This window comes from Rhinopithecus roxellana, chromosome 12 (genome assembly GCF_007565055.1).
Source record: "Rhinopithecus roxellana isolate Shanxi Qingling chromosome 12, ASM756505v1, whole genome shotgun sequence".
Lineage (NCBI taxonomy): Eukaryota > Metazoa > Chordata > Mammalia > Primates > Cercopithecidae > Rhinopithecus > Rhinopithecus roxellana.
Window position 1 is genome coordinate 112,213,863 of NC_044560.1, and position 70,316 is coordinate 112,284,178.

Below are 70,316 nucleotides of genomic sequence, written 5' to 3' on the forward strand. Positions count from 1 at the left end.
TCAAAGTGTGGTCTGGGGCTGGGCATGATGGCTCATGCCTGTAATCCCAACACTTTGGGAAGCTGAGGCGGGAGGGATCGCTTGAGGCCAGGAGTTCGAGACTAGCCTGGGCAACATAGTGAGATCCCATCTCCAAAAAGAAAGAAAAAATTAGCCGGCCATGGTGGCTGACACCTGTAGTCCCAGCTGCTCAGAAGGCTGAGGTGAGAGGATGGCTTGAGCACAGGAAGTCGAGGTTGCTGTGAGCCATGTTTGTGCCACTGCACTCCAGCCTGGGCGACAGAGAAACCCTCACTTAAACAAAAAAAAAGTGTGGTCTGGGATGGCACCATGAGCATCCCCTGGGAACTCATTATAAAGGCAGAATCCCAGCCCTGCCCCAGACCTACTGAACCAGAAATTTGGAGGGAGGGGCCCCACAGTCTGTTTTTCATCAAGCCCTCCAGGAGATTCGAATGCAGCTCAAGTTTGAGAACCACTCCCTTCTAACAGCCCTGAGAGACAGGTACTGTCATTCTGCCCATTGCACAGGAAGGGGCACTGGAGCTCCAGGGGGTTCACCTGCTGCAGTTACACCACTGCTAGGAAGCAGGATTTGAACTCTGGCTCCCAGAGTCTGTCCCCGGAGTTCCTGCGTTGACCTCAGATGATGTAAAGCTTGTGTAAGATGCTGGGGGAATTCCAGATCGTTTCAGTGGCTATGGCCCCGGAACACAGACAGAGGTCCCCTCCCCACCACAGCAGGATCTGAGTGTAACAGGAGGCTCCCACCCACTCCCAGGGCCCCATAGGCACAGCCACAGCCACTTCTGACCCTTTATTGGGGCACTATCAGCCCCAAATAAATATAATACATTAAACCCAGAGCTGAGGGAACCGTGCACCCCAGGAGGCGCCCCCCACAACCTCAGCCGGGCAAAATAAGTTAGTGGGGGGTCTGCCAGAGGCCGGGCCAGCTCCCTGGTCTAAAGTGCATCTCGGTTCCGTGGCCCCCACGTCTGCACAGCCCCCGGTCGGGCCGTCGGGAGGGGCGGGTGGGAGATGCCTGGCGCTCACACCGTGCCAGCAGTGGCCGCCGAGGCTCTGTGTGTCCATCTGTCCATGTGGGGAACAGCTGCGTGGCTGGGGACCTCAGGAAAAGCTGGCTTCGGGCCGGGGCTGGGTGTCGAAGGGAGGATCTGACACTGTGATCCCTTGGTGCAGCTTCTCCAGCGAGAACTTCATCTGCGGGGAGGAGGTGAGCAGGGCTGGGGGTGAACGCTGGAGGTTGGGGGGTGATATCGCCCACCCCCATCCTGCCACTGAGAAACTGAGGGTGGTCTAGAGGCCATACTGCCCCACCCCAGGGTCCCTCAGTGAAAAGAGCACAGCCACGTTGCACCCAGTTTAAATTCTCAGAGGCAGCAGAGGAAGGGGCTTAGTGTGTGCCTGGCACCCCGATGGCCTGGGTTCAAATCCTGGCTCTAATCTTGTTACCTCAGTTAACCTCAGGCACGTCCTGTAACCACCCTGAGTCAAAATCCCCTCATTTGAAATACGGGTCTGTAACACATCTGCTCCATAGGATTATTTCAGGGTTCTGAAGAGCACTGAGAACCCGGTGTGCACTAAGTGCTCAGCACATGTTAGCTGTCACCATTACCCCCTCTGTGACCTCGGGCAAGCTCCTGAGCTCCTCGAACCCCTAGATGCCTCATACCGCCCACCTATGTATAAAACCAGGATAACGGCCGGGCACAGTGGCTCATGCCTATAATTCCAGCACTTTGGGAGGCCGAGACCAGTGGATCACTTAAGGTCAGGAGTTCAAGACCAGCCTGGCCAACATGGTGAAACCCTATCTCTACTAAAAATACAAAAATTAGCCAGGCGTGGTGGCGGGTGCCTGTAATCCCAGCTACTTGGGAGGCTGAGGCACGAGAATCGCTTTAACCTGGGAGGCAGAGGTTACAGTGAGGCAAGATCATGCCACTGCACGCCAGCCTGGGTGACAGATTGAGACTCTGTCTCAAAAAACTGGGATAACAAGAGCATCTTCCTCAAAGGCTGGCTGTGGGGATAAGGCAGTCATGCTTAAAACTTAGAACAGGCCGGGCACGGTGGCTCACATCTGTAATCCCAGCACTTTGGGAGGCCGAGGCAGGCAGATCATGAGGTCAGGAGATCGAGACCATCCTGGCTAACACGGTAAAACCCCATCTCTACTAAAAAATACAAAAAATTAGCTGGGTGTGGTGGCGGGCGCCTGTAGTCCCAGCTACTTGGGAGGCTGAGGCAGAAGAATGGCATGAACCTGGGAGGCGGAGCTTGCAGTGAGCCGAGATCATGCCACTACACTCCAGCCTGGGCAACATAGAGAGACCCAGTCTTAAAAAAAAAAAAAAATTGGAATAGCCCAGCCACAGGTAAGTGCTCAGTCTGCATCTACTGTGAGTACCAATCTGTGACATCAGCTCGGCACCCTTGGCAGTTTGAGAGGGAGGAAAATGATAAAAATTTAACTCAGGGCCAGGTGTGGTGGATCACACCTGCAATCCCAAGACTTTGGGAGGCCGAGGCAGGAGGATTGCCTGAGGCCAGGAGTTTGAGACCAGCCTGGGCAACATGGTGAGACTCTGGTCTCTAAAAAAATTTTTTAAATTGGCCAGGCGTGGTGGTGCGTGCCTATAGTCCCAGCTACTCAGGAGGCTGAGGCAGGAGGATCACTTGAGCCAGGAATTCGAGGCAGCAATAAGCCATGATCGTGCCACTGCACTCCAGCCTGGGCAACAGAATGAGACCCTGTCTCAAAAAAATAAAATAAAATAACGCAGGATGGGGGGCCCTGCTCACCCTCTCTGAGTGATGGGGCCTCAGCCTTCATCCTCTCCCAACCCCGTCCTGCCCCACCCTTCCAGTGTGAGCCTCTCCCAAGCTTGATTTCGGGGGGGAATGAGACTCCTAAAGATGAGCCTTCTGATATGGAAGGGTCTGATGAAACAAGGTTTTCACTGTCACCCACAACTTCAGCTCTGCTGGCCTTGGAAATGCAGGCAATGCCAGACTCTGTTTCCCAACCGCCTTCCCACTTCCACACCTTCCCCAGTGCCCAACACTTGCTCTGACCCACCGCAACTGCTGGCCTGAGTCTCCTGGGGCCTGAGGGCATTGCTGTGTGATGACATCACATTTATTGGGCATCTGCTTTGTCCCTGGCACTAGGCTCACACTCAGGACACCCAGCCCACATCCAGTGTTTCCTGTGGGCCTGGCACCACTCCCAATGTCAACTTGTCTCATCCTCACAACAGTCTTTGAAGTAGCATCAGTCATTATCCTGTGCACAGAGGCGGCCACGGCCACCATGGCAAAATCGCTTGCAAGACGCCACACACCGGAATGGGAACCTGGTTGTCTGAGTAGACATTGTCCCTGAACTACACTGGGTGTCTGGGTGTCTGGATCCACTCCGTTTTGGAGATGAGACCTCAGATCCTTTGAAGAGTCTCTCCCCTTCAGACCATGTGACCCCTTAGCTACCCCAGAGTGGGGTAGGGGGTAGAAGGACTACACCTGGCCTGCCCTGGCTGCTGTGATGGGTCAGGGGTGGGCCTGAGACCTCAGCAGGCAATGAGAGTAAGCGCCGTGGTCCCCGGTGCGGGGAAAAGTGTGGCCTCCAATGAAGCCAACCCTGGAGATGGGCACAGGGCAGAGTGAGCACGAGAGACTGACTCTTACTGCCATTGAGTGACCAAACCCAGCCGTGCCTAACGTGAGATGACTCTGGACTTTTCTCCAGGATGTGAGCCAGTCAATTCTTGCTTCCATCCACGCTTCCGTGCTTTCCCCTGTAATGCTGTGGGGTGGGGACTCTGAGTGGCTTCCTCATTTTACAGAGGAGGACACTGAGACCCGGAGAAGGGAGGTGCCTGCCGCATGATGGGGTTTCAACACAGGACCCTACAACCCTGTAGCCCCGGGCCCTGCCCGAGCGGCGCCTCCTACCTCATCCAGGAGCTCCACGGAGGCCCGCAGGATCTGCCTCCACTTGTGCACCTCCACGCTGTGGAACTGCTTCTGTAGCGCCAGGATCTCGGCCCACTCTGTGGCCGTCTGGGGGAACTTGCTGTGGGGATGCCGGGCCTGAGCAGGGCCTTGGCCTCCCCTAATGTGCCCAAGCCCCCCCATTTTCCCAGGCTACCCACTCACCCCTTGGCCAGGGCCAGGCTGTGCCAGGACTCAAAGGTGTGGGCTGTCCTTTCCAGGGACCAGAGGCGGTAGAAAAGCAGGACGTTGAGGGCGATGAGGATGATAAGGCTGGGGACAAGGGTCAGAGGTCAGGATTCCTGGGGTCTAGATGCTCTGAACCCTCCCATATATATAGCTACACCTTGTAGGGACACCTCTATCCCCCATTGCAGAGGAGGAGAATGAGGCTCAGAAAGGGTGAGACATGCCTAGGGTTGCACAGTCCATAGCAGGAAAGTCAGGGTTCAAATCCAGGCCTGTCTGATGCCCATACCCTTGACTGCCATGCCAGGTTGCCTCCCTGGGGGAGCCAGGGGGCATGGGGTGGGGAGAAGAGGCTGCAACAGGGGTGGGGTGCAGGGAGGGGAGGGCAGGGGGACTCAGGACCCTACCTCACACAGATCCTGCAGCAGCAGCAGTGAGGGGAAACAGAGAGATGAGCGCCGCCCAGCCTGCCCCCAACACCCCCAGCCCTCCTCGCCCTGGGCAGCTCTGGGCCGAGCGCACCATACCCCCTCACTGGATAAGAGCTGAGAGTTGAGGTTCAGAGGCTGAGCACGTAGCCGGCCTGACCCTCACCTCCCAGGATCTGCTCAACCCTGGGATCCGGCTTCTGTTTCCTCCCAGCGTCCTGCCCACCAACTCCTGCAGGCTTCTGGGCAGGCGTGTGGATTCTCCCTGCCCAAGCCCTTCTCAGCCTAGACGGTCTCCACCCTCTTAGGACGCCCATCCAGACTGCCCGCTGTGGCCTGGGAGAAAGCTGCCGCTGGCCTCCCAGGGCTGTCCCACTCCTGGCCCTGATCCCTTGGCCCATGCATCCTCCATCCCGGCCCAGATCACTGTGGTCTGCTGTCAGGTCTATCTTTTCCTCAAGATCACTGCTGTGTCCTCAGCATAGGGGAGGGCACAGAGAATGCAACATGCATAAATGACCTCACTGGTTAGGCACACCTCTCCTGTGCACCTAATTCCAGAATCTTTGTGTGCCTGTTCCTCCAGAGAGCCCCCCTTGATCCCTGCGTGAGGTCAGGCCCCTCTGATCTCCCATAGCTCTCCCTGGCTCTGCTCTTCTAGCAGGGAAGACTTCTCCATGACAAACCGACACATCCCAAACATTGCCTCATCTAATCCTTGCTGTGAGCAAACCCGCACTCCCACTTAAGCAGAGAGCCCAGAGAGGCCATGCACTTGCCCAAGGTCACACAGCCAGGAGGCAGGTTCAGGCCTGTGTGGCCACTGCTCCTGTCTCTTACTCACACGATGCTGATGAGAACCAGGGCATTGGGGATGCCTGCCCCGGGGCCCTGGTCCACAGATGGTTCAGAGAAGCGGGAGCTGAGGGAGCCTGCAGGAGAGCAGCTTGGAGTCAGATGGCCCGGCCCAGGCCCCCGATCCTCCGCCCACCCCGACCCGGCCCGGCCCCAACGGAACGCACCCGAGGTGTGCATGCCAGCCCGGGCACAGGGGTCAGGATCTGGGTGCTGGGGCCCATCCCCGTGAGCCCGCCAGCTCAGGGGCCGCTTCCGCCGCCGCAGGCCGGATAGCAAGCCCCGGGCATCCTTCCCGCCTTCCTCCAGGGACAGCTTCTCGGCCTTGGTGAGCTCTCGCTCTGCGTAAAAGAGGGGGCTCTGGATGCCCACACCTGGCCAGGCCATCCCCCAACCTGTGCCCTGGCCGGCCTTCTGTCCCTACCCAGATGGTGGAAATAGTCTTCAATGCCGCTCCACGAGTTCTTCTCAATGAGCGACTTCACCAGGCTCCAGGGCTGCTTTCGGTAGCGGATCTCAGAGGACACTCTGGGGTTGGGAGATCAGGGGAAGGAGGTCAGGGTCTGACTCCAGCCCTGCCTGTCCCATCGCCCAAGTTGAGTTCTTTCCTTCCCCTAATTCAGAGAGGGCCCCTTGTCACTCACAGACAAAACAGATGGGTTCCCTACCCTCCATGGCTTCCCTGGATACCCCATACACCACCCCGCTCAGCCCGAATGCCAGCCAACTCGGCCCTCAGTCCTTCTCCACCCATGCCCAGTACATGGGCAAGGCTCCAGGTGGCCTGAGCCCTGTCCACCCACTGACCGAAGTCTTAGCCAGACCTTGCCCCTGAACCTCTTCCATCCAGCTGCTGCACCCCAACTCCACATGGGCTCAGCTCAACACAGACGGCTGAGTCCCAAACTGACCTCCTGGTCTTTCCCCAAACCCATTCCTTCCTGCCATCCCCATCTGGGTCAAGGGCAGCTCTGTGATTATAGTGGCTCGGGCCCCACGCCTCGGGGTACTCCTTGAGCTCTCTTTCCCTCACCCCCACATCCAATCTCTCTGCAAATCCTGTCAGCTAAACCTACAAAATCTCTTCGGAATCTAACTCTTCCCCCTCCATTTCCCCACCCTGATTCAGCCTCCGTCCCCTCCAGCCTGGATGACCCCAGCAGCCTCCTCCCTGCTCCTGACCCTGTCCTTGCAGTCTATTCCCACCAGAACAGAGGCAGCCAGAAGGAGCCTGGGACCACCTGAGTCAGGTCAGCCCCTCCTGGCTCAGAGCCCTGGCCTGGTTGCCCTTCCCTCCAGGTAAAAGTAAAGTCTTGGCCGGGCGCGGTGGCTCAAGCCTGTAATCCCAGCACTTTGGGAGGCCGAGACGGGTGGATCACGAGGTCAGGAGATTGAGACCATCCTGGCTAACACGGTGAAACCCCGTCTCTACTGAAAAAATACAAAAAAACTAGCCGGGCGATGTGGCGGCGCCTGTAGTCCCAGCTACTCCGGAGGCTGAGGCAGGAGAATGGCATAAACCCGGGAGGCGGAGCTTGCAGTGAGCTAAGATCCGGCCACTGCACTCCAGCCTGGGTGACAGAGCGAGACTCCGTCTCAAAAAAAAAAAAAAAAGTAAAGTCTTCACCATGAGCCACATCTGTTCACCTTTTTTTTTTTTTTTTTGAGACAGGGTCTTGCTCTGTCGCCCAGGCTGGAGTGCAACGGCGTGATCACGGCTCACTGAAATCTCCACCACGTGTGGCTAATCCTTTCATTTGTTTTTCGTTTGTTTGTTTGTTTGAGACAGAGTTTCACTCTGTCACTCAGGCTGAAGTGCAGTGGCCCGATCTCGGCCCACTGTAACCTGCGCCTCCTAGGTTCAAATGATTCTTGTGCCTCAGCCTCCCAAGTAGTAGAGATTACAGACATGCGCCACCACCCCTGACTAATTTTGTATTTTTAGTAGAGACGGGGTTTCACCATGTTGGCCAGGCTGGTCTCAAACTCCTGACCTCAAGTGATCCACCTGCCTCAGCCTCCCAAAGTCCTGGGATTACAGGTGTGAGCCACTGCGCCAGGCCCCGGTTCACCGCTTTAATCTCAGCTCCTACTCACCCAGTCTTACTCCACTCCAGTCATTGCCCCCGCCCCTGCCTCAGGGCCTTTGCACCTGCTGTCCCAAATGAGTTGCTCTCAGCTCCTTCAGGTTCTTGGTGACAAATGTCTTTCCCAGTGGGCCCTTCCCTGACCAGCGTATCAGGTGTAAAAGCCTCCACGTCCTGCTTCTTTAGCCTGCCGTGTTTTCCTCGTTTCTCTCCATAGGCCTAACTGCCAGCGAATGCTCTGCAGATTTTCCTAATTATTTCTCTAGTGTCCAATTCCCTACTAGAACATGAGCTCCCTGAGAGAAGTAATACTGCCGGGCTTTGCTGTATCCTCAGAGTCTTGAGGTTCAAACACCCTCTGCAGATGGGAGGAGCCATCCCTGGGCCACTCTTTCTCTACCCTCCACTATTCGGAGCACAGGGTCCTCAGGAACCCCACGCTTCTGTTCCTCCACCAGGGTGGGAACCAACACTCTGCTGTTGACTTGAGAAGTGGACAGGAGGCCCTGGGGCCACCAGGGCATCGGGTGGAGGGGCCCAGTCACCACTCACCGGAGCCGTGCCTTGTTCCGAGCCAGACCCAGGATGCAATAGCGGTGGGCAGTGTAGAAGTAGTCCTGGTAGGGGATGCCCTGCGTCAGCACCTCGGAGTCCACCACACACCCGCCGGCCTGGGGGCCGCGCCGGAACAGCGTCTGCAGGGACAGAGCTGGGGCAGTCAGGGCCACCCCACCCACCCAGCTGCCCCACCTGCCCGGCAGCCCCGCCTGGCCCACCTGTGTCTCCACCACAGAGGCGCTCTTGGGGCCCAGTGGGTTGCTGATGGGGATGGTGTACGTCAGCACCCGGCGCTGGTGGCACTTGCTGTCCCCGCTCCAGGGGCTCAGGGTCACGTCTAGGGGAGGGAGGAGCAGCATGAGGAGGCCACACCCCAGTCCTTTGCCCACAGGCCACAGGAGACTCAGCCTTCTGGGAAGTCTCTCTCTGGGGACTTGTCCCAATCCATACCCCTCCTCTGTGTCCCCACCTTCCTTCCAGGAGCCTAAAACCTTAGCTGTTGGGTAGGGCCATCTCATCCACTGCTGCAGCCTCAGTTTCCCCCTCTGCACCCGTCCTGGCTTCTGCCCTGAGCATTGGACCTGCAATCTTTTGAACACCTTCTCCTGGAAGGTCCTTGGACCCCTCGAACCCACTGAGCTCCACACGGCCTCAGCATCTCCCCAAACCTGCTGCATCTCTCAGGCCCCTACTCGGGGTGGTCCAGGGTCCTCCAGGCTCCCACTGGAGCACCAGGCCTTGCCCTGGACACCCCCTAGTCAGACCCCTAGTTTGTTACCTACACCCAACCTCCTGAGGGTCATTCCTGGTTCAGCCCATCTTTGCCTGCCCAGTGCCCCTCCCAGCCTTCCCTTGAGTGTCTGGCCTCAGTCTCCTCATCTGGTCCAGGGGCATCTTGTTAAAGCCAAGCCTGACTGTATCCCTTCTCTGCCTAGAACACTCCATGGCTCCCCAGTATCCCTAGAACAGAGTCTGAGTGTGGTACAGTTTGGATAATTGTCACCACCCAAATCTCATGCTGAATTGTAATCCCCAATGCTGGAGGTGGGGCCTGGTGAGAGGTGTTTGGATCATGAGGGTGGATCCCTCATGGTTTGCTGCTGTCTTCATGATAGTGAGTTCTTCCGAGATCTGGTCATTTAAGTGTGTGGCACCTCCCCTCCACTCTCTCTCACTTGCTCCCCCTTTGCCTTCCACCATGATCAAAAGCTCCCTGAGACAGATGGGCATGGTGGCTCATGTCTGTAATCCCAGCACTTTGGGAAATTTGGGAGGCTGAGGCAGGAGGATCACTTGAGTTCAAGAGTTCGAAACCAGCCTGGCCAACATGGTGAAACTCCATCTCTACTAAAAATACAAAAATTAGCCGGGCGTGGTGGTGGGCGCCTATAATCCCAGCTACTCAGGAGGCTGAGGCAGGAGAATCACTTGAACCCCTGCTACTCAGGAGGCAGAGGCTACAGTGACCCAAGATTGTGCCACTGCATTCCAGCTGGGGTGACAGCAAGACCCCCGACTCAAAAATAAATACATAAATACATGTTAACGATCACACACTTAATGTCCACTCTGTCAGGCCTAGGCAGGGCTTGGAGGCCAGTGGGAGATCAGGATAGATGAACTCCTGTCCTTAGCACCTAGAATCTTTTGAGAACCACAGGAAACATCTATAAATAAAGACCACACACTACTGGCGTGGTGTGAGTTAAGGGCAGAGGCTGAGTATCTGGGGGTATATGGGATCTGAAGAAGGTCAGGGAAGGATGCCAGGAGGATATGAAATCAAAACCAAGTCCTGAAGAAGGAACTGAGGAAGGAAGGGGGTGGGGGCGGAGGAGCCCGGGAGAACAGCGTGGTATCAGTAAAGGCCCTGAGGCTGGAGGCCGACATTGGGAGAAGTCCCCTGAGGCTGGGACGGAGCAGCCAGGTATGGAAAGGGGCAGCCACAGCACTGGGTGAGACTGGAAGGGTTGACATGGGACCAGTCAAAGAACCTGGGAGGCTACGAAAGAGATTCAAGCAGGGGAGGAGCATGTAAGATGGGAGTTTCTCTTTGTTTCTTTTTCTATATTGATGAGACATGTAGTATCTCCTGCAGAGTCAGGACGACTGTGCCTCGTGTTGTGGGGCTACAAGGCCCCCAAAACTATGCTTATGTCCTAAAGGGGCTGGCGTGTCAGGCTGAGGAGCTCCGTATTAGGCCGTTTTTACATTACTATATATACCTGAGGCTCGGAAACTTATAAAGAAAAGAGGTTGGCTGGGCGCGGTGGCTCAAGCCTATAATCCCGGCACTTTGGGAGGCCGAGACGGGCGGATCACGAGGTCAGGAGATCGAGACCATCCTGGCTAACACGGTGAAACCCCGTCTCTACTAAAAAATACAAAAAACTAGCCGGGCGAGGTAGTGGGCACCTGTAGTCCCAGTTACTCGGGAGGCTGAGGCAGGAGAATGGCGTAAACCCAGGAGGCAGAGCTTGCAGTGAGCTGAGATCCGGCCACTGCACTCCAGCCTGGGCGGCAGAGCGAGACTCCGTCTCAAAAAAAAAAAAAAAAAAAAAAAGAAAGAAAAGAGGTTAATGGGTTCACAGTTCCACAGGCTGTACAGGAAGCGTGATGCCGGCATCTGCTCAGCTTCGGGGAGGCCTCAGGAGCTTTTGTTTGTTTTTATGGAGTCTCTCTCTGGAGTGCAGTGGCATGATCTCAGCTCACTGCAACTTCCACCTCCTGGGTTTAAGGAATTGTCCTGCCTGAGCCTCCAAAGTAACTGGGATTACAGGTGTGCAGCACCATGCTCAGCTAATTCTTTTTTTTATTTTTGTAAAGACTGAGTCCCATTATGTCGCCAGGCTGGTCTCCAACTGCTGGGGTGACATGACCTTCCCGCCTTGGCCCCACTCCTGCTTTTTTTTTTTTTTTCTTTTTGAGACAGAGTCGGCCGGGCGCGGTGGCTCAAGCCTGTAATCCCAGCACTTTGGGAGGCCGAGACGGGTGGATCACGAGGTCAGGAGATCGAGACCATCCTGGCTAACACGGTGAAACCCCGTCTCTACTAAAAATACAAAAACTAGCCGGGCGAAGTGGCGGGCGCCTGTAGTCCCAGCTACTCGGGAGGCTGAGCCAGGAGAATGGCGTAAACCCGGGAAGCGGAGCTTGCAGTGAGCTGAGATCCGGACACTGCACTCCAGCCTGGGCAACAGAGCGAGACTCCGTCTCAAAAAAAAAAAAAAAAAAAAAAAAAAAAAGAAAGAGACAGAGTCACTCTGTCACCCAGGCTGGAGTACAACAGCACAATCTCGGCTCACTGCAACCTCTGCCTACCAGGTTCAAGCGACTCTCCTGCCTCAGCCTCCTGAGTAGCTGGGATTACAGGTGCCCGCCACCATGCCCGGCTAATTTTTTTGTATTTTTAGTAGAGACGGGGTTTCGCCATGTTGGCCAGGCTGGTCTCGAACTCCTGACCTCAGGTGATCCACCTGCCTCGTCCTCCCGAAGTGCTGGGATCACAGGTGTGAGCCACCACGCCCAGCCCTGTCTCAGCCTCTTAACTTGTATTTATTAAACGCTTACTATATGGTATTGCTCCAGGCACTTTTCTAGTATGAACTCACTTAGATCTCACGATAACCAATAAGCCAGGTACTATTATCATACCCCCATTATACAGAAGGAGAAACTGAGGCACAGAGTCTCAGAACCCCTCCCAAGCCTACCCAGCTAGTAACAGGCAGAACTGCTTCTGGTCTCAGAAACGTTGCTTTTCAGCACCCCACCCAGCTGCACTGGCTAGCAGTGCCTTCCCCTGTCCTGGGCTACCCTTTCTCACCCCTCCCCTACATCTGGGTAACCTCGGCCTCTCCTTCATGCACCCACTGACCTGTGAACTTGCACTGCTGTAGGAAGCCCTGGAGGAAGGGCGAGTCCGAGAAGAGCATCTGCTGGAGCCGCTCAGCGCCCACATGGAAGACAGAGTTGATGAGGAGGCGGCCGGAGAGGTCAGGAAGCAGGGCAGCCAGGTCCGCTAGAGACAGAGGAGAGCTGGGGATGACAACTGCCTCCACTCTTCCCTCCCTCCTTGGGCCATGCCTCCCCACTCCCAGGCCTTGTAGGGTGCAGGGGCAGACCCAACCTCCTGGAGCAGAGCAGGACACTGACCCAGAGCCCTCCTGTGACTCAGGGATGGGCTGAGGATTGGCATGTGCTCCAGGTCCAGACAGTCAGAGCCACTGTGCTTGGTTCTGGGTGGAGAACACACCTAGGCCCTGAGACTTAACTCACAAGGATTCATTACGGGATAGCACGCACTCCTGGGAGCATCAGCCTAGGAGCACAGCAATTGGTTCAGGGGTGAGTGGGTGGCCCAGGTCTAGCTGATCAACCACAGTGATTGGTTCAGGGGCAGGCATGCTCTCAAGATGGCCCGATCAGAGCCAACCCTAGGGTGTCAGCTGTAGACACTGGGAAAAATAGGCTGCTCTCTCTCACTGGGCTGGGCTGGGGCAGGGCTGAGGCCATCTCTGCCCCATAAGACACAAGAGTAGAGGCTACCTGAGACTTAGTGGAGAGAGAAAATGAATATAATAATGATAATAGAAATACTAATAGTCAACCCTTACTAACTGGCCCAAGTGCTTTAGATGTATGGAATCACTTTATTCTCTCCCTTTGTTCATTTTAGAGACAGGGGTCTCGCTCTGTTGTCCAGGCTGGAGTACAGTGGTGCAATCATAGCTCACTCCTGGGCTCAAGCAATCCTCCTGCCTCAGCCTCCCCAGTAGCTGAGACTACACAGGGTGCATGACACCATGCCTGGCTAATTTTTTAATTTTTTTGTAAAGACAGGGGTCTCACTATGTTGCCCAGGCTTGTCTCAAACTCTTGGCCTCAAGGGATCCTCTTGCCTTGGTCTGCCAAGTAGCTGAGACTACAGGTGTGCACCACAACTAGCTTTTTCTTTTTTTTCTTTTTTGTACAGAATGGGGTCTTGCTTTGCTGCCCAGGCTGTTCTCCAACTCCTGGCCTCAAGCAATCCTTCCCATCTTGGCCTCCCAAAGTGCTGGGATTCCAGGTGTGAGCCATCGCACGCAGCCTCATTTATAGTCTCTGAACAACAACCCTGTGAAGTGGGTATTATCATTGTTAACCCCGTTTTCAGAGGAGGAAAGCAAAGCTCAGAGAAGTTACACAATTTGCCCCCGTGACATGGTCAGGAAGTGGTGTGACCAGGATCTGAATCCTGGCAAGCTGCCTTCAGTCTGTGCTTGTGTTCACCCTGCCATGCTGCCTTCAAAGCAGGGTAAAGACAGAGATTTCTAGCAACAGTGCCTGAACGCCATCCCGCCTGCCCCTGGATTCTCAAGTGCCGGCAGCTAATCCATCCCCTCTTGCTTAAGACTAAGAGAGGCTTGCAAGTACCGGAGGCAAATGAATCGGGCCCACCTGCCTCACCTTCCTCCCCAGTGGACGAAGAGGAGTTACTCGTGTCTGTCAACAGCTCCTCGCTGGGTAGCAGATCCAAGGGGCCCAGGGTGGTGGGCCCGTCAGGCTGGGTGGGCTCTGTGCTCGGGGGTTCAGCCACCGGGGTCACTGTCTGGCTGGAGGAGGCGTCTGGCTGGCTGTCTACCTGCTCCTCCTTGTCCTCCTCTGCCTGCAGAGAAAGGCCTGATGCAGCCTTGGCCACCTCCATCCCAGCCCCAGGGCTCCCAAGTCCACACTGGCCACAAGGATTCCAGAGCCTGTGCAGACCCTCGGTGGTGTGTGCACCGAGGGCTCGCGGTTGAGCTGCGAGTGGCCTGGGGCCACCCAGATGAGGGCCCCTCTCAGCCCCTGCCAGGCTTGTTTCAGATGCCCGGGCCATAAGCTTTCTTACCTGTCCTGTCCATTTGTCTGTCTGCTGCTTCATCTATCCACCCGTCTCCCACCCCTTCTGTCTCTCATCCTTTCTGTCTGTCCCCTCTTCCCTGTCTCTCTTTTCCTGTCTGTTCCATGTGCGTCTTCCCCTCCCCATCCCATCACTCCATCCAGGCCTCCCCTGTCCCTCTGTCCATTCCCCTCCAAATCTGTCAGGCTGTCCTTCTCCCACTCCACCCCCCCCCAGCCCTCCTGTCTCTTCCTATCAGTATCCCACCCCTCTTCCACCCCACCACTCACCCCATGGTCTGCGTCGCTGCTGGCTCGGGAAAGGTTGGGCGTGACGCGGCCACGGCGCAAACCCACTGGGCTTGGCTCCTGGCTTCGGTCAGCTGCCCCCGAGGAGGTGATGTCGCTCAGGGCGATCACATCTCCCACTTCCTTGGGGGCCCTGTGGGGAAGGGGAGGAAGCAGGACTGTTGTGTCCTTGAGACCCCACACACCCTCCTGAATCCCCCAGACTTCGTACAACCACCTCAGGTCCCCCAACACTCCAGTAACTCTGCACGCCGGCCGTCCTGTTCTCCCCCGAACCCTTCAACCTCCCTTGACCTCCAACTCACCCCAAACCGTTCAGCTGTAAGGGGCAGACATAGTCCTCATCCTCACTGGTGAGGCCCAGCTCTGAGCCATAGCACTGATGCACCAGGTGCCAGAGCTCGCGGGGACTCAGCGTCTGGAGAGGCAGGATCTGGGGTTGGCTTCCATCTCACCCCAGGCAGAGCCCGGCCCACCGCAGTTCCCCTGGCTTCCACAAGGAGGCAGCCACAATCTCCCGCACCAGACCTGGCCCCAGCACACGGGAAACCCCTGCTACAGCCCCTCCAGGCCCTGCGCCCAGAACTCAAACCTCCCACCTCCCAAGTCCCCACAATACTCTGGCCAGAAAATGTTCCCATTGTTTTTATAACTTTTTTTTATTTTTTATTTTTTGAGATGGAGTCTGGCTCTGTTGCTCAGGCTGGAGTGCAGTGGTATGATCTCAGCTCACTGCAATCTCTGCCTCCTGGGTTTAAGCGATTCTCCTACCTCAGCTTCCCAAGGAGCTGGGATTACAGGTGCCCACCACCACACCCAGCTAATTTTTGCATTTTTAGTAGAGATGGGGTTTCATCACGTTGGCCAGGCTGGACTCGAACTCCTGACCTCGTGGGCACCATGATCTGCCCATCTCGGCCTCCCAAAGTGCTGGGATTACAGGTGTGAGCCAGCACGCCCAGCCATGAATGTTCCCATTTTTACAGAGAACATGGAGGCCCAGGAAGGGGAAGTCATGTAGGGAAAGTCATGTGCTCAAGGTCACCAAGTGACTTGGTCAAGCCCTGCCAGACTCCAGGGCTGAGGCTCCCACCCCTATGCCATCCTGCCCGCCTGAATCTTTTCCCAGGTGTCCTCGGGAGCCTTGGGCTTTCAGCCACCCACGGCCAGAGTGGCTGAATGACAGTGATGGCAGATAACAGTAAGTGATCATAGCAGCAGACATTTGCCACCTTGTCAACTAGCCGCATTCTTCTAACCGCTTTACAGATGTGCTAACTCACTGTGTCTTCATAACCATCTGGAAAGTAGGTGCTAACCTCATCATCCTTTTAAGACAATGGCGCTGAGAAGTGCAAGGTGACATGCCGAGGTCCTGCCAGGAAGTGGCAGTGCTGAGATGTGACCCTACTCGGCTACTCTGCTCATAAGAGCTGACATGACTGCGTACTTATTCTGGGCACAATTCTGGGTGCTGTGAAGTGGGGATGGCTCCCATTTGACAGATGGGGTTCAATCACTTGCCCCAGGGGAAGGGGCTGGAACTCCGGGGCTCTGCCCTGTCCTCCTTAGGGTCTGACTGTGCTCTGTCCCTCTCTCAGGATGCTGAATGGGACCCTCAGCACTCCTGCCTGCCCCAGGGAGATCGGAGCCTCTGAGAAGGCAGCACGTGAGTGCCGCTCAGCCAGAGGACGGGGCTGGGGCTCTCTGAGGTGCTGTGGGCCAGCCATAGCCGGTATCCTATGATGACCACCCAACCTCTATCCACGCTCCACGCTCCCCCACTGCCAGCGGAACCTGGACTTCCTTCAGGGTGAAAATCATTCCCAGCCCCAGGGAAGAATTACGACAGTTTACACCAATTCATGTCCCTTTGCCAGAGACTCAGCTTCAGGGTCAGGTGGGGTCCAGGGAGGTGCTGCAGGGGCATCGGGCCTGGTGACCATGGAGAAGAGCTGGGCTGCCTACAGCTCGTCAAGTTCTGGGGTCCCTGGCTCCACGATCCCCCTGGGAACTCCCCATCCCCACCCAGGCCTCACCCAGGCCCACCTTTTCAAGCAGCGCATTCTGCCAGAGGCGGAAGATGAGGAGGAAGCAGCGGTCACGGGCCCCAAAGGAAGTGAAGAAATGCTGTCAGGGAGAGAGACAGAGGTGTGAGCAGGTTGGGAAGGGACCAGGACAGAGGCGGAGAAGCGGCACCCTCATCTGCGCTGACGCCACATCTTTGTCCTCATGAATCCACTAATTCACCTCTGCATTAGTTCCACAGAAGGTCTGTCCTGCACCTGGCCCTGCGCTGGACAATGCCAGAATCACTGGGATGGGGAGACGGCCGCTGGTCCTGTCCTTGGAGCTCCCAGTCCAGGGAGGGGACAGAGGCATCTCTAGACAGGGTCAGCCCAGAGAGGCTGGGATATCATGGGGGAAGCCCAGGGAACTTTCCCAGCCTCCTTTGCCACTAAGAATAGTCAGTTGATCTTTTTTTTTTTTTTTTTTTTTTGAGACGGGATCTGGCTTTGTCACCTAGGCTGGAGTGCAGTGGTGTGATCATGGCTCACTGTAGCTTCAACCTCCTGGGCTCAAGCCATCCTCCCGTCTCAGCCTCCTGAGTGAGTAGCTGGGACTACAGGTGTGTGCTACCACACCCAGTTAATTTTTGGGAATTTTTTAGAGACAGGGTCTCACTATGTTGCCCAGGTTAGCCTCAATCTCCTAGGCTCAAGCAATCTTCCCGCCTCAGCCTCCCCAAAATGCTGGGAATACAGGCATGAGCCACTGCACCTGGCCAGATCCACTTTTAACCAACAAAACACAAAGGGAAGTCTGCTGGGAAGTGTCCCCTACACCTGTCCCCCTTCTTGTTGGACTGCTGGTGAGAAAGCCATCTTGCAACCAGCGGACACAAGGCCACAATGACAGGGACAGGACACAGCATCGGGAGACTTACGAAGGGAGGGGCGGCTGAGGTGCCACATGCATGGAAGAGTTTTACTATTTCTGCTGTTCCTGAGCAGCTGTGTGAGGTGACAGGTTGCAGGGAAAGAGAGGAGAGGCTGGTGCAGGGATCAGGTCAGGGGTGATGGGCGCCTGGGCCGGGAGAACAGAGAGAAGGGGACAGCACGGAGAAAACTCAGGATGTAGAACAAACGGGGCTCTGCATGGTTGGGGGAGGTGGCCTGCTGAGAGGGGGGACCGCGTGGTCCCGTCACCGGGTCCTCCGTCACCTTCTCGCTCTCTGTACAGATCTGGATGGCGTTGGGGATCAGCTTGGCCGTCTTTTCCTTCTTTAGGCATGTCACTTCCTTCAGCTGGATGGAGATCTGAGGACAGCAGAATGGTCAATAGGAGCGGGGTGGGGCCTGGATGTGAGGGCCCCCGCCCCTGCACCCCGCCCTGCCGTGGGCTCACGGTGGTCTCCCAGCGGAAGATGTTGCTGTAGAAGCAGATCCAGTTCTCGGAGAGGTAGAGGCGGCCCTGGAGCAGGATCTCGCGCTGCAGGGCGCAGGAGTAATCTGAGAGTGGTCGGGGAGAGACAGGAGGACACCCGAGTCACAAGGCTGTGCTGGCGCCCGTGGGCTGGCAGGGAGTCACAGGGCCAGGCTAGGAGCTGGGACTGGGGTCCGGGACTCACCCACAATAAGGCGTTCTGCCTCGGGGAGTTTGCTGAACAGTTTCCGGAAGTCCTCATTACGCTGCTTGTAAGTGGGGCTCAGCATCTGAGGAAGTTTGGGAGGTGAGAATCTGGATGGGGGTTCACACTCCCAATTCTGCCTCACAAAGCTCCTGGAACCCCCTCAGCCTCTTAAGTCCCTGACAGATTCCAATGCACACAACACACCAGTAACCGCAGTGACAGCTGCCATTTACAGATTTCTTATGTAAGCCAGGCCCTGCACCAAGCACCCACCAGCATCACTGACTCATTCAATGTTCCCTCCAGCCTTGTAAGGTGGAGCTGCTTCTCAAGGACAGAGAGAGGCCCAGAGAGGTTAAGTAATTCACCCAAGGTCACACAGCACATAAATAACAGCACAGAATGTGACCCTAGGTCTGCACCCACTCCATCTCAGCACGTGCTCCTTGACTGCTGCAGCCTGGAGCTCCTGGCCCAGCACCCTGTCCTCCCAACCCTCCAGCAAGCCCCTTGCCCAGACACTTACACTGTACCAGCTCTGCATCTTCTGCAAAGGAAAGGAGAGGAGTCAGGATGAGCCCCTAGATCACCGCCAGCACCCCCAGCCCTCTCCCCACCTGGGTTTGCACCAACCTTGCTGTTGCGGATGAAGTTCCGGCTGCCTAGGCTCTGGGTGCTGGGGGTCCCAGGCACCCCACCCTTCTCTGAGGAGCTATCCGACCCCTTCTCCACCATGGTGCCTGGTTCTGGCTCAGGTGGGGGCCGGCTTGGAGGCAGGAGCTGCAGCCGCTTCCGGAGCGATGGGGAGCTGCTTGGTGTGCTCCGGCCAGAGTGGGGTGTGGTGCTGGGGGCAGGAAGAGGAAGAGAAGTGTTAACTGGAAGAAACAGGCTGGGGTTCGGGGACAGGCCTATTTTCAGAGGCCCACCCATTGATCCCTGAGTACACACCCATCCACCCAGCCATCCCGTTCCTCTTCCCAGCAGTGAGACTCAGAACACGCTCCTTAACATCTTTGTGCTACGGTTACTTCATCAGTAATTCAGGGATGATAAATACATGTTCTCATCTGGTTGTTTTGGGGCTTAAACAAACCAGGACATGTAAAGCACTTCCTTTATTTTACTTTGTTTTATTTATTTATTTTTTGAGTCTTGCTTTGTCGCCCAGGCTGGAGTCAGTAGCATGATCTCAGCTCACTGCAACCTCCACCTCTTGGGTTCAACTGATTCTCCTGCCTCAGCCTCCCGAGTAGCTGGGACTACAGGTTCCTGCCACCACACATGGCTAACTTTTGTATTTTTAGTAGATGGGGGTTCACCATGTTGGCCAGGCTGGACTCGAACTCGTGACCTCATGATCTGCCCACCTTGGCCTCCCAAGTGCTGGGATTACAGGTGCGAGCCACCATGCCTAGCACACTTTAATTTTTTTTGAGATGGGGTTTTCCTAAGTTGCCCAAGCTGGTCTCAAAATCCTGGCCTCAAGCGATCCTCCAGCCTCAGCCTCCCAAAGTGCTGGAATTACAGGCATGAGCCACCGTGCCCAGCCCATGTAAAGTAATTCTAACAGAGCATGGCACATAGAGAGCTCTTGATGACACCTGCTATGTTTTGTTTTATTTTGAGACGGAGTTTTTTGCTCTGTCGCCCAGGCTGGAGTGTAGTGGTGTGATCTCAACTCACTGTAACCTTCTCCTCCTGGGTTCAAGTGATTCTCCTGCCTGAACTTCCTGAGCAGCTGGGATTACAGGATCACACTACCATGCCTGGCTAATTTTTGTATTTTTAGTAGAGACACAGGTTCTCCATGTCAGCCAGGCTGGTCTCAAACTCCTGACCTCAAGTGATCTGCCCACCTCAGCCTACCAAAATGCTGAGATTACAGGCGTGGAGCCACCATGCCTGGCCTATACCTGCTATTTTTTTAAGTTAAATTCCTAATTCATACAACAAATATTTATTGAACAGCAACTTTCCATTCAGTTGTTGGAGCTAAACCCTAAGCATCTTTCTTATTTTCCTCATCTCTCATTTCAAAATCTATTTCCATTATTTATTCTTATTTTTATTTTTAGAGATAGGGTCTCGCTGTCACCCAGGATGGAGTGTAGTGGCACAATCATGGCTCACTGCAGCCTCAAGCTCCTGGGCTCAAGAGATCCTCCTGCCTCAACCTCCCGGGTAGCTGGGACTACGGGTGCACCCCCCTGCACCAGCTTTTTTATTTTTAAAACATTTTTGTACAGATAGGGTCTAGTTACGTTGCCCAGGCCGTTCTCAAACTCCTGGCCTCAAGTGATCCTCCCACTTTGGACACTACCATAGGTGCTGGTACTACAGGTGTGAGCCACTGCACCCAGCCCTATTTCCATTATTTTTAGTTTGAGATGGAGTCTCGCTCTGTTGCCCAGGCTGGAGTGCAATGGCACGATCTCAGCTCACTGCAACCTCCGCCTCCCGGGTTCAAGCGATTCTTCCGCCCCAGCCTCCCTAGTAGCTGGGATTACAGGCACCCACCATCATGCCTGGCTAATTTTTGTAGAGACGGGGTTGCACCATGTTGGCCAGGCTGGTCTTGAACTCCTGACCTCAGGTTATCCGCCTGCCTTGGCCTCCCAAAATTTTGGGATTACAGGTGTGAGCCACCGTGCCTGGCATCCATTATTTTTATTATACCCATTTCTCCCTGCTCCAGCCTCCATCACCTCCAGCCTGGACATCCCAGCAGCCTCTTCCCTGGTGTCCGACAACCAGAGGGGGCCTGTAACTGTCTGAGTCAGGTCTGAGCCCTGCCCTGGTTGTAGCTCACTCCAGGTAAAAGCAAAGACCTCACCCTGGTGTGGTGATTTGGCCCTGGAACCTTGCTGACCTCCCTCTCCCTGTCCTCCCTCTACCCTGGCCATCCCAGCCTGCTTTTGTCCCTAAGCTCTCCAACCTCATTCCCATGCTAAGGCCTCCACACTAGTAGTCTCTCCACCTGAATGTCCTTCCATGGCCCGGCATCACTGGCTCTGTCCCCTTCAGCTCAAATGCTCTCCTTCCCCATTATCCAGCCTAAGGCAGTCACCTCCATTGCCACACCTCAGGTTATCTAGAGTGTCCTGCTTATTTATTGTTTGTTTACTGTCTACCGAGACTGTGACCTTCAGGAGGTCTTGGTTACCACCCGGTCCCTAGAGCCCAACACTCTAGGCACATAGCGAATGCTCAATAAACACCGGAGGCTAAATGAATAATCTGCACACTGGCTGCAGCTGGCATCAGTAGAGCCCACCGGACACAGCTCCTGCCCTTGGGGAATGAGCCCTCTGGTGGGGAGGCAGACACTGAACAAACAGGACACTCCCAACTTGACTGTGCAAACATGAACTGTAATAAGGACTGTGGGGATGGCGTCGGGAACCTTAAAAGGACATTCTTTGTTGACTCCTTATCATGAACTATGTCAAGCTCTCCGTATGATTAACTGTATTATTTCTCAAGCCGGTGCCTTTGATACTATTAACCATGCCTGCTTTACAGAGGAGGAAAGTAAATCAAAGCAGGAAACCACTTGCCGTAGGATACAGGCCTGGCTTATTTCTTTTTTCTTTCTTTTTTGGAGACAAAGAGTCACACTGTCGCCCAGGCTGGAGTGCAGTGGCACTATCTCAGCTCACTGCAACCTGCGCCTCCCAGGTTCAAGTGATTCTCCTGCCTCAGCCTCCCGAGTAGCTGGGATTACAGGCACCCGCCACCACGCCTGGCTAATTTTTTGTATTTTAGTAGAGACAGGGTTCCACCACGTTGCCCAGGCTGGTCTCAAACTCCTGAGCTCACGCAGTCCACCTGCCTCAGTCTCCCAAAGAGCTAGGAGATTACAGGTGTGAGCTACTGCACCTGGCCACAGGCTTGGTTTATTTCAAGGCAGGATTCCCATCTGGGGGCCTCGATGTATTCTGGGGTGCAGGTGAGATTCCCTCCACCACCTGGGGCAACTCAAAATTGTCTCTCTTAACTCCAAGCCTGAATACATGCCATTCTGTCTGTCCAGACCGTAGTTCCTCTTTGTCTAGTAAATCCTTATTTGCCTTCAGGACTTTGGCTCATGCGTGACCCCACAGTCCCCTGGGCAGCTCCCATCCCAGACTACTCTGGGCCGTCACTCTCCGAAGACAGGTCCAAGTCCCTCATGCATCTGTGGGTCACTGCTCTGTCCCCAGCACAGTGTGGGACAGGATGCAGGGTAGGCATTCATGTAACACTTGTAAAATAAATGTGTGGAATAAAATAAATGAATAAAATAATTAAATAGCCAGTGGCCCAGGCCACTGCTTTTCCCCTGGGCCATCCCAGCAGCCTCCTCCCTGGTCTCCCTGTTCCGATCCCTACCCCCATCTTCAGTTGGAGGGAGCCGGGGATCACCTGAGTCCATCAGGGCCCTCCTGCCTGGTCTCTCTCTGCCCTCATCAGCCCTGCACTCCCTCTCCCATCTCCTGCCTTGGCCGGTGCCTCTGCTCAAAATGCCCTTCCTCCCAGACATCCAAATCCACAGGGCTCCCCGACCTCCCTCAGGTCTCTGCTCAGTGGACACCTTCCCCACCTCCCTATTTAACACCCCCTACCCTGCCCTCCCGATCCCCCTCCTCCCTGTTCTCTTTCTGCAAAGCGCATCTCCCTGCTGCCTCCCGGGACCTTCAGTACTTCCCCTAGTTCTTATCCATCTCTCCCTACCGTACCCCCCACCCACGATGTGAGTGTCCCCATCACCTAGAGCAAGGCCTGGCGCACAGGAGGTGCTCCGTGAGCACTTACTGTTGAGGATGGCCTGGGTGATCGGCCCTCCTCCCCCACCCCTCATAGAACTTGGTGCACGACTCCTTGGACCCGCAGGTCTCCGGGGCAGCAGCCTGGAGTGTCGGCCCCACGGTCCAAGGAGCCTCTAGTCAAGTACAGCCGCGTCCTTTCCATGTGACCCTGAGCCAGGGTCTGAAGCCTCCTGTGCCTCCGTTTCCTCTTGGGTATGATGGGAATTACAGTGCTCACCTCCTAGGGTTGCACAGAGATGGAGGTGAGGCAAATCCACAAAGCCCAGTAACTGAAAGACACCTTAACTATGCTGCTTCTCCTCCCGCAGGGACTGGCGGACTAAAATGGAGTGTACAGCCCGGCTGCCAGCCCAGTGCACCACTGTCCATGACGCTCTGCTGACCCTGACAGGGACCTCACAAGCACTCTGCCTGATGTTAGGAGCCTCCATGACTGACCCTCAACTCCAGCCTGTCACCTCTAAATACCGTGCACCTGCCACAAGGAAGTGAGCAAAGCCAATACAAGTCCCTGCCTGCAGGGACCTGATGCTGTAACAGGGAAACACAGACCATCAGTAAGAAAACAAATGAGCAGGGATGGCGACCTCAGACACTGGTAAACACCATAAAGCAATACTGCTCAGAATGGTCCCCAGAGAGCAGCAGGCAGGACTTGGAAGGTGTTCAAAAGGCAGAGTCCAGGACCACTTCCAACCTCCTGAATCAGAACTGGGGTGGGGCCAGAGATTCTGATGCACATTCAAGTTTGAGGACCACAGAGATAAGGGATGGGACAACTAGGGGGGCAGAGATGCTTTTAAAATTTTTTTAGAGACAAGGTCACACTCTGTCACCCACTCTGTCACTGCGGTACACTGGCGAAATCATGGTTAACTGCAGCTCCGAACTCCTGGGGTCAAGCAATTCTCAAGCCTCAGCCTCCCAAGTCACTCCAGGATCGAACTCTTGGGCTCAAGCAATCCTCCAGCCTTAGCTTCCCAAGTAGCTGGGACTACAGTCTCACACCACCATGCCTAGCTGAGTTTTAAAGTTTTTGTAGAAATGGGGTCTTGCTATGTTACCCAGGCTGGTCTCAAACTCCTGAACTCAAGTGATCCTCCCACCTTGGCCTCCCAAAGTGCTGGGATTAAAGGCATGAGCCACTGTGCCCAACCAATTTCTTTAGTAAGAGTCAGCAAAAGCCTCCCTGAACAAAGCCCACTTGTTCACCTGAGGACAAAGAACAGATGTGGCAAAGGCTGGGAGACTGTTCCAGGTGCAGAACATCAAGTTCAGGGACAGGACTGAGCCTGGCAGGTCTGAGCATGAGTGAGGTGGCCAGTGGGGCTGGGGGAGCAGTGGAGGTGCACAGGCCTGGTGATCCTGGTCAGGAGTTTGGCCTCACCCAGACAGCACTGGTGAGCAGGGAGGGACTCTTAAGTATCAGGGACCACATCCTACCCTGCCTGCTTTTCTCAGCCCTCTAGCGTGAAACACAGACCTGCCCTACTTTCCCACAACCACAGGTCTAGGGGCAGGGCCTGGGGGAAGGAAGCCTGAGGAGAGGCTCAAGGCACACAGACAGGGCAGGGACCACGCCCCCAGTTTTTGCTCCAGGGCTGGGCAAAGAGGAAGTACTCAAGGGCAGGCCCTGGGGTTGCCCAACCAGGCTAGCTGAAGGCAGAGTGAAGGGAGGAGCCTGGGGGCTGTTATAGGGGTGGGGAGACTCGGAAGGGATGGGGTTTTGCTGCAGCAGACACCTGACCTCCAACTTCCTAGGCCCCAATGGGCCTAGAGCTGCCTCTGGTCAGAAAATGGCAGATGCATCCACAGGTGTGCATAAAAGGGACCCTCGGCCGGGCGCGGTGGCTCAAGCCTGTAATCCCAGCACTTTGGGAGGCCGAGACGGGCGGATCACGAAGTCAGGAGATCGAGACCATCCTGGCTAACACTGTGAAACCCCGTCTCTACTAAAAAATACAAAAAACTAGCCAGGCGAGGTGGCGGGCGCCTGTAGTCCCAGCTACTCGGGAGGCTGAGGCAGGAGAATGGCGTAAACCCGGAAGCCGGAGCTTGCAGTGAGCTGAAGTCCGGCCACTGCACTCCAGCCCGAGCGACAGAGCGAGACTCCGTCTCAAAAAAAAAAAAAAAAAAAAAAGGGACCCTCAATGGGAGTCACACAGTAGGTGTCAGGGGTAAACTGCATTTCCCTACAATTGCAAGGAGTCTCTTTCCTCTCTCTCTCTCATATGCACACACACACACACACACACACACGCACACGCACGCACAGAGCAACAGCATCACAGGTATGCTAGAGAGCCACAAATTACACACACACACACCCCTGCAGCATTGCTAGTCTGCTACAGTCACGTGGCAATTTCCCAGAAAAGTTATCCAGACACATGCATGTGTGCACACACAGAGCTGCAGAGGGTCACAGAAACAAACAGTGACTCACAGAAAGTCCCCGATAAATTATATTCACACACACAGGCAGGAGGAAGTCTCAGCCAAGAGCTGAAGACAGCCATACTGTGAGACTGGTCCCAAAAGACCCCAGGTGACACATACATAGTCCCAGGTAAATCAGGTCCCACGGTCTGCCAACATCCCTACTGAGTTGTCCCTGTGCCCGCATGGGGCTCACTGTCTGGCAGGGAAGACAGAGCAAAGGCTACTTCTAAAGTGGCAAGGGGCTGGGCGCAGTGGCTGATGCCTGTAATCCCAGCACTTTGGGGGGCCAAGGTGGGTGGATCACTTGAGGTCGGGAGTTCGAGACCAGCCTGACCAACATAGTGAAACCCCATCTCTACTTAAAAAAACAAAAATTAGCCAGGTGTGGTGGTAAGCGCCTGTAATCCCAGGTACTTGGGAGGCTGAGGCAGGAGAATCGCTTGAACCCAGGAGGCGGAGGTTGCAGTGAGCCGAGATGGAGTTACAGCACTCCAGCCTGGGCAACAGAGCGAGACTGCGTCTAAAGAAAAGAAGAAAAGAAAAAGAAAAAATACAGTGGCAAGAGGTGGAGGTGTCAGTGGCTGTCACTGTTGGAGAGCCCAGGGGCTCACACAGTCAAGCAGGACTTGGGAATAATGCAGCCAAGCGGGGTGTGGATCTCGAGGACAAAGCCGCCAGGTAGCGGAATAATGTGTGGCACGTGCTATACTAACTGTAACAGGTGGACATCGTCAGTTATCATTATGCCCTCCAAAGTGCCCTAGGTACTCCCAGGATCTTAGAAGGGAGGGTCCCAAGCCCACAGAGAGCCACAAGGGGTCTCACACTGTTCACACACACACACAAAACCAGAGGGTCTCAGCTGTACACAGAGAGGCCTAGGCACCACTCAATACTGTCACAAAGGGATACACAAGGGAATGTTCACACAAAAATGGAATCAGATGTAAGTTACAGTCACACCCACAGAGCCCCAGACACACGACAATGTCACAAATGGACACACACAGGTAACTTACATTGGCACACAGAGCTAAATAAGTTTCAAGCCAGGCACGGTGGCTCACGCCTGTAATCTCAGCACTATGGGAGGCCAAGGCAGGTGGACCACCTGAGGTCAGGAGTTCAAGACCAGACTGGCCAATATGGGGAAACCCCATCTCTACCAAAAATACAAAAATTAGCCAGGCATGGTGGCATGCACCTGTAATCCCAGCTACTAGGGAGGCTGAGGCTGGAGAATCGCTTGAACCCAGGAGGCGGAGGTTGCAGTGAGCTGAGATAGCACCACTGCACTCCAGCCTGGGTGGCAGAGCCAGATTGTGTTTCAAAAAAAAAAAAAAAAAAGAGTTTCAGAGCTAAATTACAGGCATATGCAGGCACAGAGGGTCACAGTAGAACCCAGAGCCCCAGGCACACTTGTACACACACCACTAAGTCACAATGGGAAGCACACTGGTAACTTACAGCCACGCTTGGAGCCGCAGATGGAATTAATGGTAAAACACACACAGCCCAAGAGGGATCAGGGCTGCTATACACAGTAGCTCCAGACACACGTACACACACTCCAATGTCACACTCAGACACACAGGGGTAATTTATATTTGCACAGGGAGCCACAGATGGGATGAGACACAGGACACACACACAACCAGCTGCTCACAGCCACAGACTTGGAACCCCAGACACACGCAGGTAACTTACAGTAACACACAGAGCCGCGGTCAGAATTAATGGTAAGTTACACGCAGGAACCCTATCAGAGGCCCAAAGCTGGTGCAGGCTAGCAGCCCCAGACACACGTACACACACTGGCAAGACAATTCACAGTCGGAAGCACATGCGCCCACCTGGACCGGAAGGGGAGTAAGAAGTCAATTCCGAGCACACAGGACCCCCCGCCCCCCATGATCTCAAGCACGCGGTCCTGGGGAGACGCAGGAAGCCCCCACCCCCGGCAGCCGCGAGACCCACAACAGTCAAGGACGGTGGGAGGGGGACCAGCCAGGAGGGGGCTGCTCCGGGCGCGCCCAGAGCTCCGCGGCCTGTGGGCCTGGGCTGGTCCCGATACTCCCTCCATCCCAGGCCGGAGCCCCAGTTCTGCCTCGCGTTCACCCCTCGCTTACCAGGCAGAGGGATGCCAGGCCTGGGGGCCCTGCCCGCAGGCCGCCCTCCCCGCCAGATGAGCCCGCGGGCCCCCAGCCAAACCCCGCAATCCAGTGCGTCGCTGGCCAGCAGTGGCGACCCAGACCTCAGGCCCTGCCCTGCGTCCGCGCCCCACCCCGCAGCTGCACCCCTCGCCCGGGGGCCCCCTGCCCCGCCCCCACCCCCATCGTCCCGGCCGGGGCCACATGCAGAGGCCCCCGACCTCTGCAGCGGCCGCGCCGCTCCCTCCCCGAGCCCGCGGCGCCCCCTCCCTCCGGTGGCCTCCCCGGCGCGCCCGGTCCCTGAGCCCCGGCCGCCGGGTCCTTACTCGAACATGGATGCGGCGCGGCGGGCGCGCCCCGGGCGCAGGGCAAGGCAAGGCAGGGCCGGGCTGCGCGGGGCTGGGCTGCGCTGGGCGTCCCCGCAGGGCACCGGCCTGGCCTTCCGCGGCCGCCGCCCCCACCCGACCGAACCGCCCGCACAAAAGGCCGGAGCCGCCGGAGGCCGCCGCGGCGTCAGCGACACCCCCTTCCTTCCCCCGCCCCGCCGCGTCACGGCGCCGCCCCCCGCCCGGGAGGGAAGGCGGGGAGGGGCGGCCGAGGCCTAGAAGGAGGGAGAAACCGGGGAGGGAGGGACTGAACAGAAAAGGGGCAACAGAGGGGCAGAGAGACAGAGAAGGAGACAAAGAGACTTTATTAAAACCAAACACCGTGGAGGCAGCTGCCTGCCGCAGGCTGGGGAGCCACCTTCCCTAGTACCTAGAAAAGGGTCCTCAGCAACTACTATGCCCCTGGCCAGGAGCTCCCGGACCTCCCAAGGAGGAACCTGAGAGCCGGGGCGAAGGTGGGGGAGGACTGGAGATGCTGGGAAACTGAGGTGTGTGTATGGGGGAGGGAGCCCGAAGCTGGCGGGAAGGGGTGGGGCCGTTTGGCCTCCTCCTTCCCTCTCCCAGTCTCTGAGCCCGGGTTCCTGGTCCCAGGAGGTCGTGTGCCTCCGTTTCTAGGGACTTCCCAGTCTCGGTCGGCCAGTCCAAGTACCAAGTCAGAATCCAGCCTCCCTAGCTCTTATCTGGGCTGAGACCTTGGGCTCATCATCCCAATGTTGGGAGTCCCACTGACTCGGTGGTAAGGGCTTTTCCCGGGGACAGCGCAGGAACGGGCAAAAGCAGTCCTTTTACGGAAGGAGAAGCCCGGCCTGTAAGATGGGAAGTGACTTGGGGTCACCCGGTAGGTAGGCGGCAGAGTTGGATTCGATCCTGCTCTGACGCCATAACTTGCGTCCCCCACTCTGCAAGAGGTCAGAGTCGTGGTGTCCTGGACTTCTGGCCCAACCGCTCAGAAATGCGAGTCCCACCTCACAGCTCCGGGCCGTGGCTCCCCAGCCCTCTCCAGGGTACGCTGTCCCCGCGTCTTTTGAAAAAACTCCCTTCCCATCGCTCTACATCAACCCTTCCCCTCCTCCTGCAAGAGAACCCCACCTGACTTCTCCATTTTGATGAATGGCAGGCCCAGAACCTCGGAGTCTTGCCTGACCCTCTCCTTTCCTTCACACCACATCCAATCTGTCACAAACTCTCTGGGCTCCACGTATAAAATCAAATCGCTCCAGATTCTAAACTTTTCTTCCTCCACTGCCCACACCCTGGCCCAGCCTCCATCCTCTCCTGCCTGGACATCCCAGCAGTCTCCTGCCTGATCTCCCTGCTCCCATCCCTGCCTCTACTGTCTGTTCTCACCTGCAGCCAGAGAGAGCCTGGGACCACCTGAGTCAGGTAACAACCCTCCTGGCTCAGAGCTCTGCCCCAGCTGTACCTCACTCCAGGTAAAAGCAAAGTCCTCACCTTGGCACCCAAGGCCCCTGTCAGCTCTCTGACTTCAGCTCGTCATCTCACCCCCCAACCCCGCTCATGCCCTCCATCCAGCCTTCCCGCTGTTCTACTAACTCACCAGGCACCTTCCTGCCTCCTACCCCAAGACCTTTGCATCGGCTATTCCCTCTGCTTGGACAGCACCACCCCCCCACCCCACCCCCACCATGCCCTACCTCCTGTGCTACTCCCCATCCCCCAAACCCCCCATCCCCCATCTGACATTTGCTGCCTCCCACCCGCCAATGTCAAAGAGCCCCTCCTCCCACCACCTTCCTCTGTCCAACTGATCTCTTTAGATTTCTCTTTGGTCTGTTTCTTCTGTAATGCTTTTACTTTGTTAATTAAAGAATATTTATTTCAGGTCGGGCGCAGTGGCTCATGCCTGTAATCCCAGCACTTTGGGAGGCCAAGGCGGGTGGATCACCTGAGATCAGGAGTTCGAGATCAGCCTGGCCAACATGGTGAAACCCCAACTCTACTAAAAATACAAAAAAATTAGCCAAGTGTAGTGGCTTGCGCCTATAATCCCAGCTACCCGGGAGGCTGAGGCAGGAGAATTGCCTGAACTCGGGAGGTGGAGGTTGCAGTGAGCCAAGATCAGGCCACTGCACTCCAGCCTGGACAATAAGCAAGACTCCATCTCAAAAAAAAAAAAAAAAGGAAAAAAATATAATGGTCCTCTGTGTCCCCTGTACCTATATAGAATAGATGTGGACATTTTGCCATTTTGCTTCAGGTCCTTGTTTTAAAAGAAATAAAGGATTACAGTTACAACCAAAGGCCTGGCTCCCCATCCCTCCTTTCCCTTCCCGTGTCCGCCAAGGAGCCTGCTGCCTGCCCTGCAGTTGGTGTGTTTCCTTCCTGTGCTTTTTTTTTTTTTTTTTTTTTTTTTTTTTTGAGACAAGGTCTTGCTCAGTCACTCAGGCTGGGGTAATTCAGTGGCTCGATCTCGGCTCACTGCAGCCTCCACCTTCTGGGTTCAAGCGATTCTCTTGCCCCAGCTTCCTGAATAGCTGGCATTACAGGCACGCGCTACCATGCCTGGCTAATTTTTATGTTTTTAGTAGAGACGGGGTTTCACCATGTTGGCCAGGCTGGTCTCGAACTCCTGACTTCAGGTGATCTGTCTGCCTTGGCCTCCCAAAGTGCTGGGATTACAGGCATGAGCCAGCACGCCTGGCCCCTGTGCACTTTTCTGTCCTTTTTCTACATCAGGAGGCATCCACCAACAGTATCGCCCATTATCCAGTGTCCTTTTTAAAAGATACATGATTAGGCTTCCTCTGTTTCATTTGCAACTTGCTCTCCCCCATCATCAGTGTTTCTGCGATTTCTCCACATCCATGCACAAAGCTCTGCTTCATAAACTTTAACTCTTATCGAGTGTCCCTTGTTGGAAGAAACCACAGTGGCTACTTCTTCTGTTCAGGGTCAGTAAGTTCTTTCCTCTTCCCCCTGTGACCCTGAACCTCCCATTTTCTGTCTCCTTGTACCACAGGTAGTGTTTCTTTGCAGAAGTTGTGTTTAAACTTTTTTTGTTCTTTGTTTTCTTCTTCTTCTTCTCTCCTTTTTTTTTTTTTTTTTTTTTTTTTGCCTGTGATCTATAGCAGGAAATACCTTTCACATGGGCTTCCAGCACGCACTCAGAAATACACATAATGCCACGGAAGTTGTAAGAAACCACACTTACCCTCACTAGGCCTGATGCATGGTGTTATTTGCAATTCTATTTTATGTTGATTTGGATAAAGAAGTGCTGATTGCGGTCGGGCGCTGCGCCTCACAATCTCAGCACTTTGGGAGGCTGAGGAGGGTGCCTCACCTGAGCTCAGGAGTTCAAGACGAACCTGGGCAACATGGTCAGACCTCGTCGCTACTAAAAATACAAAAAAATAGACGGGTGTGGTGGTGCACATCTGTGGTCCCAGCTACGGGGTGGAGGGGGGAGCGATGGAAGTTGCAGTGAGCCAAGATCGTGCCACTGCACTTCAGCCTGGGTGACAGAGAGAGATGCTGTCTCAAAAAGGAAAAACAGGGCTGACTGCAATTCACTATATTAGTTTTATGTCCCTTAAATGGGTCTTGACCCACAGTTTGAAAAACACTGGGTGGGGTTCACCTCCACCCATCCACTAGTTTTTTTTTTTTTTTTTTTTTTTTTTTTTTTTTGAGACAGAGTCTTGCTCTGTCGCCCAGGATAGAGTAGTGGCGCGATCTCGGCTCACTGCAACCTCTGCCTGCCAGGTTCAAGCGAACCGCCTGCCCGAGCCTCCTGAATAACTGGAATTACAGGTGCCCACCACCATTGCTGGCTAATTTTGTATTTTTAGTCAAGATAGGGTTTCACCATGTTGGCCAGGCTGATCTTGAACTGCTAACCTCAGGTGATCCACCAGCTTCGGCCTCCCAAAGTGCTGGGATTATAGGCATGAACCACTGCGCCCAGCCTCCCCTCCATTCTTACTAGGCAGAGCTCAGCTGAGCTCACTCATAGCTGGTTGTCCCAATGCACACCCTCAGTTTTTACCTTTTGTTTGTGCATCTGTTTCGCGGCTTTGAGTCAGCCCTCTGTGGGGCTAAGGTTGCGCTCTGACCCACAGCCACAAGGAACCCACCCTTGACAGAGAGAACCCTCCCTAGACGGAGAGACCCTCTTTCCCGTCCCACTGCCCAGGTCTGACCTGTCCTGGGACAGACTCTGCGGGTCTGGCGTCCTCAGCTGCTGCCGGCGTTGGAGGGTTGGGGTGCAGGCAGGGGACTCCCCATCACTGCATGGTGTTATGTGAATGCTGGGCACTTCCAGGAGCTTCCAGGACTCAGAGGCCAGGCCCTGGGCCCTGTCACCCTGTGGCTGCTGCTTCTGCTGCCCAGCTGGGAGGGCAGGCAAGCCCTGGGGACTGCCCTGTGCCAACAGGGTCTCCCAAGGCATCAGGGGCAGGACCTCATCCATGGGGAGGGTCTGGAACAGCGATGTGGTCTCTGGGAGACAGAAAAGAGAGGTGAGAGGTAGAGTTCCTGCTCAAGCCCCTTACCACCTTCCCCTGTGGCTCCACTAAGAGAAATGAGCTATGATTAAGAGCACAGTTGGGGACCAGGCACAGTGGCTTATGCCTATAATCCCAGCTCTCTGGGAGACTGAGGTAGAAGGATCACTTGAAGCCAGGAGTTTGAGACTAGTCTGGGCAGCATAGCAAGACCCTATCTCTACAAAAAGTTAAAAATTAGCTAGGCATGGTGGCACATCACTATAGCCCTGGCTACTCGGGAGGCTGAGGCGGTAGGATCGCATGAGAGTCCCAGAATTTGAGGCTGCAGTGAGCTATAATTGTGCCACTGCACTCCAACCTGGGCAACAGAGCGAGACCCTGTCTCAGGAAAAAAAAAAAGAAGATCATGATTCGGGGGTCAGAGAGACCTGCGTGAGATTACCACCTCTGCTAACTTCCTTCCCTTATGACCCCAAGCCTGTTTTCTCTTTTGGAAACTCGAGATCCTGATAGGACCCCATAGGATGGCCAGACAGTATCTGGAGGGCTCTGACACGCAAGGCACTAAGCCAGGGCCCCAACACAGTAAGTGCCCAGTTAATCCCATTTGCCTGTAGCTGGAACTGAGGTTTACCGAACCACATAGCTCCTATCTCATCTGTGGGGGGCCTGGGCAAATTTTTCGGAAAGCCCTGGGTGTTCTCTGTACCCACTCGTGCCCTGTGTCCCTTCCACACAAAGGGCCAGGAAGGAGCCAGGCCTCAGTGGGCACCAGAGGCCCAGGCCTGGGTAACAGCTGGCTGAACAGACAGAGGCCGAATAGGGATTCCCCTTCCCTGTTTGCCTAGCAGTTGTGCCTCCCAAGACAAACAAAGGGAGGTGGCCAGCTGGGGCCTTCTGGGCCTGGGAGGAAGCCAGGCCAGTTCCTGAGCTGTGGCTGTGATGTTGGAGACTGCCTAGGCCTGGGGAGGCTAGACTGCAGTCTCTCTGTCCTCAAGACAGGGGCTTCTTGGCACCCAGCTGTTCAGGGAATAGGGAAGGGAGGACCTTCGGGAACCAGAGAGGGTTTCCCCGGTTTTGGAAAAGACCTTGTCACCTACAGGCCAGGCCTGGATCTTCCCAGGCACCCGAGTACCCCAATACCCCTACCTTATGGGGTCCTCCTCCTTCTGTCCACACAGGGTTCAGACTTGCAGGGAAAGGGCGGAAGACCAGGCAATTCCTTTCCCCTAGGAGTCCTAGCTGGGCCAGAGTCATGACCTTGCAGGCTGGAATAGTCATGACCATGTCCGGCTGGAGTCGTGTTACTCTCTGGCCAGCTGCTCCTGGGAGAAAGGACAGAGTGGGGATGGAGGTGGAGGTGCTCGTACCCGTACCAAGGAGGAGGCAGAAGGAACCCCTCTCATCCTTCCATTCTTGGCTATACAGGGAAGAAAGGCTACCTACCCCAGGCCTCTTGTGGTCCATCTCTCGTGTTGGTCTGTGGCCAGCCACAGTGTAGCATATCCAACTACATTGGAGCCCAAGTCTCTAGACAGAGAGACCCCCTTTCCCATCCCACTGCCCAGGTCTGACCTATTTCTGGACAGACTCTGCAGGTTTGGAGTCCTCAGCCGTTGCAAGCATCATAGGGGCATCCCCCAAATCCAACTCCCCAAGAATGCTCCTCCAAGTTCAGAAAATACCCCCAGGTGGCCAAATCCAAATTCCAGTCCTTGTCTTCCCCAGCTGCTCTTAGAAGCCCTGACCCTGGGAGATGCTTCTTCCTCCTGGAAGGCTCCCTTGGCCACTGTGATGTCACAGTTTTCTCTTTTCCCACCTCAGGCAGCTCCATCTCGTTTCGTGCACAACTCCTGCCCCTCCCCCTGGTCCGTAAAAGCTGGCATTCCCCATGGCTGAGGTCTGGGAACTTCTCTTTTACTTTTCCAGTTTCTTTTCTTTTCTTTTTTTTTTTTTTTTTTTTGAGATGGAGTCTTACTCTGTTGCCCAGACTGGAGTGCAATGGCGCAATCTTGGCTCACTGCAACCTCTACTGCCCAGGTTCTGGCAATTCTCTGACTTCAGCTTCCCAAGTAGCTGGGATTACAGGCATGCATCACCATGCCTGGCTAATTTTTGTATTTTTTTTAGTAGAGACAGGGTTTCACCATGTTGGGCAGCTTGGTCCCAAACTCCTGATCTCAAGTGATTCGCCCGCCTCGGCCTCCCAAAGTGATAGGATTACAGGCATGAGTCACCATGCATGGCCATTTTCCAGTTTTATTGTATGAGAATTGATATATACCCATAGATGTAGGTTATAATGTATAACAATAAAATGTTATAAGATATGGGGTGTATAACAATAAAACGACCCCCTAACTCCATCCACCAATTCAGTTTGAGACCCAGCACATCACCAGGGAGTACCCTGTGACTGCCTTGGGCCCCTCCCCATTCCACTTTTGTCTCGCTTTCAGAAGTCTCCATTGCCCTTTGTTTGATGGTTATCATTCCCTTACATTTTTATTTTTATTTATTTGTTTATTAGAGACAGGGTTTCACTCTCTCTCCAGACTGCCATCATACTCATTGCAGCCTCCAATTCCTGGACTCAAGCAATCCTCCTGCCTCAGCCTCCTGAGTAGCTGGGACTACAGGTTTGTACCATCACTCTTGGCCAATCTTTAAATTTTTGGTAGAGATGAGGTCTCCCTATATTGCCCAGGCTGGTCTTCAACTCCTGGGCTCAAGTGATTCTCCTGCTTCAGCTTCCCCAAGTGATGAGATTACAGGCACACACCACCACACATGGCTAATTTTTAAAATTTTTTTGTAGAAGCGGGGTTTTGCCATGTTGCCGAGGCTGCTCTTGAACTCCTGGGCTCAAACGATTCTCCTGCCTCAGCCTCCCAAAGTGCTGGGATTACAGGCGTGCATCACCACACCTGGCTACTTTTTTTTTTTTTTTTTTTTTTTGTAGAGATGGGGTTTTGCCATATTGCCCAGGCTCATCTTAAACTCCTGGGCTCAAGTGATCCTCCTGCCTCAGCCTCCCAAAGTGCTGAGATTACAGGCGTGAGCCCCCATGCCTGGCCCAGTCCCTTACTTTTTTTTTTTTTTTTTTTTTGAGACGGAGTCTCACTTTGTCGCCCAGGCTGGAGTGCAGTGGCGCAATCTCAGCTCACTGCAAGCTCCACCACCCAGGTTCACGCCATTCTCCTGCCTCAGCCTCCCGAGTAGCTGGGACTACAGGCGCTTGCCACCATGCCCAGCTAATTTTTTTGTATTTGTAGTAGAGACGGGGTTTCACCGTGTTAGCCAGGATGGTCTCCATCTTCTGACCTCGTGATCTGCCCGCCTCGGCCTCCCAAAGCCAGTCCCTTACTTTTTAAATAGTTATTATCATATTGGTATGCATCTCTAAACAATATGATTTTTAGTTTTCCTTGCTTTTGAGCATTTATTTATTTATTTATTTATTTAAGACAGAGTTTCACTCTTGTTGCCCAGGCTGGAGTACAATGGTGTGATCTTGGCTCACTGAAACTTCTGCCTCCTGCGTTCAACTGATTGTCCTGCCTCGGCCTCCTGAGTAGCTGGGATTACAGGCATGCGCCATCATGCCAGGCTAATTTTGTATTTTTAGTAGAGATGGGGTTTCTCCATGTTGATCAGGCTAGTCTCGAACTCTTGACTGTCATGCGCATCCGTGTGAAGAGACCACAAAACAGGCTTTGTGTGAGCAACATGGCTGTTTATTTCACCTGGGTGCAGGCGGGCTGAGTCCAAAAAGAGAGTCAGCGGAGGGAGATAAGAGTGGGGCCGTTTTATAGGATTTGGGTAGGTAAAGGAAAATTACAGTCAAAGGGGGGTTGTTCTCTGGCGGGCAGGAGTGGGGGGTCACAAGGTGCTCAGTGGGGGAGCTTTTTGAGCCGGGATGAGCCAGGAAAAGGAATTTCACAAGATAATATCATCGCTTAAGGCAAGGACCAGCCATTTTCACTTCTTTTGTGGTGGAATGTCATTGGCTAAGGCAGGGCATTTGCACTTCTTTTGTGATTCTTCAGTTACTTCAGGGCATCTGGGCGTATAAGTGCAACTCACAGGGGATGTGATGGCTTGGCTTGGGCTCAGAGGCCTGACACTGACCTTAGGTGATCTGCCTGCCTTGACCTCTCAAAGTGCTGGGATTACAGGCATGAGTCACTGCGCCTGGTTGAGCTTTTAAAAATAAAATCATACCATTTGTCATCTTCTGTGACTTGGTTTTCTTACATTATTCCTAAGATTCATCCACATGGCTGCAGGTTAACTACACTTCATCAATCTTTGCTGGTTCAAGCCTGTAATCCCAGCACTTTGGGAGGCCGAGACGGGCGGATCACAAGGTCAGGAGATCGAGACCATCCTGGCTAACACAGTGAAACCCCGTCTCTACTAAAAATACAAAAAACTAGCCGGGCGAGGTGGCGGGCGCCTGTAGTCCCAGCTACTCGGGAGGCTGAGGCAGGAGAATGGCGTGAACCCGGGAGGCGGAGCTTGCAGTGAGCTGAGATCTGGCCACTGCACTCCAGCCCGGGCGACAGAGCAAGACTCCATCTCAAAAAAAAAAAAAAAAAAAAAAAAAAAAAAAAAAAAATCTTTGCTGGTTGTATTAGTCTATTTTCACACTGTTATAAAGACATACCTGAGACGGGGTAATTTATTGAAAAAAAAAAGAGAGAGAGAGAGATATTTAATTGACTCACAGTTCCCCATGGCTGGGGAGACCTCAGGAAACTTACAGTCATGGTGGAAGTGGAAGTGGAAGGAGGCACATCTTACATGGTGGCAGGTGAGAAACAGTGCATGTTAGCACATAAAAAACTACCATTTTTAAAACCATCAGGTCTTGGGAGAATTCACTCACTATCACGGGAACAGCATAGACGAAACCGCCCCCATAATCTAATCATTTCCCACCAGGTCTCTCCCTAAGCACCTGGGAATTACAATTCAATGGGAGATTTGGAGGGAGTCACAAAGCCGAACCATATCACTGGTGCACGATATTCTTTTGTGGAAACACATCACAGTTCATTTATCCATTTTTCCTGCCTGTGGACACTGGGTTGTTTCTAGTTTTGTGCTATGATGAACGGAGCTGTCATGAATGCTCCTGGGTAAGCCAGAGGCACACCGATTGTCCAGCCATCCCTTCCTCATGTGTGTGGGTCTGTCTCTGAGTGCCCAGGTTGATTCTGTGGATCTACTGTCTAGCCCTAACCCTATAAGGCATTGCTTATAGCCAGGTGCGGTGGCTCACACCTGTAATTCCAGCACTTTGGGAAGCCAAGGTAGGAGGATCACTTGAGGCCAGGAGTTCAAGAACAGCCTGGGCAACATGGAGAAACCCCATCTCTACAAAATTTTAAAAAATTAGCAGGGCATGGTGGCGAATGCCTGTGGTCTCAGCTACTTGGGAGGCTGAGGTGGGAGGATTGCTTGAGGTCAGGAGCTTGAGGCTGCAGTGAGGTGTGTTCCCACCACTGCACACCAGCCTGGGTGACAGACTCTCTCTAAAAAAACGCGACATTATTTCTTTTTTTTTTTTTTTTTTTTTGAGATGGAGTCTCGCTCTGTCACCCAGGCTGGAGTGCAGTGGCCGGATCTCAGCTCACTGCAAGCTCCGTCTCCCGGGTTGATGCCATTCTCCTGCCTCAGCCTCCCGAGCAGCTGGGACTACAGGCGCCCGCCGCCTTTCCTGGCTAGTTTTTTGTATTTTTTAGTAGAGACAGGGTTTCACCATGTTAGCCAGGATGGTCTCGCTCTCCTGACCTTGTGATCCGCCCGTCTCAGCCTCCCAAAGCGCTGGGATTACAGGCTTGAGCCACAGCGCCCGGCCTATGACATTATTTCAATTACTTAGCTCTATAGTACCTCTTGATGTCGGATAAAGTAAGTGTTCTCATATTGTTCTTCTTACACAGAGTCAGCTTGTCAAGCTCCAAAGCCAGGAAAATCGACAATGAGAATTTGATTATTATGCTATAACCAACAATTGATATCTTTACAATACCGAGTTTTCCAAAGTGACTACGTGGGGTCACTCTCCAAGTATTTAGGTATGTTTTAATGTCACTCTGTGTGTTCAGGTATTTTTTTAAATTGTGGGGCCAGGTCTGTTGGTTCACACCTGTAATCCCAGCACTTTGGAAGGGTGAGGTGGGAGGATGGCTTGAGGCCAGTTCAAGACCAGCGTGGACAACATAGCAAGACCCCATTTCTAAAAAAATAATAATAATACAAACAATTAACTGATTACAGTGGCACGCACCTGCAGTCCCAGTTGCTCCAGAGGCTGAAGTGGGAGGATTGACTGAGCCTGGGAGGTTGAGGCTGCAATGAGCTATGATCAGGCCACTGCACTCCAGCCTGGGTGACGTAAGACACTGTCTCAAAAAACAAAACAAAATAAAACCACACAAAAAAAACCTGTGGTAAAATACACACATAACAAAATTTACCATTGTAACCGTTCTTAAATGTGCAGTTCAGTAGTACTTAGTACACTCACACTGTTGTATAAACATTTACGGTTTTTTTTTTTTTTTTTTTTTTTTTGAGGTGGAGTCTCGCTCTGTCGCCCAGACTGGAGTGCAGTGGCACTATCTCGGCTCACTGCGAGCTCTGCTTCCCGGGTTCATGACATTCTCCTGCCTCAGCCTCCCGAGTAGCTGGGACTACAGGCGCCCGCCACCACACCTGGCTAATTTTTTGTATTTTTAGTAGAGACGGGGTTTCACCATGTTAGCCAGGATGGTCTCGATTTCCTGACCTCGTGATCCGCCTGCCTCCGCCTCCCAAAGTGCTGGGATTACAGGCGTGAGCCACCGCGTCTGGCCTCATTTAGGCATTTTTTAGAGTATAGGAGTTTTTTTTTGTGGGGGGCGGCTGGGCATGGTGGTTCACACCTGTAATCCTAGGACTTTGGGAGGCTGAGGTCAGAGGACTGCTTGAGGCCAGGAGTTCGAGACCAGCCTGGGCAAGATGGTGAGATCCCATCTCTATTTCTTTTTTTAAGTTTTTCTTGTAAAGTTCTTTCATATCTTGTGTGAAGACACGTAAGTGTCCATCAGCAATTTTTTCTTTGTTGCTTCATTTTTATTTTATTTTATTTTATTTTATTTTTTTAAACAGAGTCTCACTCTGTCGCCCAGGCTGGAGTGCAGTGGCCAGATCTCAGCTCACTGCAAGCTCCGCCTCCCGGGTTCACGCCATTCTCCTGCCTCAGCCTCCCGAGTAGCTGGGACTACAGGCGCCCGCCACCTCGCCTGGCTAGTTTTTTGTATTTTTAGTAGAGACGGGGTTTCACCGTGTTAGCCAGGATAGTCTCGATCTCCTGACCTCGTGATCCGCCCGTCTCGGCCTCCCAAAGTGCTGGGATTACAGGCTTGAGCCACCGTACCCGGCCTGCTTCATGTTTTTTAAAACCTTTTTATGACAGATGATACATACAGAAAAGGGACTAAAATATCAATGCACAATTATATATGTAATATATAATTACATGTAATTATATATGTAATTATAAAGGAAACACCTTGCAACTGCCACTGAGATCAAGAAAAAGCATGTGGTCGGCACCCCCAGACACCACAAGTGTCTTCCCATCAAACACTCTTCCCCTTGAAGAGAGGCACCTCCCTCACCCCTATGGTGACTCCTTCCTTTGCTTTTTTCGGGGGGTGGGTGGGCAGAGTCTAACTCTGTCATCCAGGTTGGAGTGCAGTGGCACAATCTCGGCTCACTGCAACCTTCATCTCCCAGGTTCAAGCAATTCTCCTGCCTCAGCCTCCTGAGTAGCTGGGATTACAGATGTGTGCTGCCATGCCCAGCTAACTTTTGTATTTTTAGTAGAGATGGGATTTCACCATGTTGGCCAGGCTGGTCTCGAACTCCCGGCCTCAAGGGATCCATCTGCCTTGGCATCCTGAAGTGCTGAGATTACAGACGTCAGCCACTATGACTGGCCCCTTTGCTTTTCTTTAGTTTTACTACTTGAGTGCATATTCCCAAAAGCTCTAGTTTTGCAAGTTTCTGAACATCACACAAGTAGAACAACACACTTAGAATTCTTTAGTTTAGGCTTCTTCTTCTTCTTTTTTTTTTTTTTTTTTTTGAAATAGGGTTTTGCCCTGTTGCTCAGGCCGGAGTGCAGTGTCACAGTCACAGCTCACTGAAACCTCGAACTCCTGTGTTCAAGCCATCCTCCGACCTAAACCTCTCAAGTATATGGTGTGCACCAGTACACCTGCCTAATTTTTGTATTTTTTTTTAAAGACAGGGTCTCGCTATGTTGCCCAGGCTGGTCTCAAACTCCTGGGCTCAGGTAATCCTCCCACTTCAGCCTCCTAAAGATTACTAGTGTGAGCCACAATGCCTGGCCCAGCTGCTCTGATTTACCATTATGGTTGTGAATCATCCACCTTATTGTGTATGGCTAAACTTTGTTCATTTTTACCATTGTGTAGCATTCCATCTATGGAATAAATCGTGAATAAAGGCCACTATTTACTTAATGATTTAACAATGATGAATATTTGAGGACTTCTCATTTTGGACTAGTGGCATTATTCACCATAGTCAAGACATGGAAACCACTTAAGTGTCCATCAGTGATGAATAGATACAGATACTTGGTATACAATACAACAGAATACTATGCAGCCTTCAAATAGGAGAAGACCCTGCCATTTGGATGAATCCGGAGGACGTTATGCTAAGTGAACTAAGCCAGACACAGAAGGACAAATACTGCATGATCTCACTTACATATGGAACCTGAAAAAAACTCAATTACATAGAAACAGAGAATAGAGTGGTGGTTACCAGGCTCTGTGCTATGGCCCACGCTTGTCACAGTGGCACAGTCTCAGCTTACTGTAGCCTCTGCCTCTCTGGTTCAAGCGATTCCCCTGTCTCAGCCTCCCGAGTAGCTGGGATTACAGGCGTGCGCCACCACACATAGCTAATTTTTGTATTTTTGGTAGAGACGGGATTTCACCATGTTGGCCACGCTACTCTGGAACTCCTGACCTCAAGTGATCCACCCACCTCAGCCTCCCAAAGTGCCAGGATTACAGGCATGTGCCACTGGGCCCAGCCAGAAATGAAATCTCAGGCAGACCAGGGCCGCCTAACAACAGCCCCATGTTTTCTCATCAAAGAGCCCTGTGGATTGAAACCATCTCCCTCCTATTCAATTGTCTCTGCCTTTCTCATATTCAGAGGCATAACAGGGTCAGGGGACTGTCCACTGGAGTTCCAGCTGGGATGGGTTGGTGAGTTGGATGGTCCAGATCTTGTGCTGTTTCTACAGCTTTTTTCCATGTGAAGAGCTGATGCACAGATAAGGTGTGTGCAGGCCTGAACATCTCCCACTCCTACGCAGGTACTCAACAGTGTGTGGGCTGGTGTATTTCTGACAAACAGTAAGGAATAACATGATATTTGCGCTCCCCAGATACATGAAGATTTGTTGACTGTATCTGTCTGTTTCCAATGAACTTCTGGTTTTCCCCTAAATATGCCCACTTGGGTCTGGTAAGTTTTGACATCTTACCAAATCTTGCCCACGTTCTCTGTAATGCCTAATGTTTCTTCCCCACATGTGACTGGTTTTGACCCAATTCCTTCCCACATTTTCCACCCTGGAAAGTCCCTAACTTTTGATAGCCTACCCTTAATGCCTTGATCACAGCCTGGGCATTCTTCCTTTGGGCAGATGGAGCCCCATTTCTGTAAAACTGATGCACTAACGACGTGTCCATGGCGCAAGCTGCACAGGTCCCTCCTTGCCACCCCAAGTGACGCTGGGGCCTCTGTTTCTCATGAACTTCTGCTTTGTCTTTTGGGCATCTTGGATCAAAGTGCTGCTGTTCTCTCAGCAAAGACACCCAGTCCAAGGCCATCTCCTGCCCTTAAACTTGGGGCTATCCAGGGAGGAAACTTGGTGTATCTTGAATTGTCCAAGGAGCTAGCATCTTGACAATAACAGGACAGGAGGGATAATGGATTTTTTTTTCTTGTTTTTTTCTTTTTTGCATTTTATGAACCAGAGCATTAAATTTTGGCCTCCCAAGCGTTCTTTCCCTCTGCCCAACTTCCTCCCTAGTACCTTTTCTCTGTTTTGACTTCTCATTTTATATACTTTATTCCCACCCTGAACACCCTGAGGGGCCCAAGATGTACTCTTTTTTTTTTTTTTTTTTGAGACGGAGTCTCGCTCTGTCGCCCAGGTTGGAGTGCAGTGGCCGGATCTCAGCTCACTGCAAGCTCCGCCTCCCAGGTTCACGCCATTCTCCTGTCTCAGCCTCCCGAGTAGCTGGGACTACAGGTGCCCGCCACCTAGCCCGGCTAGTTTTTTGTATTTTTCAGTAGAGACAGGGTTTCACCGTGTTAGCCAGGATGGTCTCGATCTCCTGACCTCGTGATCCGCCCGTCTCGGCCTCCCAAAGTGCTGGGATTACAGGCTTGAGCCACCGCGCCCGGCCCCAAGATGTATTCTAAGAAAGAATGCCCGTTCTGCTTCTGAAAACCTAGAGCAACAAATATTTCTGACCATTTCAGTTCATTTTTGCAAGAAGTGGTCAAACCAAATATCCCATTTTCTGTAGAAAATACCTGTTTTGGAAGGATCTTTAACATCCAATGGAAATTCCATCCCATATTGCTTTCTTTCTTTCTTTTTCTTTTTCTTTTTCTTTTCTTTTCTTTTCTTTTTTGAGACAGTCTCCCTCTGTTGCCCAGGCTGGAATGTAGTGGTGCGATCTTAGCTCACTGCAACCTCCATCTCCTGGGTTCAAGAGATTCTCCTACCTCAGTCTCCTGAGTAGCTGGAACTACAGGCATGTGCCACTACGCCTGGCTAATTTTTGTATTTTTAGTAGAGATGGAGTTTCACCATGTTGGCCAGGCTGGTCTTGGACTCCTGACCTCAAGTGATCCACCCATTTTGGCCTCCCAAAGTGCTGGGATTCCAGGCGTGAGCCACGGGGCCCGACCATCCATCCCATATTTCACCAAGACTGGGAACTCTTCAAGGAAACTCCAAGATAGTGGAGGCTCGGTTTCCGTGGTGATGGTAGGGGTGGGGGTGGCTGTGATAAACTACATTGCTTTGCACACCAACAAGGCACATGTATACATATGTAACAAACCTGCACGTTGTGCACATGTACCCTAGAACTTAAAGTATAATAAAATAAAAAATAAAATAAAAAACTGCATTGATTTTCTGGGCTCTCCCCTCTCCCACTGACATGCACATAGTCTGCTGCTCTTTTAAAGGGTGGGAATTAAGCCTCAGACACTTAGACACGGTGCCTCTAGTCAATGAACTTACAGCCGTCATCTGGAAAGCGTGGAAAACCCCTACCTTCAGGAAATTCCCCACCTCCAGGGGTTTTGAGAGAATCTAACCAGGTAAGTAAGAGCCTGAGCTGGAGCACACACCCAGTGCCCACTCGCTGTTTTCGCTATTGTTAAATGTTCCCGCGAGGGTCGATTTCAACAATCGCATCATACTAGACGCTGGAATGGCTCCCGCCTATCGTCTCTGCACTTTGGGAGGCGGAGGCAAGTGGATTGCTTGAGCCCAAGAATTTGAGACTAGACTGGGCAACATAACAAGACCCCATCTTCACCAAAAAATAGAAAAATTAGCCAAGCTGATGGGGCATGCCTGTGGACCCAGCTACTTGGGAGGCTGAGGTGGGCAGATTGCTTGGTAAGCACTGATCGCACCAATACACTCCAACCTGTCTCCAGACTCAAAAAACAAAACAAAACAAAAAGGTGGAAACCACATTCTGGGGGGAATACAGCTAGGAGAAATGTAAGAATTCTCAAATGTTTGTCACTTCCCCACGTTGGTTTTGTTTAGCTCTGGGTGTTTTCCCACACCACTTAGTAAGAAAGTTGTCAAAGGCTGAGCGCGGTGGCTCACGCCTGTAATCCCAGCACTTTGGGAGGCCGAGGTGGGTGGATCACGAGGTCAGGAGATTGAGACCATCCTGGCCAACACGGTGAAACCCCGTCTCTACTAAAAATACAAAAAATTAGCCGGGCCTGGTGGCGGGCGCCTGTAGTCCCAGGTACTCGGGAGGCTGAGGCAGGAGAATGGTGTGAACCTGGGAGACGGAGCTTGCAGTGAGCCAAGATTGTGCCACTGCACTCCAGCCTGGGCAACAGAGCAAGTTCCCTCTCAAAAAAAAATAAAAAAAGACCAGCCTGGCCAACATGGTGAAACCCCCTCTCTACTAAAAATACAAAAAATTAGCTGGGCATGGTGGTGTGCACCTGTAGTCCCAGCTACTCAGGAGGTTGAGGCAGGAGAATCACTTGAACCCAGGAGATGGAGGTTGCAGTGAGCTGAGATTGCACCACTACACTCCAGCCTGGGTGACAGAACAAGACTGTCTGAAATAAAAAAAAAGAAAAAGAAAAAAGAGAGAGAGAGAAAGAAAGAAAGAGAGAAAGGAGGAAAGAAAGTTGTTAAAATAAGAAGCTGATGCATGCCTGTTTGCAAATAAGGAGGAAACTAGAACAATTCCATTTTGCTCTGCAGTCAGGTTTGTGAGAAGAGCCCTCCTATCAGGGCAGGTTTAGTTTAGTAAGGTTACTTTTTTTCCTGTGTGTGTGTGGTTTTTTTGTTTTTTTTTTGTATTGACATTATACATTTTTTTCTTCAAAAAAAAAAAACCTTGAAAATTCAAGTGTAGTTAATATTAACAAGAAACAGCCAGTCTTGCCCTGTGAACCTGCAAAAAGGCAAGGCCAGAGGAGGGGAACTGGCCACCCTAGCAGAGGAAGCTCAGGCTGCATAAGGAAGAGATGTTTCTGGTGGGGACACAGGGCTCTCAGAGTGGCCCACGCTGTGACAGGTAAGATTTGCAGACACACATCGACAAGGACATTGGGGTCACTCTCCACACTTCTGTACACTGCTCAAAACATCCTTTCCCAGAGAAGGAAGAAAAAGTTACCAGGCTTGGGGAAGTCTGCACTCCAAACACTTTTTAAAATTTCCATTGGCTAGGACTTGCCGGGCGCGGTGGCTCATGCCTGTAATCCCAGCACTTTGGGAGGCCAAGACAGGCGGATCACGAGGTCAGGAGATCGAGACCATCCTGGCCAACACGGTGAAACCCCATCTCTACTAAAAATACAAAACATTAGCTGGGCGTGGTGGCAGGCGCCTGTAGTCCCAGCTACTTGGGAGGCTGAGGCAGGAGAATGGCATGAACCCGGGAGGCAGAGCTTGCAGTGAGCTGAGATCTGGCCACTGCACTCCAGCCTGGGCAACAGAGCCAGACTCCGTCTCAAAAAAAAAAAAAAAAAATTTCCATTGGAGTGTTGTGCACATCATGAACAAATATAAATGGGTATTAGTAAAGTGAACTTTTGTATTATTAATTTCCTTTGGCTGCCGTCACAAATGATCCCAAGCTTTGTGGCTTAAAACAACAGAAATATTATCTCAGTGTTCTAGAGACCAGAAGGCCAAAGTCAAGGTGTCAGCTGCGCCATGCTTCCTCTGAAGGCTCTAATCCTTCCCTGCCTCTTCCAGCTTCTGTTGGCTCTAAACAGTCCTTAGCTTGGGGCTGTATAACCCTCATCTTCGCCTCTGTCTCCACATGGCCTTCTCCTGCTCCCTGTGTCTCTTACAAGGACCCTTGTCATTGGATTTACAGCCCACTCAGGTAATACAGGCTGATCTTGTCTTGAGATGCTTAATTTAATTACACGTACAAGCTGCGTGCAGTGGCTCACACCTATAATCCCAGTACTTTGGGAGGCCGAGGTGGGCGGATCACCTGAGGTCAGGAATTGGAGACCAGCCTGGCCAACATAGTGAAGCCTGGCCAACATGGTGAAATCCCATCTCTACAAAAAAAAAAAAAAAAAAAAAAAGCTGGGTGTGGTTGTGGGCGCCTGGTAATCCCAGCTACTCAGGAGGCTAAGGCAGGAGAATTGCTTGAACTCAGGAGGCAGAGGTTGCAGTGAGCCGAGACTGCAGCACCACACTCCAGCCTGGGCAACAGAGCGAGACTCCATCTCAAAAAAAAAAAAAAAAATTACGTGCACAAAGACTGCTTTTCCAAATAATGTCACCGTCACAGGTTCCGAGGGTTGGGACATGGACATATCTTTTGGGAGGCTATTATACTACAACACTCAAGTAAAAAGACCACAAATGTCCACTAACGGTCCTGAATAAGAATGATCATACCAGCGTTATCCATAACAGCCAAAACCTTGAAACAACCCTAATGTCCATCAACACGAGAATGAATAAATAGTGATATATTCATGCAGTGGAATACTATATGGCAACGAAAATGAGCAAACTATTGCCACAAGAATCAGCATGAATGCATCTCCATTAATGTAAAGTTCAAGAACAGTCAAAACTAATCCATGGTGATAGAGGTCAGAATGATGTTTACCCTCAGGAGATAATGACTAGGAGGGTACAAGGGATTTTCTGAAGGGTTGGAAGTATTCTATATATATTTTTTTGTTCTTTTAGACTTGCTCTGCAGTCCAGGCTGGAGTGCAGTGACGCAGTCATAGCTCACTGTAACCCCAACCTCCTGGACTCAACTGATCCTCTCACCTCAGCCTCCCAAGTAGCTGGGACTATAGGTATGTGCCACCACATGTGGCTAATATTTTTACTTTTTATTTTTTGTAGAGATGGGGTCTTGCTGTGTTGCCTAGGCTGGTCTCAAATACCTGGCCACACGTGATCCTCCTGCTTTGGTCTCCCAAAATGCTGGGATTACAGGTATGAGCCATTTGCTCCCAGCCAGTATTCTATATTTTAATCTGAGTCGTGGTGGTATTCATATGAAAAATTAATGATACTATGCATTTAAGATTTACACACTTTACTGCATGTGTGTTATAAAATTTAACTTGTCGTTAAATTTTTATGTATTTTAAACTAAATTACATGTACAATTTCATGTACAAAAACTCAATTAGTTTAAAATAAATAAAATTTTAGTGACAAGTTGCAGTATATCATCATTGTTAAAACTATTTTAGGCCGGGCGCGGTGGCTCAAGCCTGTAATCCCAGCACTTTGGGAGGCCAAGACGGGCGGATCACGAGGTCAGGAGATCGAGACCATCCTGGCTAATCCGGTGAAACCCCGTTTCTACTAAAAAATACAAAAAAACTAGCCGGGCGAGGTGGCGGGCGCCTGTAGTCCCAGCTACTCGGGAGGCTGAGGCAGGAGAATGGCGTAAATCCGGGAGGCAGAGCTTGCAGTGAGCTGCGATCCGGCCACTGCACTCCAGCCTGGGCGGCAGAGCAAAACTCAGTCTCAAAAAAAAAAAAAAAAAAAAAACTATTTTAACAGGCTTATTGAAGTATAACTGATATATGATACACTGCACATATTTATACAATTTTAATCTTTGATAGTGACATTTGTATATATCCATGAAATCACCACCCCGATCAAGCTAACCAACATTACCCCCAAAAGTCTCTTCCTGCCCTTCTCCATATTCCCCATGCTCCCCTACAACATTAATATTTTCTAAAAAATAAAAATAAATAAATACCTGGTTGATCTTGCTGGTAGCAAAAGGAATCACCAGTAAAATTACTGCAGTATGACTTCTTTCAGGAATTACGCCAGACCAGCAAGGAGGATTCAGAAACATAAATGCACTCTGCACTTCTGGCATAACTAGGGAGCATCTGAAAGGTCAGAAGAGGAAGAGCTACCAACACAGGGAAAGTCAAGTGAGTACAGGAGGAAGGCAAGAAGGAGTGCCCACGGTTTCGATCTTAGACTAAGCCTGCAAGGCACATTGTGATGTGCAAACCAGCAGTCACCTGTTTGGAACACAAAGAGTGAGAGTTACAGCCTGGCCGCTGGAACCTTCCTGGTACTTGCTGCCATTGATGTCTGGGGCCAGGGAAGCAGTTCTGGAGGAGGGATCAGCACACAGTTGTCTGGACAGGATGCTGCCTGCTTGCCAGGGAGGAGGCGGGGCTGAGCTACTGCACTGTAAGTGGCTTTCCGGCTGCTGTTCTTGGCCAGCTGAGGCAAAGGAAGTTTAAGCAACTCGCCCATACACATATTCCTCTAAATGAGCCACATTCCTGGAAACCAGAGATGCTTCCTGCTAAGCAGAAACAAAAGCTTCCCCCTACTCCACACAAATGTCTTCAATTACTTGGCACAGGAAGAGTTCCCCCAGAGTCAAAGGTAGCTAAAAGAGAAATGCGTAACCGGCAGATTTAGAGTTTGGAACCTGATGCCTGCAACTTACTTTAGACACATAAAAAAAGTCATATAGAGCAAGTACAGTAAAATGCTAAGGGCATAGGCGGTACGTATACAGATATTTGCTATATAGTTCTTTTGACTTTTCTGTTTGGAAAGTTTCATTAAAAAGATAGAAAAGAGGCCGGGCGCGGTGGCTCAAGCCTGTAATCCCAGCACTTTGGGAGGCCGAGACGGGCGGATCACGAGGTCAGGAAATCGAGACCATCCTGGCTAATACGGTGAAACCCCGTCTCTACTAAAAAAAATACAAAAAACTAGCCGGGCGAGGTGGCGGGCACCTGTAGTCCCAGCTACTCAGGAGGCTGAGGCAGGAGAATGGCGTAAACCCGGGAGGCGGAGCTTGCAGTGAGCTGAGATCCGGCCACTGCACTCCAGCCTGGGCCACAGAGCGAGACTCCGTCTCAAAAAAAAAAAAAAGAAATGTCCCCACAACAGAAAGAAATTTGAAGGGCCTGCAGTGTCCCACAATTGTTAAAATATGGTCATAATATTTCAGAACATCAGTTCTAGAGGTTTCCAGAGAGGAAAAAAAAAGCCAAACAGATCACAGTCAAAGGATCACAAGTGGGAGGACATTGGAAACTCTGGGGAAAAAATGCTATTTAACCTAGACTTTTATCAAATTATCAGTCAAGTGGAAACCGGGTTAGACATTTTCAGACAAACAACGTCTCAAAAAATTTCCTCCCAAACAATCTTTCTCAGGAAGCTCCTGGAAGCTATTTCCACCCTAAACAAGGGAGTAAGAGGAAAGAGAAAATGAAGGACCCATATGACAAGATGGTGAAGTGAAGTCCCAGCAGGAGAATCATGCAGCTGGCTTAAAGAAAGTATAGATTGGAGCAGAAGAGCAGAGATTGGAGGTTAAATTATTCAAAGCGGGGAAAAGGACAAATCTTAACTACAGTTGTAAAGGAAAACAAAAAGTTTGCATGAGAAAGAAATGTGGCCGGGCGCGGTGGCTCAAGCCTGTAATCCCAGCACTTTGGGAGGCCGAGACGGGCGGATCACGAGGTCAGGAGATCGAGACCATCCTGGCTAACACAGTGAAACCCCGTCTCTACTAAAAAATACAAAAAACTAGCCGGGCGTGGTGACGGGCGCCTGTAGTCCCAGCTACTCGGGAGGCTGAGGCAGGAGAATGGCGTAAACCCGGGAGGCGGAGCTTGCAGTGAGCTGAGATCCGGCCACTGCAGTCCAGCCTGGGCAACAGAGCGAGACTCCGTCTCAAAAAAAAAAAAAAAAAAGAAATGTAAGGACAACACACGACATAGCTCATCTCTAACATTTTCCTGATCACCATAACATAATCGCTGAACTTAATAAAAATCATGACTTGACAATTCTGGGAGGATGGAGAGAGGGGAACGAAATATGTGTGTGGGAGAGGAGTGAAAAGAGCGAATTCATCATCTTCTAGTAAAAAGTAAGTTCATAATATATAGCACTCAAATTCAAGACTGTATATAAACCTGCTATTTATAAACATGGAGCTGGGCGCAGTGGCTCATGCCTGCAATTCCAGCACTTTGGGAGGCTGAGGTGGGTGGATCACTTGAGGTCAGGAGTTTGAGACCAGCCTGGCCAACATGATGAAACCCTGTCTCTACTAAAAATACAAAAATTAGCCCGGTGTGGCGGTGCATGCCTGTAATCCCAGCTACTTGAGAGGCTGAGGCAGGAGAATCGCTTGAACCCGAGTGGCAGAGGTTCCAGTGAGCAGAGATGGCACCATTGCACTCCAGCCTAGGCAACAGAGCAAGACTCCAACTCAAAAAAGAAAAAAAAAAGGAGATGAAAATAGAACTATTCACTAAAAGAGAGAGTGGCTAATTCTGGAGAGGGGGATGGGGCAGGAAGGCATGGGGTAGAGAAGAGAGCTGCTGGGTTTAGAAATCTTGTTGAATTCTTTGACTTTTTCTATTATGCATTTATATGACCGATTAGAATTAAAATTTTAAAAGTTTACAACTGGTAGGGCCAAGAATTTTGAGTCTAAGAATCCCAAAGTGATGGAAATACTTATAATACCCACAAAAAATTTTGTTTACGGGTAGACTAGGCAGTATAGTTTGCAATGAGGACAAAGGAAAAAATGTGTTTTGTTTGATATTTACAAGATATTATTATTATTATTATTATTATTTTTTGAGACAGGGTCTCACTCTGTCGCCCAGGCTGGAGTACAGTGGCCGGATCTCACCTCACTGCAAGCTCCGCCTCCCGGGTTCACGCCATTCTCCTGCCTCAGCCTCCCGAGTGGCTGGGACTACAGGTGCTCCCCACCATGCCCAGCTAATTTTTTGTATTTCTTTTAGTAGAGATGGGGTCTCACTGTGTTGGCCAGGATAGTCTCAATCTCCTGACCTTGTGATCTGCCCACCTCGGCCTCCCAAAGTGCTGGGATTACAGGTGTGAGCCACCACACATGGCCTACAGGATATTATTAACAGGACATTATAATTAATTGTTTTATTTTCCCCACTGCTGACATGCCTGTGTGAATATGCTAAGCTAGTGGTTTGATGACTTATTTGTAATGCACTTTTAGAGCATTGTAAACACCTAATAAACACATGTGGAATGAAGGTGTGTGAAAACGATAAGTAGCAAAAAAGGGGTGCATTTTATTGTATATAAACTATCCTTCAATAATATTGATTACAATGCAAAAGAGATATTAGAATATGCAAATTATTCAGCAACATGAAGCAATAGTAGAAGAGCCAAAAGATGAAAGTGATTGATTATGGGATGTGGATGCAAGGCAAAGGACAGTTATTTATTTATGTGTCTTTTATTGTTCATTTGTTTATTTATTTATTTATTGTGACCAGGTCTTGCTCTGTCACCCAGGCTGGAGTGTAGTGATGCCATCCCAGCTCACTGTATCCTCGGTCTTCCATGCCTAAGCCATCCTCCCACCTCAGCCTCCTGAGTAGCTGGGACTATAGGCACATGTCACCATGCCCGGCTAATTTTTGTATTGTTTGTAGGCATGGAGTCTCACCATCTTGCCCAGGCTGGTCTCAAAACCCTGGGTTCATTCCATCTGCCTGCCGGTCTCCCAAAGTGCTGGAATTACAGATGGGAGCCACTGGACCCAGCCATGTCTTTTAATGCTGCATGATATTTAAATGTTAAATATGTATATTTTAACACTACTTTATATATACTCACTACCTAAGGTAAGTACAGTTATAAAGTAAATACAGGATGGGTGCAGTGGCTCATGTCTGTAATCCTAGCACTTTGGGAGGCTGGTCAGGAGTTCAAGACCAGCCTGGCCAACATGGGGAAACCCCATCTCTACTAAAAATACAAAAATTAGCTGGGCGTGGTGGCGCATGCCTGAAATCCTACTACTCGGGAGGCTGAGGCAGGAGAATCGCTTGAACCTGGGAGCCAGAGCTTGCAATGAGCCGAGATGGTACCACTGGACTCCAACCTGGGCAACAGAGTGAGACTTCTCTCTCAAAAAAAAAAAAAAAGTAAATACAGCACATAGGTATTATGCATAATATATATATGTATATATGTATGTATGTATGCTGTGTCTAGAATTTGAAAGGCACCTGAAAATATAATGCTTAATTTTTCAAACACTTATTTTGTGATTAGAACAAAGACAAATGCATAGTGGATGACGTTGCTGCCTTTCTAGTCTATCACTGTCTATGCACCATGTCCAGATGGTCATGAACCTCACTGGGTGAAGGCAGATATCGGAATCTGTCTGGTATACGCAGGGACTCAATGACACTGGCTGCAGTACGCCCATGAGGTAGGAGGTGGGCTCAGCTCCAGAGGTAAGGCTCAGACACCTAACCAAATTGAGAACTAGCTAAAACAGGGACAGGAGGGAAGCAGTTTTCCATAAGACACGCCCACCAGTGCGCCATGTCAGTTGGCCATTGCCACGGCCACACCCGAGAGTCACCACCCCTTTCCATGGCAATGATATAACGACCCCAAAGCTGCTACCCTTTCCCTAGAAATGTCTGCATAAACCGCCCCTTAGTCTACATGCAATTAAATGTGGGCATAAATCTGACTGCAGAACTCCTTTGAGCTGCTGCTCTCTGCCTATGGGACCGGGTAGTCCTGCTCTGCAGGAGCAGTCACGGAGCTGTAACACGCCTTCTTCAATGAACCTCTTTTCTTCTACCCTACCACTGGCTCACACTGACTCACCCTTGAATTCTTTCTTGAGCAAAGCCAAGAACCCTCACATGCTAAGTCCCAGTTTGGGGGTCACCAGTCCTGAATCAAGTTGGGAGAACTTGATTCCTCCAGAAAGAAATATGTAAACTGGACAGCGCTGTCCTCACCATGCTGAGAGCTCTCTCTCCCCTAGTGCTCGGCTCCTGGCCACCTCTGCCTCCAGCCAGACTAGGTGCTCCCAGCCAGACCTGATCCTCAGCAATTTTGACCAAAGATGACTCTTGGTACTGAGAGGCCACCAGGGTCTGCTCTTCCACACACCTAAAGTTGAGGCAGTGAGAGGGGAATGCAACTGGGAGTGAGGTCCCACTGTCAGGGTCCTTTCCAACCTCCTCGTCTTGGCATCCAAGGGTTCCATGTCGACCCTACCCTAGCTAAACACCCAGCCAAATATGCCCCTGCTTGCTCCCTCAGCTCCATTCACTCTGTCTCTCACACACCACCAGAAGGTCCCCCTTAAAACCTGCGCGATCCACCTGCCTACAATACTCTTCCTTTCTGTACAAATCCACCCACTTTCCAAAGTCCAGTTTCAGGCCCTTGTCCTTCTTCCAGGAACAAAGTCCTCATTTGAGGTTTTGAATAGCTGGAGCACTACTGCTTCATGCAGTCCCTTTGGTGCACTTAGCGAACATCAACTGTGTTTTAACACCCAGTTTAGCAGCAACTTCCATTGTAAATACTTCAGCAATAATTCTCTCCAAGAACTCTTTTTCTCCTTGGTTCCCAATGAGATAGGTTTTTTCCATTAGAGTAATTAACGCTTTGAATCGTAATAAAGTGTTTACCACATTTGGAATCTCCTGGTAGAATAAGAGTTCCCCAAGGAAAAGTACTTGGAATTAATCACATAGCATTGATACCATAAAAGCTTGCTGAATTAAGACATTCCTGTGTATGGCTTGGCATTGTGGCTCATGCCTGTAATCCCAGCACTTTGGGAGGCTGAGACGGGAAGCTCACTTGAGGCCAGGAGTTCAAGACCAGCCTGGGCAACATAGCAAGACCCTGTCTCTAGCAAAAAATAAAAGACAAAAAAAATTAGCCAGGCAGAGTGGTGTGCACCTGTGGTCCCAACTACTGGGGAAGCTGAGGCAGGATGATGGCTTCGGCTCAATAGGTTGAGTTTATAGTGAGCTATCAGTGCCACTGTGTAGTCAGAGCCACTGCACTCCAGTCTGGGAAGCAGAGTGAGACCCTGTCTCAAAAAAACAATAATAACAACAACAAATGCTTCTGTATTTTTCTCTTACTCTCCTATTCATCCTTCAGCACCCAGTTTAACCATTGCCTCCTCTAGAAAGCCTTTCTGATTGCCTAGAGCAAGATGGGTTCTTCCATCATATCTCATGGCATCTGGCTTCTTTATATGGATTATGAAAGTCACCATTTACCTGGGCAATTATTTGTTAAGTGCCCATCTCTTTCCCTCCACTGTGCACACTATCAGGACAGGGGCAGGCTGTGACCTTGTCATAAGATTTCCAGTGCACCAGTCCAATGTTTGGCACAAGGCTGGTGCTCAATGAATTGCTTGTGACATGGAAGAATTAAAGTGTGAATCTTACATACCCAATGACACTTTGCTTCCCAGAACTAAATATATTAGCACAGAGTAAATTTATTTTTTAATTTTATCATGAAAAATTTAAGGCCGGGCGCGGTGGCTCAAGCCTGTAATCCCAGCACTTTGGGAGGCCGAGACGGGCGGATCACGAGGTCAGGAGATCGAGACCATCCTGGCTAACACGGTGAAACCCCGTCTCTACTAAAAAATACAAAAAACCAGCCGGGCGAGGTGGCGGGCCCCTGTAGTCCCAGCTACTCGGGAGGCTGACACAGGAGAATGGCGGGAACCCGGGAGGCGGAGCTTGCAGTGAGCTGAGATCTGGCCACTGCACTCCAGCCTGGGCGACAGAGCGAGACTCCGTCTCAAAAAAAAAAAAAAAAAAAAAAACCAGCCAGGCGAGGTGGCAGGCGCCTGTAGTCCCAGCTACTCGGGAGGCTGAGGCAGGAGAATGGCATGAACCCGGGAAGTGGAGCTTGCAGTGAGCCGAGATGTCGCCACTGCACTCCAGCCTGGGCGACAGAGCGAGACTCCTTCTCAAAAAAAAAAAAAAAAGAGATAAGATCTTGCTCTGTCACCCAGAGTGGAGTGCAGTGGTTTGATCATAACTTACTGTAGCCTCCACTTCCTGGGCTCAAGTGATCCTCCTGCCTTGGCCTCCCAAAGTGCTGGGATTACAGGTATGAGCCACCGCATCCAGCCTGACACAAAGTTTTGTGAATACAAATTCTTTTTTTTTTTTTTTTTTTTTTTTTTTTGAGACAGCGTCTTGCTCTTGTTGCCCAGGTTGGAGTGCAATGGCATGATCTTGGTTCACTGCAACCTCTGCCTCCTGGGTTCAAGTGATTCTCCTGCCTCAGCCTTTCAAGTTGCTGGGATTACAGGTGTCTGCCACCACGCCTGGCTAATTTTTTGGATTTTTAGTAGAGATGGGGTTTCACCATGTTGGCCAGGCTGGTTTTGAACTCCTGACCTCAGGTGATCCACCAGCCTCAGCCTCCCAAAGTGCTGGGATTACAGGCATGAACCACCGCGCCCAACCATGAATATAAATTCATAACAAATGTTTGTTACCTCATTCGGATGTGATCCAAGATGAGTCGAAGGAAGGGGCTTGGGCCTTGAAGAAGTAGGAGAGTTTAAAGACTCTGGGGGCTACATGAAGGGAAAGATTTGGGCTCTTACACCCTCTTCATTTCCCTGAGACCCAACCCCAAATTGGCCCCAACTTATTCAGTCAGAATACTCTTTATCAACACCATCATGAAAGTTTCTTCCCTTGTAATCTGAGAATGGAAAAGTCAAGTTTCCATTTCCTTCGTGGTGGGATACAGTCCGTGAAGCTCTCCAGCCTGTGACCCCTTTCTAAGCCTTCCTGTTGCCAATCAAGTGCCCATTAGGTGTAGCCTCTTCCTCTACCATCACCTGCTCCTCATAAGGTCCTAAGTATGGACCCAGAGCCCGTACAGAAGGCCTACTCCACTGCGGACTGCAGACCCTGGTTGTCAGTCCAAGGGACAGAAGGGGCTGAGCTGGAAACATGCCCCTTGGCCACAGAATCACCCTGGATGAGCCCTGCAGACCCTGAGAGCCAGCTCTCAGGGAAGAAAGTGGAGGAGGGTGGGAGGACAGCAGTGGGGAGAAGAGCAGGGGGAGCTGGCCGGTGCAGGGTGAGCCTGGGGTATGGAGCCTCAGAGCATCGTGATGATGCAGTGTTATATGACCAACAGGCTCACATGCCCTCTGTGCAGTGACAGACCATTCCACTGAGACATTCCACAGTGTGGGCAGCAGAGAGTTTCATGGTCACAGGGCACCAAGTGAGGACAGGAGAGGAAACCCTCAAATCCATCTCCCCAAGGAGTTTTGGGCTGGTGATTTTAAGGGGATCGTGGAAGGATGAGGAGCTGGAGAATTGGAGCTGTTGATTGCTTGAGGTTAGGGGGATGAAATCAGGGTATGAAAACTGCATTCTTTGGTGAGTCAGCAGCTCCTGTGGGTTTAGACCAAGTGGCATCAGTGGTTTCATCAGTATACAGAACCTGAAAGAATATCTTAAACGGAAAACTTACCATTTCTTTCTTTCTTTCTTTCTTTTTTGTTTGAGGCAGAGTTTCACTCTTGTCGCCCAGGCTGGAGTGCAGTGGCACCATCTTGACTCACGGCAACCTCCGCCTCCTGGGTTCAAGCGATTCTCCTGCCTCAGCCTCCTGAGTAGCTGGGATTACAGGCACCCGCCACCATGCCCGGCTAATTTTTGTATTTTTAGTAGAGACAGGGTTTCACCATGTTGGCCGGGCTTGTCTCGAACTCCTGACCAGGAGATCCACCCACCTTGGCCTCCCAAAGTGTTGGGATTACAAGCGTGAACCACCGCACCCAGATAAAACTTAATATTTCATAATGTTCAAGTTCTTATCTCTAGAGCAGTTAAGGGGAACTATCATCTTGGAACAGGTCTGTGTGATTCTAGAACAATAGGCACCAAACCACTGTGAGGAAGGGTGGGTCAGAGAGCAGGATGACCTCACGATGAACGCTGAATGTGCCACAAGCTTGGTTTATTTTCATTTCTCCCCCTCCCTTCTTCCCTGATTAATTAGTGAATACGGTTTCAGCAGAAACACTGGTGGTGGAGGAAGGGCATGCCATTCACATCCTTCCCGCACCTCATTTGTCTCAGGGAGGAGCACTGTTTGGGGACCCCAGAAGGAGAAGGGTTTCTGACCCCAGAGGAGTAAGGACACTTTATAGAAAAAAAAGGCAGGGAGCAGGGGGGGCCTTTACCAAAAGTCAGTATCCAAAGGCTCGCTGAATTCTTCAGCACGTTTCAGCACTTCACCTTTTCTTTTTTCTTTTTTTCTTTTTTTTTTTTTTGTGATGGAGTCTCACTGTGTCGCCCAGGCTGGAGTGCAATGGCACGATCTTGGCTCACTGCAACCTCCACTTCCTGAGTTCAAGCAATTCTCCTGCCTCAGGCTCCCGAGTAGCTAAGATTACAGGCTAGCCATGCCTAGGTAATTTTTGTATTTTTAGTAGAGATGGGGTTTCCCCATGTTGGCCAGGCTGGTCTCACTCCTGATCTCAGGTGATCCACCCACCTCAGCCTCCCAACGTGCTGGGATTACAGGCGTGAGGCACTGCGCCCAGTCAGGTTTCAGCATTTCATTTGAGCAGGGAATACATCCTCAAGAGGAGCAGGAAAAGGGAAGAAGATGCAGGAAAGTTGGCTATTATTTGAGAAGATAAAACCCACTCTCTGTGGTGCTGACAGTATTTCTTTGTGCACCGTCGTTCACAGCTCTTGGTCCAGAGGTTACAACCATCTCCACCACACCACCTGCAGACTGGCTCAGATTAATTTCCTGTCTCTGCCTCCTCCCTCGCTCATATTTAACTTTGCAAATCCCCTCCATCCATTATTGATTCATTCCACGAATATTTGTCGAAGGTGCTAGAGATGCAATGGGAAATAAGTCTCTTGCATTCAAGAAGCTTATAATGTGATGAAATCATTGTCTTTGCCAGCACGTATTAAGAATTTACACCTGGTGAATGTTCCTTCAAAAATGAGAAATCAAGTACGTCAGTGGACATTTGGTGGGAGATTAACAGAGAGTTCCAGAATGACAAAACAAATCCACAATTTTGGGGAGGAGAACAAAAAGAAAGAATGAAGACAAAATCCTTCAGAAATGCTCTCAACAGTGAGGAAAGAGAGGTCAGAAGCTGGGTATTGCTACATCCTGGAAACTGCACAAAGGAAATTAGGAAATTTAGGAAGGTGATTTCTTGTTCTAATTCTGCCTGACTCATGCAAATTCCAGCGTATCTATTTACGCCTCTGTCACTCAGTTTTCCTCATCTGTACAGCTAACCTACTGTAATCTAATGCAGATGGGTGTTATAAAAATGCAACAGTGCACCTAAGAGTGCATCAGGAACCATGAAGTTCTATATACATAGAAAATAATAAGTTCTTTTTTTTTTTTTTTTTTTTGAGACGGAGTCTCGCTCTGTCGCCCGGGCTGGAGTGCAGTTGGCCGGTTCTCAACTCACTGCAAGCTCCGCCTCCCGGGTTTATGCCATTCTCCCGCCTCAGCCTCCGAGTAGCTGGGACTACAGGCGCCCGCCACCTCGCCCGGCTAGTTTTTTGTATTTTTTAGTAGAGACGGGGTTTCACAGTGTTAGCCAGGATGGTCTCGATCTCCTGACCTCGTGATCCACCCATCTCTGGCTCCCAAAGTGCTGGGATTACAGGCTTGAGCCACCGCGCCCGGCCAGAAAAGAATAAATTTTTTTAGAGTCCCTCCTAACATCGCTGATCTCTGTCTTCCAGGCACCTTCTTTCCTGGAGCACAACTCACCAACTCCACCATCAGCTGGTTTCTTCCTAGGTCACAAAAGCAATTGCGAATGGGACTCCACTGAGGGGGGACTCGACTCATTACTTCTCTCAGGGGGCCCACAATGGAGTTAGAAAGGTGAGACTAGCAAACACTTACAGGAAACTGCCGTGAAGCCCCATCACGAGCGTGGGTTGGGGTGGGTGAACTAGAATTTGCTCTCTGAGCAGTTGGTGTTTGACTTGAGTCTTTGAAGCACCTGGAAAATGAGATCACACGTCCTTGGTGTTCCATGTTTGCCCTGACTGCACCATTATCTGAAGGCCCCTGAGTGCTGAGGTCTTGCATTCCAGGAGACCCTTGAGAGTCAGGGCTTTATGTGTTTCTCCTGTGCCTACATACACAGGTGGCATGGAGTTGTTCCACAGCACAGTTCCATTCATACACAAGGTTCTTACAGTGTGCAATGACCCAGGCTTGCAGCCCTTCTCAACCTTAACCGCTCAGTAGAATCCCCAGGGAAGCTTTTAACAATCCGGGCAGCAGGCTGCACCCCAGACCAATGCAATCAAAATCTCTGGGGGTAGTCCCTTGCATCAGGGATTTTAAAAGTTCCGCTGGGTTGGGAGCGGTGGCTCATGCCTGTAATCCCAACACTTTGGGAGGCCGAGTTGGGCAGATCACATGAGATGAGGAGTTCGAGACCAGCCTGGTCAACATGGTGAAACCCCCTCTCTACAAAAATACAAAAATTAGCTGGGCGTAATGGCGGGAGGGAGCCTGTAAACCCAGATACTCAGGAGGCTGAGGCCGGAGAATCGCTTGAACCCGGGAGACGGAGGTTGCAGTGAACTGAGATCGCGCCATTGCACTCCAGCCTGGGCGACAGAGGGAGACTCCATCTCAAACAAACAAACAAATAAACAAACAAACAAACACACAAACAAACAGTTCCTCTGGTGGTTCTAACATGCAGCCAAGTTGGAGAACCACTGAGTTAGAGCCTGGCCCTCAAGGTTGTACACGAATTGCCTGGGTGGGCGGGAGTGGGGCCGGGGGGTTGACAAAATGCAGATTTTGATTCAGCGGGTATGGTTTTAAGTCCTGTGGTTCTGCTTTTCTTTTTTTTTTTTTTTTTTTTTTTTTGAGGCGGAGTCTCGCTCTGTCCCCCGGACTGGAGTGCAGTGGCCAGATCTCAGCTCACTGCAAGCTCCGCCTCCCGGGTTTACGCCATTCTCCTGCCTCAGCCTCCCGAGTAGCTGGGACTACAGGCGCCCGCCACCTCGCCCAGCTAGTTTTTTTGTATTTTTAGTAGAGACGGGGTTTCACCGTGTTAGCCAGGATGGTCTACGATCTCCTGACCTCGTGATCCGCCCGTCTCGGCCTCCCAGAGTGCTGGGATTACAGGCTTGAGCCACCGCGCCCGGCCGGTTCTGCTTTTTCAAACAAGTTCCCAGACGCTGCTGCGGCTGGTGGCTGGACCGCATTTTGACAGAAAGCGGCTGGAGCACAAGCAAAGTTCCCTGGGACCAGGATTATGGTTCTAGTGCCCTCTGGTGGTCAGGACCTCCCTAGCAGCGCCCCGCATAGAAGAGCTGATGATAGAAGCCCCGGCTAACAGAATTTTTGGCGGACACCTGGATTTCAGCCTTGTAATAACACAAGCACAACCCAGCCGAGCCTGCTTGGATTCCTGACCTACAAAACTGTGAGACAGTAAACGGGTGTTTTTTGAAGCTGCTAAATTTATGGTAATTTGGTGTGCAGCAATAGACGAGAACAAGCTTCATCGTAACAGGCCAGCTGAGAAGCCCAAACCCACAGGCTCGGCCCAGTGACCTTGCATAAAGTCTCTTTTCTAGTTCAGGCAGATGGATTCATTCCCAACCTCCTGCTCTCATGGGAGATGAGGCGGAAAGGATTGTATTTCTTGCTGCCTTATTTTTTCATGACTGCTGACTTCCTTTCATCCTATGATGCTTGTTGTCACTGACACCCGTGAAAACTCAGGGGTGGGATGGTGGTGGGGTTGTTTGTTCTCTGTGGCTGATTGTATTTTCCAAAGGTGAATGCACGGATATATCCCATGCCACATGCCCTCCATACAATGACTTCGATGACCTTGATCTCCTTCATGGAGATACAGGATCTATGTTCCCACCCCTTCCATCCAGCAGGCCTGAGACTGTGGCAGGGGTGACCCCAGGTGACTTTGAAGGCTAAGTCATAAAAGGGGATAACTTCTGCCTGGCTCTCTCTTTTTCAGGATGCTCATCCTCGGAACCCAGGCTCCATGCTGTGAGGAAGCCCAAGCAGATGCACAGAAAAGTCACCTGTAGGTATCCTGGCCACAGCCCCGTCTAAGAGCCAGCATCAACTGCCAGACTTGTGCATGAGAGAGCTTTCAGAAGGTTCCAGCCCCTGTCTTCAAGTGGCCCAGCTGATGCTGAGTGAAGCAAACATGAGCCTCAGTGAGTCCTGTCCAAGTTGTAGATTTGTGAGCAGAATAAACATTGTTTTGATTCTGGAGCAGTGGCTCGTGCCTGCAATCCCAGCACTTTGGGAGGCTCGGGTGGGATGAATGCTTGGGGCCAGGAGTTTGAGATCAGCCTGGGCAACATGGCAAAACCCTGTCTCTACAGAAAAATAAAAAAATTAACTGGGTCTGTCGGTGTGAGCCTGTGGTCTTAGCTACTAGGGAGGCTGAGGCAGGAGAATCTCTTGAACCCGGGAGGTCAAAGCTGCAGTGAACAGTGATTGCACCACTGAGCTCCAGCCTGGGTGATAGACCAAGACTCTGTCTCAAAAAACAAACAACAACAACAACAAAAAGCCCCACATCACTTTAAGCCACGAAACTTTGGGATGATTGTGATGCAGCAAAAGAAAACTAGAACACTCTCATTTTTTCCCCGAGGACAAAATACTGAATTGGACCCCGTGTAGGGGTTGGGGTGAGGAACCTTTGGTTTTGATAAATTACAGGTGAATTACCTGTTTTCCGTTAATTACTATTTTTTGTTTTATTTTGCTGAGATGGAGTCTTACTCTGTTGCCCAAGCTGGAGTGCAGTGGCGCAATCTTGGCTCACTGCAACCTCTGCCTCCTGAGTTCAAGCAATTTTGCTGCCTCAGCCTCCTGAGTATCTGGGAGTACAGCTGCCCACCACCACGCCCAGCTAATATTTTGGATTTTTAGTAGAGACAGAGTTTCACTATGTTGGCCAGGCTGGCCTGCAACTCCTGACCTCAGGTGATCCACCCGCCTCGGCCTCCCAAAGTGCTGGGATTACAGACATGAGCCACCATGCCCAGCCCATTAATTACTGTTTTTAAAAGGCAGTCTTATAAGAAACTAAGCACAGTGCTTATAAACCATTACAAACTCCCCAGAAAGTTTTTGGAATATTGGCATTTTTATATATTTTTTTCTTTGCCACTTAATTCACTTAAAAGATTCTCTCTTTAAATAGTTCTCAAGGACAGTCCAGACCTGGGGGAAGGGTAGTTTGAGATATTTTTCTCCCGGGACCTCCCCACTGGTGTCAGGCAGACTTCTAAGAGGGCCTCCAACAACCTCCACCTCTTGTTTGGGTGTCCTTGTGTCATTTCCTTCCCTTGAGTGTGGGCCCGACTTTATGACTTTGCTTCTAACCCAAAGAATATAGCAAAGGTGGTGGGAGGTGGCTTCCATGATTACATTACAAAAGATTGTGACTTCTGTCTTGTGGCAAACTCAACTGCCTTCTTGGAACGCTCTCTGTTCTGCAAGGCCCACGAGAGAAGGAATTGAAAGCAGCTTCAGGCCAAAAGCCAGGGAAGAACTGAGGCCCTCAGTCCCACAGGTCGTATGAAATGAGTGAACTTGGAAGTGACCCCTTTCTAGTTGAGCCATGAGATGAGATATTTGTCCTGGCTGGCACCTTGATTGCATTCTTGGGAGAGACCATGAAGCAGGGAACCCAGCAGAGCCATGCCTGGGTTCCCGATCCACAGAAACAGAGAGATAATAAAAGGGTGTTGTTTTAAGCCAGGCGCAGAAGACCGATGAATATGGCGGTGCAGACATCTTTTTGACATACCAATTTCAATTCCTTGGGATGTATACTCAGTAGTGGGATTCCTGGGTAATTCCTGGGTAATCCAATAAATTTTGGATAATTTGTTGTGCAGCAGTAGGTTACTAGCACACTGACCCTCCTCTGGCACCTGCAAATCATTTCTGTGTCCAAATCCTGAGCTGCCATCGTGCTCAGGCTAACCTGCACCCACCCTCCCCACACACACCAGGTGTCTCAGCTGAGCGCATCTACATGAAGCATGCATTTCAGTTACACCCAGACTGGTTGTCTGTACCTGCATTTGCTAAAACTGTGTCGGAACACTCGACCTCATTCCTCACCCCTTTGTGTTGGGAACAGGCCCCCAAAATCTGGCCATAAACTGGCCCCAAAACTGGCCATAAACAAAATCTCTGCAGCACTGTGACATGTTCATGATGGCCATGATGCCCACGCTAGAAGGTTGTGGGTTTACAGGAATGAGGGCAAGGAACGCCTGGCCCACCCAGGGCGGAAGGCCGCTTAAAAGCGTTCTGAAGCCACAAACAATAGCATGAGCGATCTGTGCCTTAAGGACATGCTCCTGCTGCAGATAACTAGCCCAACCCATCCCTTTTTTTCAGCCCATCCCTTCGTTTCCCATAAGGAATACTTTTAGTTAATTTGTAATCTATAGAAACAATGCTTATCACTGGCTTGCTGTTAATACATACATGGGTAAATTTCTGTTCGAGGCTCTCAGCTCTGAAGGCTGTGAGAACCCTCATTTCCCACTCCACACCTCTATATTTCTGTGTGTGTCTTTAACTCCTCTAGCGCCGCTGGGTTAGGGTCTCCCCGACTGAGCTGGTCTTGGCACTTTGTATCTTCTCTTCCAGAGCCTGTGTCCAATTCCCTCTGAAGCAGGGAAAGCATCAACCACACTGTCCACCTGATACAATTTGGATATTTGTCCCCTTCAAATCTCAGGTTGAAATTTGATCCCCAGTGTTGGAGGTGGGGCCTGGCGGGAGGTGTTTTGCTCGTGGGAGTGGATCCCTCATGAATGCGTTGGTGCTGACCCCACAGTAATAACAGTTCTTTCTCACTTCCTGCCATGTGATCTCTATACACCAGGTCCCCTTTGCCTGCCATCATGAGTGGAAGCTTCCTGAGGCCTCATCAGAAGCTGATGCTCAAGTCATGTTTCCTATACAGCCTGTAGAACTTTGAGCCAAATGAACCTCTTTTCTTTTCCAGATAAAAATAAATTAGTGGCTGGGCTCAGTAGCTCACTCCTGTAATGCCAGCACTTTGGGAAGCTGAGGCAGGCAGATCACTTGAGGTCAGGAGTTAGAGACCAGCCTGGTCAACATGGTGAAACCCTGTCTCTACTAAAAATACAAAAAATAGCCAGGTATGTTGGCACACACCTGTAGTCCCAGCTACTTGGGAGGCTGAGGCAGTAGAATTGCTTGAATCCAGGAGGTGGAGGTTGCAGTGAGCCAAGACTGCACCACTTTATTCCAGCCTGGGTAACAAAGCTAGACCCTGTCTCAAAAATAAATAAATAAATAAGCTGGGTGTGGTGGCACATTCCTGTGGTCCCACATACTCAGGAGGCTGAGGCAGGAGGATCACTTGAGCCTGGGAGTTCAAAATGGCAGTGAGCTATGATCATGCCACTGCACTCCAGACTGGGTTTTAGAGCAAGACCCTGTCCCAAAGAAATAAATCAATAAAAATAAAAATAAAATTACCATGTGACCCAGGAATCCCACTACTGAGTATACACCCCAAGGAATTGAAATTGGTATGTCAAAAAGATATCTGCACTGCCATATTCATTGCAGCACTATTCACAATAGTCAAGCAACTGAAGTGCCCATCAACAGATAAATGGATTTTTACAATGTGGTAGAGATACAACTGAATACTATTCGGTCATAAAAGAGAAGAAAATCCTGTCAATTGTTACAACAAGGTTGAACCTGGAAGACATTATATTAAGTGAAATAAGTCAGGTACAGAGGACAAATACTACATAATCCCACTCATATATGGAACCTAAAAAAGTTGTCTCATAGAAATAGATTGAAATGTTGGTTACCAGAGACTGAGGCTGCCAGGTGGTGGGAGTGGGGTAATGTTGGTCAAAGGATACAAAATTTCACATAGCTAGGAGGAATAAGTTCAAGAGATCTATTGCACAACCTGGTGACTGTAGTTATGTTGTATTCTTGACAAATGCTTAAAGAGATTTTAAATCTTCTCAACACAAAAAAGATAACTAAGACCAGTACCATGGCTCACACCAGTAATCACAGCACTTTGGGAGACCAAGGCAAGGAGGAGTGCTTGAGCCCAGGAGTTTGAGACCAGCCTGGGCAACATGGTGAAACTCCATCTCTGCAGAAGGTACAAAAAACTAGCTGGGCGTGGTGGTGCACGTCTGTAGTCTCAACTAGTCAGGAGGCTGAAGTGGGAGGATGGCTTGAGCCCAAGAGGTCAAGGCTGCTATGAGCCGTGATAGTGCCACTGTACTCCAGCCTGGGTGAGAGAATGAGACCCTGTCTCAAAGCAAAACAAAACAATGTGAAGTGATGCATATGTTAATGAGCTTGATTTAGTCATTCTGAAGCAGGATATTTCCCTGACCCCTTATTGGATGGGAACTAGAGTGCACGGGCGCTGGCAGGGGCGAACTCCACCCACTTGTGGTTCCACCCCTCGTGGGAGGGGGAGCACAGGTGAGCGGGTGCAGGAGACAGGGTGAGTGCTTTTGGGTGCCAGCAAGAGCGAATTCCATACTGGCCCCATGGCAGCATCTAGGGGAAGGTGACTATAACCCCTGAAGCCCTTGAGGAAATGTTACAGTGCCCTTTTAGCTTTGCCATCCATGGATAGCTTAAGTGTTAACAGCTCAGTGGAGGGTCAGTGTGACAGCCTTTTGCACCCACACTCATGGCACCCAAGTTTTTGTTGGCGTCCAGGAGGAATGAGGTCACACAAACAAATTGAAGATGGTAAATGCACAGGGGATTTTATTGCCGGTGAAAGTGGCTCTCAGCAGGAAGAGGAGCTGAAAAGGGGATGGAGCAGGAAGGTAATCATCCCCTGAAGTTCCGCCATCCCTGGCCATCCTCTCCAAAGCTACGCTGTCAAGCTGTCCCTCTGAAGTCAGGCCACTTCTCTCCAACATCCAACTATAGTGTCCAATGTCCAGCTGCTTTTCTTCTCTCTGCCAGCTGAGCCTGGGGTTTTTATGGGCATAGTATGGGCGGCAGGGTGAGCCATGGGTGGTTTTGGAAAAGGCAACATTTGAGTGGGAAAACAGGGATGGAAGTTCTCACTTTGGGCCGTGGTATCAGGCTTTTCAGCCTGATGGACCCGACCTCTTCCTCTCAGAATTTCCCTGCCTCCTGTCCCTATCAATTCCACAATGTATATATATTTCTTTTTTTTTTTTTTTTTTTTTTTTTGAGGCAGAGTCTCACTCTGTCGCCGGGGCTGGAGTGGCCAGATCTCAGCTCACTGCAAGCTCCGCCTCCCGGGTTTACGCCATTCTCCTGCCTCAGCCTCCCGAGTAGCTGGGACTACAGGCGCCCGCCACTTTGCCCAGCTAGTTTTTTTGTATTTTTAGTAGAGACGGGGTTTCACCGTGTTAGCCAGGATGGTCTCGATCTCCTGACCTCGTGATCCGCCCGTCTCGGCCTCCCAAAGTGCTGGGATTACAGGCTTGAGCCACCGCGCCCGGCCCAATGTATATATATTTCAAAACATCATGTTGCATACAATAATTATATATGATTTTATCAATTTAGAAAAAATGCAGCTATAAGAAAATAATAAAATCAAGTAGGCAAATGTTACTATGGTGTGCTTTCATGTAAAAATCATAACTATTGCTGAGTGTGGTGGCTCAAGCCTGTAATCCCAGCACTTTGGGAGGCCGAGACGGGCGGATCACGAGGTCAGGAGATTGAGACCATCCTGGCTAACACGGTGAAACCCCGTCTCTACTAAAAAATACAAAAATCTAGCCTGGTGAGGTGGCGGGCGCCTATAGTCCCAGCTACTCCGGAGGCTGAGGCAGGAGAATGGCGTAAACCCGGGAGGCGGAGCTTGCAGTGAGCTGAGATCTGGCCACTGCACTCCAGCCCAGGCGACAGAGCGAGACTCCATCTCAAAAAACAAACAAACAAAAAATCATAACTATTCCCTCTGAGTCGGGACTTGCTGAGTTAGAGTCATTGTATATTTTGACAAATATCCAAAAGACTGTACAGAGGTGTCTCTTCCCTGCCACCCCATGGCAGTCTTTGTAAGAGTCTTGTGATGATGATGTTGGTAATGACAATAGCTTTTATGCACCCAGCAGGAATTGTGTCCTGGGCCCTGTTATCTACCATTGTAACCACCCAGTGGGTTCTTCTTGCTGGCTACAAAAAGACCACAGCATTGCAGTAAACAAAGTGTTTAATTGACACGGGGCCAGCCATGCCATGGGAGAAACAGAGTTATTACTCAACTTGATCTCCCTGAAACTTCAGTGATCAGAGGTTTTTAGGGATAATTTGATGGGTGGGGGGGCCAGGTAGTGGGGAGTGTTGATTAGTTGGGTTAGAGATGAAATCATAGGGAGTCGAAGTTGTCTAATTGCACGGAGTAAATTCCTGGGAGGGGACCACAGGACCAGATGACCCAGTTTATCAATCTGGGTGGTACTAGCTGATCCATCGAGTGCTGGGTCTGAAAAATATCTCGAGCACCAATTTTAGGTTTTACAATAGTGATGTTATCCCCAGGAGCAATTGGGAAGGTTTAGAATCTTGTGGCCCCTGGCCCCTGGCTGCATGACTCCTAAACCATGATCTCTAATCTTGTGGCTTTTGTTAATCCTACAAAGGCAGTCTGGTCACCAGGCAAGAAGAGGGTTTGTTTCGGGAAAGGGCTGTTTTATTTATTTATTTATTTATTTATTTATTTATTTATTTGAGTCGGAGTCTGGCTCTGTCCCCAGGCTGGAGTGCAGTGGCCGGATCTCAGCTCACTGCAAGCTCCGCCTCCCAGGTTTACGCCATTCTCCTGTCTCAGCCTCCTGAGTAGCTGGGACTACAGGCGCCCGCCACCTCACCCGGCTAGTTTTTTGTATTTTTTAGTAGAGACGGGGTTTCACCGTGTTAGCCAGGATGGTCTCGATCTCCTGACCTCGTGATCCGCCCGTCTCGGCCTCCCAAAGTGCTGGGATTACAGGCTTGAGCCACCGCGCCCGGCCTATTTATTTATTTATTTTGAGACAGAGGGAGTCTGCTCTGTCCAGCTGGACTGAAGGCCATTTTGGCTCACTGCAAGCTCCGCCTCCCGGGTTCATGCCATTCTCTTGCCTCAGCCTCAGGAGTAGCTGGGACTACAGGCACTCGCCACCACGCCTGGCTAATTTTTTGTATTTTTAGTAGAGACGGGGTTTCACCGTGTTAGTCAGAATGGTCTCGATTTCCTGAACTCGTGATCCACCTGCCTCGGCCTCCCGAAGTGCTAGGATTACAGGTGGAAGCACCGTTCCCGGCCTAGAGGGAAAGGGCTGTTATCTTTGTTTCAAAGTTAAACTATAAGTTTCTCCCAAAGTTAGTTAGGCCTATGCTCAGGAATGAACAAGGACAGCTTGGAGGTTAGAAGCAAGATGGAGTTTGTTAGGTCAGATCTCTCACTGTCACAATTTTCTTAGTTACAATTTTTGCAAAGGTGGTTTCACCATGCAACGTGTAGTGTTATTTTTCCCATTTTATTTACTGAATTTCAATGAAAATCCCTGCTCTAAAGTTGGAGCCAGCATTGGAGTCCCCAGAGGGCTTGTTAAAACAGAGAAGGAGGCCTGGCACCGTGGCTCACGCCTGCAATCCCAATACTTTGGGAGGCCGAGGCGAGAGGATTGCTTGGGCTCAGGAGTTTGAGACCAGCCTAGGCCACACAGGGAGATCCAGTCTTCATAAAAAATTTAAACATTAGCTGTGTATGATCGTGCGCGTCTGTAGTCCCATCTACCTGGTAGGCTGAGGCAGGAGGATAACTTGAGCCCGAGATGGAGGCTTCAGTGAGCTATGATCAGGCCACTGCACTCCAGCCTGGACAACAGAACGAGACCCATCCCCCACCTCCCACTCCCCCAAAAGTAGAGAAGGCTGAATCCCATCCCCAAAATTTCTGAGTCCTTAGATTTAAGTTGTTGCCCCAGAACTTGCATTTTCAGCCAGTCCCCAGGTGATGCGGCTGTTGCTGGTTTGAGAAGCCCTGAATGAAAGCTACATTTAATATTACTACGCAAAGACCCCGCCCATTGGGTACTATCCCCATTTCCAGTGTGAATTTAGGTCCTTTAGGGGTGAAGCGGCTTGCCGATGCCCACACGCGCAGGAAGAGCACGGGCCTGGGCCTTTGATGGGCGGGGTTTAGCGCTGGCGGCCGCAGGCTCGGGAGCGGCCCCTTTAAGGGGAAGGCCAAAGGGCTGCAGGCGGCGGCGGTGGAGACCCGGCCAGGTCCGTTCTCCTTCCGGTCCTGGACCCCCAGCCTGACGAGAGGCTGGGCAGAAACTCGCGATCCCCAGACCCTGCCTGTGCACCGGCGGCTGGCGCCAGGCCAATGACTGTCCGGGAGAGCGCGACTCTCCCGGCCGCCTGGGTGGGGGCCGGAACTTCCTGCGCTGCAGCCTTGCAGGTCATTTCCCGGCGGGGAGGCTGAGTCCCTAGGAGCTGGGGACCCCGGGCTGGGGGCGGGGCGGGTGCGGCTGCGCCCTTGAAGCTGCTGCGCCGGCTTTCCCGGACCGTGCCGGGGACAGTGAGGCCGGAGACCCCCTCCGCGCCTTTGCACCAGGCGTGACCCTTTGCAAGGGGGTTGCCCGGCGGAGCTGCGCGCTCTCAGCGCCCCAGAGCCTGCGCCCCGGGCGCCGCGCGCATTTTGCACGGGGGAGACTGAGGCTAGGAGTGCGACCCTCAACCTGGGGTCACACCTCGCCTGGGGCACGGCCAGGTGGGTGGTAGCCTGAGTCTGCGAGACCCCCTTCTCCCGCCGCGTGGTCGCCCGCATCGTGGGGCCCTGCTTTGACCACAGACTCCGATGGCGGAGGCGGCCCTGCGGGATCCCGCGCAGGTGAGTGCTTGGGCGTTAGGCCCTCGGCTGCCAGGCCCTCGGCTGCCGGTCCCCCACCCTCCTGTTCCCGGCGTTGAGACGCAAAAGATGGCTTTGTTCTAGGACTTTTCACCTTTTCCATTTCCTTGCTTTTGAGTCAGGGGACCCTGGAAGGGAGTCGCTCCCAGCTAGGATCCTGAATCAGGGCAGGGTTTATATAGAGTGGCTTCCGTTTCTGAAATGTAATGGGGATGAAGGGAGAAAGGGCTTTGTAGGCGCAGGAACCAGCATACGCAAAAGCTTGGGGGGTGGGGTTGGGCATGGTGTGGAGACTGAGTTGGGAGTGTTCAAGGAACCTCACCCAAGTCCCTGTTATGTCTGCTGGAACCAGAGAGCAGGTGGGCTGAAGACAGCCTAGAACGGCAGGCTGGAGACCTGGGCCTCTGTTTTGAGGGTGTTGGGAGCCATGGAAGGTTTAAGGC

General features: G+C 51.5%; 2 protein-coding genes across 7 annotated transcripts in view; one reads left to right on the top strand and one right to left on the bottom strand.

Annotated features, from left to right (window-relative positions):
• Window positions 1–802: 802 nt before the first annotated feature.
• GRAMD1A (GRAM domain containing 1A) lies at window positions 803–33,384 on the bottom strand. Of its 4 annotated transcripts, none has more exons than XM_010369358.2 (20): window positions 33,347–33,384; window positions 31,892–32,189; window positions 18,576–18,786; window positions 18,469–18,489; window positions 17,940–18,024; window positions 17,717–17,820; window positions 17,533–17,628; window positions 16,358–16,438; window positions 14,614–14,726; window positions 14,291–14,441; window positions 13,589–13,787; window positions 12,018–12,161; window positions 8,359–8,477; window positions 8,135–8,277; window positions 5,920–6,023; window positions 5,663–5,836; window positions 5,485–5,572; window positions 4,189–4,296; window positions 3,985–4,105; window positions 803–1,224 (listed from the first exon to the last, which is right to left on the bottom strand). In XM_010369358.2, the coding sequence occupies exons 2-20, from the start codon at window positions 32,158–32,160 to the stop codon at window positions 1,132–1,134; spliced, it is 2,424 nt and encodes an 807-aa protein (XP_010367660.2). In that variant the 5' UTR covers window positions 32,161–32,189; window positions 33,347–33,384; the 3' UTR covers window positions 803–1,131. The 4 variants fall into 4 exon arrangements, with proteins under 4 accessions (XP_010367660.2, XP_010367659.2, XP_010367661.1 ...); XM_010369357.2 differs by having other exon boundaries at window positions 13,580–13,787; XM_010369359.2 differs by lacking the exons at window positions 31,892–32,189; window positions 33,347–33,384 and adding an exon at window positions 27,669–27,839 and having other exon boundaries at window positions 13,580–13,787.
• A 35,805-nt stretch (window positions 33,385–69,189) lies between these two features.
• ZNF792 (zinc finger protein 792) overlaps window positions 69,190–70,316 on the top strand; it is a 7,908-nt gene continuing 6,781 nt past the window's right edge. Inside the window, exon 1 of one of the 3 annotated variants that reach the window (XM_030913501.1) lies at window positions 69,190–69,423. In XM_030913501.1, the coding sequence (XP_030769361.1) occupies window positions 69,349–69,423 (75 nt within the window). In that variant the 5' untranslated portion in view covers window positions 69,190–69,348. Of the gene's footprint in view, window positions 69,856–70,316 lie in introns of all 3 variants that reach the window. The other 2 variants (XM_010369361.2, XM_030913502.1) reach the window with 2 other exon arrangements.

Coding starts and splice junctions, on each gene's coding strand:
- GRAMD1A (XM_010369357.2), bottom strand. CDS start 32,160: ATGGATGAGGTCCTGCCCCTGATGCCTTGGGAGACCCTGTTGGCACAG. Junction 17,629..17,716: donor TCTTCCGCTGGGAGACCACC/GTGAGCCCACGG, acceptor TGCTGTCCTCAG/ATCTCCATCCAGCTGAAGGA. Junction 4,297..5,484: donor CTGGTTCTCATCAGCATCGT/GTGAGTAAGAGA, acceptor CCTTGTCCCCAG/CCTTATCATCCTCATCGCCC.